General features: G+C 51.4%; 3 protein-coding genes across 7 annotated transcripts; 2 read left to right on the top strand and 1 right to left on the bottom strand.

The window, feature by feature from the left end:
- Positions 1-16,402: 16,402 nt before the first annotated feature.
- On the bottom strand, positions 16,403-36,833 carry PTP4A2 (protein tyrosine phosphatase 4A2). Of its 2 annotated transcripts, none has more exons than XM_050326413.1 (6): positions 36,698-36,833; positions 28,169-28,869; positions 26,713-26,805; positions 21,851-21,981; positions 19,816-19,890; positions 16,403-18,779 (listed from the first exon to the last, which is right to left on the bottom strand). In XM_050326413.1, exons 2-6 carry the CDS (start codon positions 28,262-28,264, stop codon positions 18,671-18,673), a joined length of 504 nt encoding a protein of 167 aa, XP_050182370.1. In that variant the 5' UTR covers positions 28,265-28,869; positions 36,698-36,833; the 3' UTR covers positions 16,403-18,670. The 2 variants fall into 2 exon arrangements, with proteins under 2 accessions (XP_050182370.1, XP_050182368.1); XM_050326411.1 differs by lacking the exon at positions 36,698-36,833 and adding an exon at positions 34,876-35,132.
- Positions 36,834-38,873: 2,040 nt separating this feature from the next.
- KHDRBS1 (KH RNA binding domain containing, signal transduction associated 1) lies at positions 38,874-60,840 on the top strand. 4 transcript variants are annotated; one of them, XR_007630150.1, is made up of 12 exons: positions 38,874-39,210; positions 46,195-46,325; positions 46,900-47,016; positions 47,894-48,040; positions 48,739-48,875; positions 49,689-49,914; positions 50,816-50,883; positions 51,131-51,189; positions 53,847-54,043; positions 56,987-57,067; positions 59,925-60,140; positions 60,247-60,840. XR_007630150.1 is itself a non-coding variant. In XM_050326406.1 (9 exons), exons 1-9 carry the CDS (start codon positions 38,874-38,876, stop codon positions 53,942-53,944), a joined length of 1,320 nt encoding a protein of 439 aa, XP_050182363.1. In that variant the 3' UTR covers positions 53,945-55,295. The 4 variants fall into 4 exon arrangements, 1 of the variants encoding a protein (XP_050182363.1); XR_007630148.1 differs by lacking the exon at positions 59,925-60,140; XR_007630149.1 differs by having other exon boundaries at positions 59,925-60,840.
- A 233-nt stretch (positions 60,841-61,073) lies between these two features.
- Positions 61,074-68,627, top strand: TMEM39B (transmembrane protein 39B). The gene is made up of 9 exons (XM_050326404.1): positions 61,074-61,108; positions 62,627-62,809; positions 64,531-64,750; positions 65,022-65,105; positions 65,707-65,861; positions 66,540-66,876; positions 67,288-67,475; positions 67,828-67,948; positions 68,240-68,627. The coding sequence occupies exons 2-9, from the start codon at positions 62,682-62,684 to the stop codon at positions 68,474-68,476; spliced, it is 1,470 nt and encodes a 489-aa protein (XP_050182361.1). The 5' UTR covers positions 61,074-61,108; positions 62,627-62,681; the 3' UTR covers positions 68,477-68,627.
- The last annotated feature ends 277 nt before the right edge of the window (positions 68,628-68,904 follow it).

Here is a 68,904-nt window from a genome sequence, read left to right as displayed (position 1 = left end):
CCCTGGGATCCCCAAGGGGAGGTGTGGGTGCTGTGGGACCCCCAAAGGGTCCCGGGCTGCCAGACCTCACTAGAGGGCAGCAGAATGCTGCTGTTCCCTGGGCTGGTGGCACAGGACCACCGGACCCAAGTGCTGGTGGCCACGTCCCCCTTGGGGACCCCCAGGACTTGGAGGCAGCTCTCCACAGCACTCCTGCAACTGCAGACCTCTGGCCTGGCCTCTCCAGCAGCCATGGGAGATGCTCAGGAGCTCACGGGAATCACCCAAACCCCGCACCTTGGCTTGGGGTGGGGGTGACTCTGAGGGTGTCCCAGCAGCTGGAAAATACTGCTGGGAAAACAAGGGCTGGGCACCCCGGGGACCAGCCCCCAGTTGTGATGGGGACCTGCCAAAACCTCCCTCAGGCTGCAAGTTCCCCTCCAAATCCCCGTCCCACGCTCAAAAAGCGGGACCCACAGTTGAACAAAGGCGCTGCCTGTGCCCTGCTCCCCTCGGCTCCCGGGAAAGCTCAGCCGTGCCAGGGGGGTTCGGGGTGCCAGGACCCCACTGCCAGACATGGGGTGAGCCCTGCAGCTCCCAAAGAGGGCAGAGGTGAAGGAGCCCAGTGGGAGAGTCTCCCTAGAGGTGCTAGGGGGGTGACTGTCCCAGCGAGGTGGATTCACGGATCCTCCACTCCAGCCCTGCAAAACCCAGAGAAGCTGTGGCTGCCCCATCCCTGCAAGTGTCCAAGGCCAGGTTGGATGTTTGTTTTTTTCTCTCCACCCACAGCAAGATTTTTAACACAAACCAGCTCCAGGTGGGAGAAGGGCCAGGAAGGTGCTTTGTGCTCAGTGACAAGAGTTAAAACCTTCAGGGCCGTGTCACGTTGCACCAGTCAGCAAATCCACCTCGAATCCAGTGTCTCTGCACTAAACCCAGCAGCAAAAAAAAAAACCAAAAAACCACCTCCATTTGAAGCCCAAAAATTCACCCTGAGCCTGTGCCAGGTGTAATTAAAATTTAAACCCCTTCCTCCCAGCACCCTGCTGTTTTCAAATGGGTACAGAAGGTGCTTTTGCAGCAAGGCTGGGCTCACCTGGTTAATGCAGAGGATTTTCCTGCCCTCCTGGGGAAACAAGTCAATAGTGATTTTTTTTTTTTAGCTGCTGCAAAAAGCTGAGTGACCAGAAAACATCCTGCCCCTTTCCATCAGTAACTGGGCATCACCTGGGATGAGCTCCAAGCCCTCCATGTAACTCCTGAGATTGTGCAAAGCCCCCCACCCTGAGCAAACACCCAACCCCAGGGCTGAGCCTTCACCCCCAGGGAGCCTGGAAAAGGAAGGAATGGCCAAGGAGCCAGCCTGGATAATGTTGCTTTCCCTGGGAAGTCACAAACCAGCACTGATTGTGCAAATCCCTCTGAACGAGGTGCTGGAGCTCATTCTGTGTTGCTGACTCCAGGCTGGCCACAGCCAAAAACAAGGCACCACTGCTGGGGGGTGGAGGTGGGGCAGCAGGACCTGTGGCAGGACCTCTGCCTGCTTGGAAACACCAAAAATAACGTCTGAGCCCTTTGCAGTCACTCAGGAGACATCCCTTTCCTCCCCCCAGCTGATGCTAAAAGCCCTTCACTGCCCCAAACAGAATCACAAGAGGAAATTGATTTTTTTTTTTAGCCAGGGCTTGGGGTCAGGAGCAGGATTAATCCCTGATGGACAAAGTTGGGTTTGTCTTCAGATGCTGCAAGCTCTCATCAGCCCCTCTCCAGGCTGTGCAGCCACCAAAACCCCTCATCCAGGCATTAACCACCCCACATTCCTGGGAATTACAGGGAGCAGGAGCCTCCTCCTCTGCTCCCACCACTTCTCCAGGGATCTCCTCCACATGAAAGGGAAGAGCCTTTGAAGGAACACCTTTGGCTGCCCCACATTTCCCTAAATAACCCCCAGGGCCTCAGGGAGACTCCAGCCCCTTCCCTGCATCCACAGGGTAAGAAACCCTTTTAAAAACTCAGAAACCCTTTCAAAACCAGCTTTCAGAGCCAAAGGAGTAAAACCACACAAGATTATCATTATTATTTATTTGATAACCTTCAGCTTTACTCAAGGCCTACGTTTGCAACACGATACCAAGACTGTTATTGCTATTAATCTCTATTATTTACTTCTAACCTTTAAGAAGTGGCCTTCCCGCAGGCTGGGGCACATGTTTCGCATTTCCCGGAGCAGAAACAAACACTGGCAAGTGAAATGCTCTTAACAAGCTGCCAGGAGACCTTTTCCAGCCCCTCTAAGACAAGGGAAAAAAACCTCACACGTCGGAAAACCTCCTCTGAGCCGCTTGGGCTGAACCCTGTGCAGGGCTCTCGATCCGTATTCCCCACTGCACATCCCAGCGGGAATTCCCACTGAGGGACCCCACTCGCAGCTCCCAGAGAGAGGGGATTGTGGCACAGACAGAGCAGTTTTGCCTCATCCCCCACGGGGAGGCAGCTGGAGGCTCCAGGTGAGTTTGAGGCACACGTGGAGGGAGCTGATTTCCCAGAGGGAAGGCGGCGAGCGGGTTTGTTGTGTTTGTTGTGTTTCAGAACAGCTCGTTCCCAAGCTGCTCCCCACGGCAGCAGCACGGCAACCACGTCCCAAACGAGGGGTTCACTGCCTGCATGTCCAAGGAAGAGGCATCAGGAGCGAGGCTGTGCCTGGTAACTGCATCCAGCTCATGGGAACAGCAGCACGATTCTCACCCACGAGCCACGTCACCTTCTCCTCATCCCCCCCTCCTCCCAGCAGAGCTTGTGGCCTTAATTCAACTATTTTTCAGAGAGAAAACACCAATGGACAGACCCCAAAGCTTCCTCAGAAGATGCCTCCTCTTCCTCTGTGTCCTTACCACCTTACAGGAGACCAGCCCCGACAGCCTCAGCCCCATTCCCAGTACCAAGAGGGATGTGGGAGCACCGTGTCAGGGTGCTCCCAATGTCATGTTTGAACCTCAGCACCCAATTAAAAGTTCTTCCCTGCCTCCCCCAAGCCTCTCTCCTGTTTGTATTGATGTGGATTAACAGAGGAAAAGCATGTTCTGCCTGAAATCAGCCTCAAAACACGAGGTGCAGACAAACCCCTCAACACCTCAACGCTGCCACCGCCGCCTCATTAGAGGCACAAAACGCCCCGTGGGGCACAAGGTGGTTATTTCCTACCTGCACTTGCTGCAGACACTGGAGGATTCAGCCCATCACCTGGCAAACCACGCTGTGTGTGTCATTATTGTCATTCCTGCTTCCTCAAGGACCTCATTCCTCCACCTCAGCCCCAGCAGAAGGTGCCTAAGGAAGGGGCAACTCCCAGGTCAGTAAATCCACAATTCCTGAGCACCCCTGCTCGTGACAGCAGAGCCATGTCCCCCACACCACGATCCACTGCTGGGTGCATGAGCTGTGCCATCTGGGAGCACCATTTACCCCAATTACACCTGAAAACCCAAAATGCAGAGGGTGGATGCCGCGGGGAAGGAGCGAGGGCTCTGTGGGACAGCCCAGCAGCAGGACAGCCATGGAGCAGGGAATGCTCATCAACCTCCATCCTCCCGCTCCACAGGCTGGAAAATTCCCCCCAATATCACTTAATCTGCCTGAGTAGCAGCACTGGTTTATCTTTTTAGGATTAAGGACTAATCTATTTATAGCGAGCCCAGGCACTGCGCTCCGGGCCAGGGCTGCTGCTCATCTGCTCCCTGGGGAATTATGGAGCTGTGGTCGGGAATAAAACTAAGGTCACCTGCCCAGGGCCAGGTGCCAGGGCCACTGTGGGAGCAGTGCCAGGAATCTGGCAGCGGAGGAACCCCCGCTTTGTGATTCCCAGGTTGTTTTGGAGCTGCAGGAGCAGGAGGAGAAGTCCCTGGGATGGACCCCCCCAGCCCGCTGGGTGTGTAACGATGCTCAGACAGCCCAGGAGCCCCAACAGGGACAGGACCAGGGCTGAGGGAAGTGCCAGGCTCTGCTGCCAGCGCTGCTAACGAGGCCCTGCTAATTTGGAGGGCTGGCAGCAGCGGGCAGAGGTCACAGGCTGCCCACAGGCTGCTCCAGGCACGGGGCTCTGCGGGAGAGTCGCCCCGCTGGGAGGGGTCAGAGCACAGGCTCTGCTCTGTCTCGGATCACAGAGCTCAGGTATGACCTGGAACTGCTGCTCAGGGAGGTTCCAGCAGCTCCAAAGAGGGCTGGGAAGGAACAGGACGTTATTGCAGGGCCAGCAGATCCCCCTTCCCCTGCCCTGTGGCTAATCCACAGCCCAGCAGGAGGAGAAGGGTTAAGAGCAGTGCTCTCCCGAGGCCCATGGCCACCCCAAATCCATCACAGCACACCCCTCTCCCAGCAGGAGGATGGAGCTGAGGAGCATCCCAGCTGGCCAGGCCGCCCCACGGAGCCCTCGCTCCTTCCCCAGAGCACCCACCCTCTGCATTTTGCCTTTTAAGCGTTAATTAGGATATGTTAATTAGGATAGTGGGGCTCTGAGCTGGCAGGATTCACCCCTCCCACGGAGACCTCCTGGTTCCCTGTGCGTGGTCACTGAAGGGAGCTGAGGCTCCTGACAGTTTGCCAAGGCAAACAGCGAGCAGGGCGGCTCTCGCCTCTCGGAGCGGCTCGTGCCCAAACGCTGCTGCCTGATTAAGAAGCATTTCGTGCTCTGGAAGTTAATATTTCATCCAGAAGGATCCCAGGCTGGAGTGCACAAGCAGCCAGCTCCCCAGGCAGGGGGGGAGTCCTACCAGGATAACAAACCTTGGCTCTCTTTCCCGTCCCATCTCCCCTGCTCTGAGCCCACCCTGGGTGGGGACTGAGCCCCTGGAAAAGGGATCCTCCTGCACTGGGGGGCACAGCCAGGGTGTGATTGTCACTGGGATACATGAGGTGACAGTGCCACGTGCCCTGGAGCAGAGCCAGGAGCACTTGGTCCCCAGGGTGTCGCTTCCACCAGGTGCTGATGGAGAGAGGAATCCCGCAGGGAATTTCCACCTGGCAGGCTCGGAGCAGCCTTCCACAGCCAGTCAGTGGAGTGTCCAAAGACAGCTGGGATTCCCAGACCCCTGTGGCCCACCCAGAGGCCACCACTGACCTGTGTCCTGTGCCACCTGCCCTGCCCCTGGATCTCCCTTACAGAGATTTGGGTTTTGCACCCAAATCCCCACTAAACCGAGGTTCTTTTTTCCAAGGTCAGTGCCCTGGAAAGTTCCCCTCTCAAGGTGACTCCTCAGGCTGTTGAGATCCAACATCTGCAGGATTTTCCCTTGTAATAATCCTGCTGAGATTTACCTAATCTCCGAGTGACTCATCTGCCTCCCTGTATCCCTTGTCCTAATTACCATAACCCTCCTCAGCCTTTGGATCCCGCAATCTCCCTGCACGTCCCCCCTTTTCCATCAGACCATTCCAGCCCTGTTACTGTTTCCCCAGGCCTGGAAACGCTCCCTCCCTCCCATTAACACCTCCCAAATGCCTTGCCAGGTTACAAACGTGGACAACCAGCCCCTGGCCAGGCTGGTTCCAGCAGAGCTGGGATTTCCTGGGAGCTGTGCCAGGGCTTCCCCAGCTGCTGGACCACGAGCCCTTCTGCCCCTCTGCTTATGTGGGATCAGGATCATTCTCTGGGGGCAGAATTCCCAACACAATCACAGAATGGTTTGGGTTGGAAGGGACCTTAAAGCTCATCCAGTCCCCCCTCCTGCCATGGGCAGGGACACCTTTCACTATCCCAGGTTGCTCCAAGCCCCGTCCAACCTGGCCTGGAACCAATCCAGGGACTGAGAGTCCACAAATTCTCTGGGCAAGCTGGAAAAAACCCTAATCCTGACAAACCTTTCTCCATTATTTCATATCCCCTGCTGGGAGTGACAGTGACAGCCACCTATGGGGCTGTGACAGCCACTGCAAGGGGCAAAGAACCCAAAATGCTTCCAAACCAGCACATCCCTCACAGGGAAACTCATCCAGCTCTTCCCAGCTCCACATCTCAGGTGACTCTGGGATCTCTCCTGCCAGGGGCATCCAGCCTTGCCTCAGGCACCTTCTGCTCCAGCAGAACCTGCCAGGGATGGAGTTCTCTCCAGGGCAGGAGCTGAAGCTGAGCAGGGACCCAGCTCCAAGCCCAGCTCCCCCCCAGATCCCTCATGAAGCTGTAACACTTGTTCACTCGACACGAACCAAACGCGGCCAAACTCCCCGAAGAAGCTCCCGAGGCCAAGAAATCAGCACCACTCCAAAGGAGAAACACATGTTCGTGTGCACAGCAGGGAATCAGCTTACAAGAGTTCACTGCACACAGGAAAACTGAGGGGAAGAAAGGAAAATATCCTCGTCCTCCCTGTTTTGGACAAATCTTGGCTGAAATGTTAACTTGGGGTCTGGCTCGTTCTGGGTCCCTTCTCCTGGAGCTCTTGGTGGGAAAAACTGGAGATCAGACACATGATGGGCAAACTCTTCCCATCCTGCCCCAGGCATCTTTTAAAGACATAAAATATAACTCTGAGAGTCAAAAATTAGGGACCATGGGGGTTCACATTTCCAGGCATCACCTCCTCGCCCTGAGCACGGGAAAAGGCAGGTCCTGGACGGGCTAAAATGAATCCTTGTTTATCCCAGGCCAGGCCAGGCAGCGCCTTCCCCATGTCCTCACTTCAACGGTGCCTCTCCAACCTCATTCTTTCACTGGCAAAAACAGGTCACCATCTGCTGTGCCTCCTGACTCTGGCTAAGCGACAGCCCCTGCCTCTGCAGGAGATCCAACTGCTCCTCAAACGCTTTCCCCAAAGCCAGGGAGTACAAAGATCCCCTCTCCAAAGCAGATGACCGAGGACGTGGGGGGGGGGAGGCAGGGGTGAAGGCTGTCACAGGAGGCCTGCAGGCTATGAAATAATGACCAGGAACAGCTGCCACATTCACCAGCTTGCCCCCAGGAGACCTACAACTTCCACCTGCGGGGAAGGAATTCTACCTGCTCCTCTTCCAGCATTTATTTTCCATCCTGAAGGCCCACAGTGACCCGGGGTGCAGACGTGAAGCAGGTGACAGGCATAGACAAAAGACCTCCAGCTCCCCCAGCTCTGCAGTTCCAGGCTCTGGAGCAGAAATCAGGAGGTTTTAACATGAAAAAAAAAAAAAAGGCTGCAAAAACAAGAGCCAGGGAAAAGCTGCCTCCCCTCTCAGGGAGCCTCCGGGCCTGGCTCCGTCCCTGCCATGCCCTGGGCAGCTCCAGGCTGGCACCTTTCCATCTCCTGCTGCTTCCTGACAGCCATTCCCGGGGAGAAAAGCTGTTCCTAAACGCCCTCCCTGCTGCACAAGGCAAGTGTCCCCCTCACTGAGTGACTGGTTCACTCGGTCACCGTCCCACCAGTGGCACTGCCCTGCCAGCCAGGAGAGCGCCGGCGCCTCACTCGCAGGAGGGAGCTGAACCCACACCCCACACAAGCTCCCAATCCTCTTGGCTACCTGGACTGCTCTTCTTCCCAGGGATAAGATTTTAAAGTGCTGGGTTTGACCTCAAAGCTCCTCCTTTGGGAGTGGGAGAATAAAACCCCAAAACCGTAGCAAACCAAACCCCCCAAATATCGGCGAGCGCGTGGGCTGCATGTCGTGGGGTGGGAGGGAGGGGCACAGGACCCTCTTGTTCCCAGGATAGAAAGGGAAGTGGGATTAACACCTTGCTCTGCTCACAGGTGTCCTTCAGCTGGAGCCATTTGGAGGCAGCAGCCCCCAGCCCCACAGACGCTGTCCCAAGGCAGGGCCAGCTGAGCTCTGCAGGGCACAGGGGGGGATTGTCTGTCCCTCTCCTGCCAGGGACAGCGACAAGAGCTGCTCTGCCACTGCCACTGCCACAGCTCCAGATTCATCTCCCCAGACCTCACCCAGCCGTGCTTTCTCGCTGCTCCAATCCCCCAAATCCCTGTTCCCCCAGCCCTCTGCCCCCCTCCCCGGGTGCCCTGCAGGCAGCAGCTCTCCTCGCCCTGACACTCTGCATCCATCCCCTCTGCATCCATCCCCGTATCCTGGCATGTCCCGCCGGTTGCCATGGCAACGGCCCGTTTGGAGGAGAGGGAGGTTTATTATCAGTTCCTCTATTGAATAAAACCTCGGATGGAATTTTGTTTTCTCCCCGCTGATGCAAAATGTCACGGATTTGTTCCTGACCCCGCTGAAGCTCCTTCTGTGTTTATAGATTATCCAGGGCAACTTTCAAAGGGTGTTTTCTACCCGTGGAGAGGGATTATGTGCACACACCTCATCAGGGCAGCAGCTGAATCCCCGGGAACAACTCACCCCGAGCCCCGGGATAAACCACAGAGAGCAGCATCCTGGAACAAAGCTCCTCTGGACACTTCCCAACCCTCAAGAAACGTGTTAACTGTTGTTAATTAAACAGCAATCAGCTGTTTCCAAGCGACAAAACTTCCCCACGCACCCGGGGGGCCCTGAGATGAATCCCGGGAGGTGCAGAGCGCTTTCTGCTGAGCAATTCCACGTGCTCCAGCAGGAACAGAAAGGCTGCAGAGCTCCAAGACATCCATGAATGAGGCCCCGAGGCTGAATACCAGAGAAGCAGAGCAGCAGGTTTATGAGTCAGTCGCAGGAATGTGAGAAAACTGGGTAGGAAACGCTAAACAAATGGCAGATTTCTTTTTTCTTTTTTTTTTTCTAGGCTCTGTAGCAGTGCCAAGGACCCTTCCCACGCAGGCCAATTCCCCTTTTTTTTTTTTCCCTCCTCACATCAAAAGCTCTTCAGAATTTGTTCCCATCACGCTTTCGGGCTGACGCGCTCGCCAGCCTGTTCTCTGAAGGACAAGGATGTGACTCCAGAAACACTTCAGAGTGTTCCACGGGGTTTTAAAAGTCAGAGGGGAAAGCAGCAACAGGGAAACTGGAGAGCTGCAGCAGCACTGTGAGCTGATCTCCTCTCTCTCCCAGGACAGGAGATTCCTAGAAACACACGTGAGCCTGAAAATCCCATTTCACTGCGGCCCAGCGAGCCCTGCCCGGGCAAAGAGCCCTTCCTGGAAAAGCAGGGAGAGCCATAAAATCCTCAGGTTTCATCCCCGAGGAGTTGTGCAACACGTTTGCAGGAGCAGCCCCCGGAGCACAGGGAGAAGTGGCTCGGGTGGGGTCTGGGAAGCACAGCCCACACTCGGGGAAGGGGGGGCTGTTTGTGTGCCGGGTCCATGGCAAGCCCAGGGTGCAAGTGCCAGGCTCGGAGGGGGCTCCCAGCAATTCCAGGGTGGGCTCTGGCACGAAGGTGCCTCCCCCTGTGCCAGCTGGGGACGGGGAGCAGAGCTGGGAAGCAGCTACTTGTGAAGCCACAGCACACCCCTTTGCTGCATCCCCGCTCTGATCCCAGGCGCGTGCAGCTCCATCTGGCACGGGGCAGGACAGATGGACAGCTGGACAGCTGCTCCACCGGGACATGACTGCCCCCCAGCTCCCACCAGCCATCCCTCCTGACCCCCAGGATGGCTCTGTCCTCTCCGAGGGATAAATCCCAGGGTACCACCACCCCACAGGACTCTGCTCTCCCTCCTTGGCAAGGCAGAGGCAGGTGCTCCACCCGAAGAGCCAGAGCCCACAATCCTCTCTGCTGGTTACACACCCCTCTGGACCGCGACCAAGGGAGTTTATTTATGTATGGACAAGCTCTTTTGGGCCAGGAACCCACCCATGCTGGGCTCTGCCACCCCCACAGCCACCTCCCTGCCGCTGGTGAGCAGGGACACCCCACTGTGGGACACCCACGGGCTCGGTGGCCCGGACCTGTCACGCTCAGGCAGGTGACAAACAAAACACGTCCTGTCCCCCCCCGGGATTTGCACTGGGACTGTGCAAGGCAGACAGCAGATGGGAAATCAGGCTGTAGCCAAACTGGGAATAGCAGCTCAGCCACTGGTAATCACAATCACGGATGACACTCCTGATGCCACGCCGAGTCCAAGGGCAGCACAGGCAGCCAAGTGAAAACACCTTCTGATCAGTGACACATCTCCTGGGGCTCATCAGGGAGCTCTACACAGAGGGGGCCATGGAGGAGGCAGCACCTGGTGACAGGGAAAGGTGACCTTCCAAACCTCTTCTCAGCCATGACATGTGGCCCTGGGGCCACCAGAGCCACCATTCCCAGCTTTGGCTGCTGCAAAGGACATCCCATCCCCTCTGCCCACACTCCCACAACCAGGTAAACATCTGCCACACACAGAGCCTTCCAAGAGCAGAGGATCTCACCCTGCCTGCAACAGGTTCATGGAATGGTTTGAGATGGAAAGGACCTTAAAGACCATCTCGTTCCAACCCCTCCATGGGCAGGGACACCTTCCAATGAAGGAGGGCACTGTCCACCCTCAAAACGTCCTTGTCAAGGGAACAGGGATCATCTCCCACCTGAGTTCTGCCCAGGCCTTCACCTCAACTCCTCCCTTTGTCTCACAGCAAATGCAAAATGCCTCCAATCAACGCTGCTGGTGCTTTATGACCCTTTTCCCTCTGGACTCCAGGCGAGCAGGAAACCTTCCCTCAGCCTTTATCTCAGGGCCATTCCCATCCGTTTGCTGCCTCAGCTCCACAGCAAACACGAGGGAGACTCGAGATAATGTGAGTTTTATGGGGTGTGGAGACACAGCACGACAATGGGAACGTGGGGCCAGGCCGGGATTCAGCAGGCAGGACTCAGAGCTCTGTGCCCTGCCAGGCTCCACTCCAGCTGGGAAATCACTTGATGAGGCTGCAAATACATTTCTTCCCTCTCTCCTGGGAGGTCCTGAGCAGGCACAGATTTAATGCTGCTCCATCCTTGCCCTGCATCGATCAGCTATCGGAGCTCTGGAGCAGAGCTCCCATCCATTAGGAAGAGGCTCCTGCTGCATTAAAGCCCTGTGGCTGCAAGTCAGGAGCCCTCACAGCCTGACTCCAGCAGCAATTCCCTTCTCTGTCATTGCATTTCCAATATGAGGCTGATCCCTGAGAGGTCACATTCATTCCCATCATCAAAAACTGCCAACTGGACGAGCATCACTCCCGAGCATTCCCTTCCCACAGGACACAGACTGGGAACCCCTGGGCTCCAAGGCTGAGAGCCTGCCATGATACCAGCCAGGTAGGCAGCAGGTTTTTACCCTAAAAATCTGACAGAATGGCTTTTTTAATCCCTCCATTTTGGAGCTGATCTGGTTTCCTTAACCCTGCGACAACGCTCTGCCACACAGGGCTGGTAATTTCCTCTCCAATTTCTCAGCAGTCCCTCCAGAGCAGAGCACAGCAGATTTCCCTAATTCACATTAGCAGCACCATTTGCCTCGCCAGCCACAGAAGGAGCACCTGAGATTAAAGCAGAGCTGCTGCCCTTGGGTTCTGCCTCTCCCAGGCCCCACCACGGGCTCTGCCCAGCGAACAGGAGATGCCAAACCTCTCCTAAAGAGCAGAAAAAATCTATTCCCATCCCAGGCTGTCAGACGCCGCGGATAATTGATACACGGATCCAGCAGATAAAGAACTCAGCCATTCTTCCTGCTGGAGGCCCCTTCTGCCTCGGGCTCCCCGAGCTGGGCAGCCTCTGACCTTGAGTTCCAGCATTAATGCCGGAGCAGGGATATCACACACTCGCTCAGCCCATCCCCTGGGGTTTCACTTTCTCCTGGCCCTGCATAATGGCAGCTTTGTCCTCGGCTAAGGGAAGGAGCAGCCAGTTTACTGCAGGCCTGGCTTGTTCTCCCAGATAAGCCCCGGTGAGAAATGTCACCTGCTGATTTGATCCACCCCAGTGTGTGCCACTTTAGCAGCTGCTCTGTCCCAAACACCCATTAGCATCAAACAGGTGGAATAATACCAGTGTGTACAGCAGCCATACATAAACATGAGAGCTGGAGGAGAGAGGCATTTCAGCTCCCAGCCCTGGCTCAGAGCTGCTTTGTTTAGGAGGGACAAGCCCAGACTCACAACGAGCTCCGCTGCAGCATCCAGGGGCAGAATTCCCAGCAGCTGGACAGGGGGGGAGCTCCCTGCAGCCCACCCAGCTCAGGGCAGCAAAGCAGGACCCTCAGGGTGCCAGGGGTCAAGGCCCAGCAGGTCAGCAGAGCCCTGGGAATTCACTGAAGGCCATTTCCAAGCTAACGCAAACTGTTTAGTTTCGCTGCCCTTTCCACAGCCCCGTTTTGGTTCCTTGCTGAAGTAAATGGAAGGCTTGGATTCAGCTCAGCACACGAGCAGCAGAGCCCATATGATAAATTACCTTTGCAGGCACGGAGGATTCACCTGGGACAGAGCCATTACCCGGTAACCAGGAAACCACCACAGGTTATCGGCGTCACACCCGCCTTCACCCGCACAGCGAGCGCGTGGAAGGCTCAGCTCCCTCGTGACTCCCGGGAAAAGCAGCCCCAGCAGCCTCACCCAAGTCTCAGCAGCAGCGTCCCAGAGGTTGGCAGCTCCTCCCAGCCCTCCTGGGGTGTTTAAATTTACTGCCATCATTAAGGGCGACGACGCGGACGTGGAACGCAAGGCAGCACTTCGTGATGGATTTGGGGCTGGAGAGGAGTTAACTGAGACACACAGCATTTGTCTTGCTTTGAGTAATTATCCTTGCAGGAAGGATCCCGCTTCCCAAAGCAAGTCTGCTGTAATTTCTGCCACCTCCCTGACCCCTCCTGTTTTCAGATCTCAGGCTGAGCTGTACAGAAAGGCTGGCTCGTTAAGGAACAACTCCAGCAGGCTGGGATGGAGTCCCCCAGCAATCAGAACAGCTCTGGAGTGAGCACTGAACGCTGCTGTTTCCACTCCACGTGTGGAGCCCTCCCTGTGCTCTCACAGCTCTGCTGTGGGGGCACTTCTCTCTGTGCCTCACTCGCAGTTTCCTTGACAACACTTCTATTTTTTTAATAGAATCCCTTTTTTTTTTTTTTCCTTGCCCCACTCCATGGCAAGATCAGGCCTGGCTTTGAATACCATGAATATGAATTAGCAGCACACCCCAAAAGCCTGTGTGTGACACCAGGTCCCTGTCCCACAGCTCCCAGCGTGACCAGCAAGGCAGGGAGCTAAAGGAACAGTTGGGAAGGTTGGAATTATTCAGTTGTGAATGATGCAGTTCCCTCCTCCAGATTTTCCCCTGCTAGCCTGACAGTATTTTGTTACCCTTCAGCTCCTCCACAGAGAGGGCTGTCAGGAATTGGAATGGGCTGATGGGGAGGCAGTGGAGTCACCACTCCCAGAGGTGTTAAAGACATGACTGGACGTGGCACTCGGTGCCCTGAGCCGGTTGACAAGGTCTGGCTGATCAATCAAAGGTTGGACCCAATGTTCTTTGAGGTCTTTTCCAACCTTAATGACTCTATGATCTTGTTTTCGGCGTCAAGGGAGGAGAGAGAAGGGAAGAAATCCATGGATCACACCCACCCCGGCAGGAGCTGCTCCAGCCCAGGTCACACCACGGGTCCCCCGGGTACAAACACTGCAGCTGCCTCCTCCAGAGCACCACCCAGCCCCTCCATCCCCAGGGAGTCCATCCCATCTGCATTTTTATCTCCCCTGTGCCTCCTCTGATGGCAGCAAACTCTCTGACTCACTCACTGCCCCCAAGCAACACACACAGAAGGACCCACGTCTCACTGTCAGGACGAGTCAAGGATCTTCCAGCCCAGCAGATGCTGCCCTGCCCTCCCTGCCAAGGGCTGGAGTGATGGGATTGAAGTGTTCTGCGGGAACATATCGATCCCATCAGAGCTCTCAGAGGAGCAGGAGGCTCTGCCTGCACTCCCAGCTCGCAGGCAGCAGCCAGGATTAGATGTCAACACGCTGCTGCTGTTCTAACATCTCCCCCCAGCCCCACTCAGCCTGATGGGGGTTTCACTGCCCTGCTGCTCAGGAAAATTTGTGACTCCACTGCTAAAGCCATCCCTATTCCATGCAGGAACGTCCCCTTCCCTTTCACTGCTGGAAATTGAACCGACAGTAAATCACGAGCAGCAGCACAGGCTGCCTGCATGTGGAATCATCCACGGCCAAAGGTGCCCCAAAGCACCGAGCCCAGCCAATTGGAATGACCAGCTCAGCAGGCCCGTGCCACCCAGCGAGCCAGTGATCCCCCTGGGTGACAAGGACGAGGAGCAAACAGCTCCAGAACAGGAGCCCAGGAAGGCCACGAGCCCCACAAACACACGGCCCTGCCAAAGACAACCCGAGGGCTTCCCGAGTGTTATTTCAGCCCGGGGGTCACGCTGTGCTCCACGTTCCCTGCAAACACTGCAGATGCTGGGAGCCCCAGCCCCCCTGCTTGGCTGGGAGCAGGGGCCTTCCACAGCCTGCCATCCTCGGGCTCCCTGCACGTGCATCCCCCTCAGGGGGATGGCAGTGGGAGAATCCTTTCAGTAAAGCACTCCAGCCACCCACACCCAGCCCTGCTGCCCCACAGAGCAGCTTCAGGAACCACAGAGGGTGTCCCACACCCTGGGACCAGATTCCCTCCCCTCACTGACTCTTTGCACCCCTGAAGGAGTCGTTATCACTGCTTTTGGTTTCCCATTTGGCACAGAGAAGCGATTCCTTACCTGCTGCTTTTCCCCTTTTCAGCTCTTCCAATCCATCCACAGACTCGGGTCGGGGATTTTCCTCCAGCTTTGGCTCCTGGTGTCCCTCGTTGGTCTCCAGCTCCAGAGTTGAGCCCTGTAAGAGAAGGCACAGATAGACCCCCTCAAAGCCCAGCAATGCTCCAGCCCCTGCCAGAATAAATCAGCTGCTCTGGCAGCCTCCACATCCCACCCACAGCTCTTTCCAGGCACAAGGTCCTCGCTGGTTACACCCCCAGGTACCTGGTGCCAACCACACCCCTGGCACGAGGATCTGCTCCACACTCCAGGCAAGGGCAAGAGCCCAGGAAGGGGAGCTCTGTCCTGGGTGGAACCCAAAATCTGCCAGTCCATTCCACGGGACAGCCAGTTTTCTTTTCGCTGTCCCCCCCCACGTCAGGAGCAGCAGGATCCAGCCTGATTACGTGGCAGGAAGAAGAATTCAGGTTTCACTTACATCACTTCACGCACTGATGATGGTGATTCAGGGTGGGATGATGTAACTCACTGCAGAGCTGGGCTGTGGGTCCAGCTGTGCTCCGAGAGACCTGCAAGGCTTAAAAGACTGAGTTTGTTAAGACCAAGTTAAAGAAATGATTTACAACCTTTTACCTAAAAACACACCCAGAGGGTGGGCAGGCCCTGGCACAGGTTGCCCAGAGAAGCTGTGGCTGCCCCATCCCTGGAAGTGTCCAAGGCCAGGCTGGAGCAAACTGGGATAGTGGGATGGGATGAGATTTAAGGTCCCTCCCAACCCAAACCATCCCAGTGTTCTCTGAAGAGCCAGCCACGACTCCTGCACCTTCCCTCCCCACGCAGAGTCACTCCACTCTGCTTCTCATTCCTAATTGCTCCAAAAGTAGCATTTTAAGTGATATAAATATGGATGTGATTAAGTGTTATCTCCAATTAAAGCATCAGCAGCTGAAGCTGCCTGGATGTGAAGTGGAAAAAAAAAATTAACAAGAGGAACAAGTGACTTGTATCACACAGGGATATCTCAGCTCCAATTAAGTGCAGGATATTTTTTATACGGAGTAGCCTTTAATTATCAAGACATTTTGCTTTAGTGCACGGTAACAAAAAGGTAGAAAATGTTAAAAAACAAACAAAACAAGAGTTTGGTGTTAAAAACAAACAAACAAACAAAAAACCTACACAACAAGGAGCTGGAACTTCCCAGTGTCCCAGTCCAAGTGGTTGATTATCCCATAGCCAACAGGGACTAAAAATTTGTTCTAGCAGTGGGAAAAATCTGATAAATATTAGAAACACAACACCCATTTGCAAAGAACATATTTCTCTGATGGCAAAGCAAAGCACAGCTGATTGGATCCTTATCTGCGACACCCAGAGACAGTACCTTATATTATTTAAATAAATTAACACAGATCAATGGCCTTTTCCACTGCTAAGGAAGGGACAGGGACTGGGATCCAGGGCTCCCAAAATCCCCCCATTGTTACCCCAAAACAATCTCCCCATTCAGGTGCTGCCAAGGCTGGGGGCTGAGCCTTGTCCAGAGGGTTTGGCAACAGATCTTGGACAGCTCTTGGGAAAGTTCAGAGCTGTTGTTCGGTTTGTTTAAAGGTAAGTTTACACTTTTTTTTTTTTCCCCTCTTTTTTGAAAGGCAGGGAACTGTTTCTGTCTGCAGCACCATCCCCTCTCCAAGGGCAAACAGCTTTTCCCACCAGCAATTCCAGGCCACGGGGAACCGACAGCGATGATCAGCAACACCGGGGACACTCGTGCCTTCAGGGGAAAGATAAGTTAACAAAATTCAAAGATCAATTTAACCCTAATGAGCTGCAATAAATTCATCAGGAGCCAGAGGGAAGGTATTTTACTGCAAGAACTTTATTGCACTACGTTCAAGTGCTGATCCAGGTGTTGTGCCTACGGGACACGGGCGCAGTGACATCCCCCCCGTTCTGGTGACAATCTGCACTTCTCACTATTTTTCCCCCTCAATTAAGGCTGCAGAGTCATAGCATATGATAATCAGTACATTATTAATCAAGAGTAAAACTAAGGGGGAAGAATGCAAAGTTATACATAGAGCACATCAAATTTGTTTTATTGTTGTTTTCGTTTTTCAGATGGACGTGGGGTTTGGGTTTTAATCCAGCTCAACACCTTCCCTCCCCCCCAATCTGACTTCCATAATTTGTCAAATCAGCTTTAAATAAACATCAGTATTTCATTTTACTCAAAAAACATCACTTTTCACTTGCAGGGACAGTTAAGAACATCAGGCCTGTGGTTGGTGAGGGGAAGGTAAAGGCCAGAATTTGGTAACTTCAGCACCATCTCCCTTCCACCCCGACTCAGACACCACCAGACACCCACACCACAAACACTTTTTGCATCTCCTTTGTCTATGAAAGGCTCAGAAACGTTCCACGTGGTACAGGGAGGAAGGAGCTCGAGGCAGGGACACACTGGATTTTGGAGAGCCCCGTGGATCTCCCCTGAGGGGCTCGACAAGTACCTGTCTTTTTTTTCCTGGTTTTTTCGCTTAAATTTATAAACCTCTCCCAGGAAGAGGACTCTATAAAAGTCTGTTACCTGTGGTTTTGCACAGTTAAGCTGCAGACTAAAAGCAGGAGTCTGGAAGAGGGGGAAGTCCTGGGCAGGCAGTTGCTGAGGTATCAGGAAGAGATGGGTACGAGGCCACACCTGCTGCAGGTACAGACCCAACACCAGCCTTTGGTGCTCCCCAGCAAAGCATCCCAGGACACTAAACCTGCATCCAAAGCCTTCCAAGGCTGGATATTCCCGACAGAAGTCGCTGCTGGGGCAGGGCACTACAGTAACATGTGTTTGGTAGAAGCAGCCTGGCCAAAAAATTGCTCCTTAGAGGCTCTAAAACTGGCTTGGCTCATTCACTGGCAGCACCAAGGGCCCCACACAAAGGAGATGGTGCCAGTCCACCCTCCAAAAACCAGCGTGTTCCTGGGGTGAGCGGTGACAGGCCTGTTGGTGTGGAACCAGAGGCTCTCCCTCCAAAAGAACCTAATAAAAAATAACAAGGCAGTAAGTGGTTAAACTGAGCTGTCCGTGAGGGCAGGCCTGGGAAATCCCCACCCCAGTTTTTGACTCATCTTTACCTCACAGGGTACCAATGAGACCCTCCCCCAAATCCTGATTTCCTGTGCTCAGCCAAGGCAGAGAATCTGGACAGCAGCAAAAAGCCTCTCCGTCTTCCTTGTGACAGATAAATTAATTTTAAGTCCTTATCTGAACTGCCCCTCGCTCACCCAGGACACTTTGGAACATCAGTCTTCTGCCAGGATAGATTTTCTGTCCAGCAACAGAAAGATAATTAACATTTCAGCCAAATTCTTTGGAAAAAATCAGACTCACACACACAGAGAAAAATCACACACACACACACAATCTCCCACCACTCAGCAAAGGACTTTAGCAGATTCCCCACAGGTATCAGGCAGTGAGATTTCTGTTAAAGCCCTCCAGGAGTTTAGTTTTTTTTTCCACACCTGAACTCCAGGACACAGACATCACCCAATCTCTAGGATACGCCCAAACTGGGCTTAAGGCTGTCAGACTGTTCCCAGACAGCAACAAAGGCTCCTCCTCCTGTGTCTGCCAGGTCCCAGCAAGGTTAAAAAACAAAAGGCAACTCCATTTAAAAGAGTTTAAAAAGAGGAATTCATGTCTCAGGCCCTGACTGGGGGGTGCTTCCCTCAAATCAAGAAAATAGTTTCTGCACAAGCCAATGCTCTGCTGGTTTTTCCTTAGACATAAAGTTTACTTTATTTCTTTTCTTAAAAAGTTAAAAATACAGAAGGTTCAGAAAGTGATTTTCTCCTTGCAGGTGTTCAAACTGCAGCTTGAGGAGAAAACAATCCTTCACTGAAATGTTTCTCTTAATTGGGGGGAGGGGGGTTTCTTTTATTATTATCTTTTAATTGGTTTGTTTTGTTTTTTCAATCATCATCACCCTTAGGACAGAGGTTGAGGAGCACTGACTCCACATCGCTAATCTGATGACGTAGTTTGATTCCAGATTCACATTTCCAGGTGCCAAGAGTCCAGAAAAGAGCCATGTTAAGTTGTGCCTTCGTTTGAGACCACGTTTTTATTGAACACAGCAGTGACCGTTGGCATCTTTGAAGCGTAACCTCATCTTAGGTCGGTATTTCTCAAGGTAAAGCAGCTGTTTGGAATTGAAAGCTCCCCTCCTTTTCCTAAAACAGAGAGAATGAAGGCTCGTATCAGTGGGAAAAGCACTGCTTCAGTCACCTTATAAATGCCAAGGCAGGTGAGAGCTCCTTTCAAAGCAGCGTTTGGGCTCGGATTTGTGTCCATCAGCACTGCCAGGAAGGATAACCCAGCCCCAGCACAAGCACTTTATCACCTGCCTGCCAGTCTTACAGTAAAAATCTAGCAAATTCCAGCATGTTTTCTGGGAGTGGGAGAGTTTATTTCCATCTGATGGAAGAGCACCAAGGTCACCCTCTCCTGCAGGTGGCCCTTATTAGCTAAGTGAGACCCTGACATTCAGATAGGGAGAGATAAGAGGTTCTCAGGGAAAAAAAAAAAAGTTTCTGGGTATCAAAGACAGCATACCCAGGAAGAGAGAAAAGGAATTTTAAAGAAGGAAAAATTCAGAAATAAATCTGTTGACAGCAATACAAAGATAACTGGAGACCCTGGGAAGCCAAAAAAGGATAAATTGCTTTTTTGGCGAAGCTCATTCAACACAGATCTCACCTGCTGAGCTTCATTTCAAGAGCTGATGTTATCTCCAAACCAGAGCTCTGCAGCCTCATCCTTGCCCAGTTCTATTTCCCAGACATTTCTGGGTGGGTCTCACTCACCCAGGACAACCCTAGCAGTGCTGCAGTTCTCACCCAACCTGCTGGCCCAACCTCGCCAGGATTTTATTTCTCATTTTTTAATTAATTAGAAGCAATTTTTAATGTCCCAGCCTGGACACCTTTTTTCCCCCTCCAAAAAAATCAGAATCTTTGAGCCTTTGGTCAATGGCTTAATATACAAACCCAGATTTTGAAAGGAGAGGGAGAGAGTTCACCTGTTAATCCTCATCCTCAAAGAGAGGGAAGGGCCCCAGGCTCAGCATTCCCAGCAAAGCTGTGTCCATTATACCATCAGATATATGTATTTTTAGCATGTATTATACACTAAAACCCAAGCAAGCGCTGCTGAAGGCTCAGGCTGGTCAAACACAGCAATGAAGTGAAAGATTTAAGTTTAACTTACTGCCTTATGAACTCAACTGCCTCCTCATACTTCATCCCACATTCAATGAGAGCAAGTGCAACCAGAACAGGAGCCCTGCAGGAGAAATCGATATGTAAGGAAGATCCGGAGAAAGGACACGTTGGATCCTTCAAAACTCATCAAATTAATCTAAAAAAACAAACAGCTCAAGTATTTTCTCTTTAAGCATTACCTACAGAAAGACATTTGCCTGCTGAGTGCCTAATGTAAAATGTCTTTTTAAGGAGACAAGCTCTGCTTCCAGCACGCACCGAAAGGAAATAAAAATCAATAGCAGCTCCTTAGTGTTTGGGGCGTGAAACCATAATTCTCCATTTTTATGCTTTCTTATTTCACCATAAGCTCATTTTCTACTTTGTAATACCTCCTGCATGCCTTTGACACTGTAGATTTAGCTGTATGGGAGACAGATCTGTGAAGCACTGAGCAGATGACTTTATAGAGAGAGAGAGAGATTTATTTTTTTAATGCATCCTGTAAAGGAACTGGGCGTTCCAGGGGCAGCAGAACAGAACTTTTTACCTTGGAATCCACATTTTGGAAAGTCAAGTGTGAAGAACAAGCAGAAATCCCAAGTACACACTGACTTTTCTCCTGGATTGATGTTCACCCAGCTAAACACACAGTGCAAGAGGCACCTCTAGGAGTGGAGCAGGGGAGGACCAAACAGGTGCCAGCAAATGGGACAACTTGTACTAAACAACAACATAATTCAGGAGGAACAACTCCCACTGTCACCCTGCACCTGCATAAACACAGTTATTCACTTTTCCAAAGGAAACCATCTGAAACTTCAAAAGGTCACTTTTGTTTTAACAAAACAAAACAAAAAACCCCTTTCCTAGAGCTGAAGCTCCAATTCCTTGCTACAGGTAAGACAGTTTGCTGGGTTAATCCCAAAATCTGGGCAGCTCTTGCCTTCTCCTCTGCCTGAAGCGGCCTGAGAAGGGCAGGAAAAGGTCCCTCTGGAAGCACAGCTGAACTCTGGTTGTGCTTGTGCCACCCAGAGCAGATGAGAAGCTCCTGCCCTGCTCTTATGCAAGGACAGGAGAGCTGAAAAAAAAAAAAATCACTTGAGTTCCACGTGGCCTCCCACCTTCCTGAATATGTTCCTCGGGTAAAAATAGAGCAGAAATGGATAAACAGACCTTAACTGGCTTGGGGTTTTGGCTCTTGTGTCCTCAAATATTGGCCATTTCTCCCCCCTCTCTCCTTCTCTGGAGGTGGAAATTTAAGAACTTGCTGCACTCCAACCCTGGGCCTGCCTGACTTCTTTAATCTTTCTCGCCCACTCACTGATACCCTGAAATATTAACACTCCCATGGCTATTCCAAGAATACAAACAATTAAGTTCCATTTCCTCCCAGCCCATAGGATAAACATAACATCCAGGGATTACACTTGGGAATATGAATGTGACATCCAGCCCTCCTGAGGTTTTTCTTTCCCCCCCCAATTTTATCTTGAAAGGTTCTTCCCAAAGTAGGGAGTTGTATTTTCAGTGGTGAGGAGAGGAACATCTGCAAGTGAGCAAGAAATACAAGGCTGACTTCTTGAAACTGAAGCCACTTGAGAGTCAGAAAGTAATTAAAGTAGCTCTTCCCAGTGCCTTTTTTCATCACCACATGCTTGACAGTTTACCAGTTGAAAACACAGGAGGAAATTAAAACAAAAACAAAAACTTAAAAATTGTACTGTGTCAAAAAGAACAAGAGCTTTTACTATTTTAGCAGAGAGAGACACAGACTTTTAAATTAATGTGTGTCACTCATGACTGACAGAACTGTTCTGAACAACCTCTCCAAGGCTCTTCCTCTCACCCTTGATCAGAGTTAAGAAATGACTGAAGATTTTTTTTTCAGGTTGCAACAAATCTCTCTCTTGCTCCAGAGACACAAATTTGGTGCTGTTGGCTGAAAGCGTTGTTTAGGAGAAAACAGAAAAACTGGGACTGACTGAACACCTGCCACGACCTCCCTCCCAAAGACAGGAACTAAAAGCAGTTGTACTGACCTTCCCAAGCCTGCCACACAGTGCACAGCCACGCAGCACCCGGGCTCCTCCCGGAATTTGGCTTTCAAAAGGTTTAGCCAGTCGTCAACTATCTGACCCGGGGGTGGTGCTCCATCGTCAAAGGGCCAGTCCTTTGGAAGGGAAAGAATTCCATCAGCTGCAGGGATTGAAGTGCACAACCAGCCAAAAGAAATGCACATCACACACACACACACAGAGCTCCACGGGTGTTCTTCTGGCTGCACACAAGTTCACAGGTCGATACCAGAACGCAACATTAAATGTTTAACAACCATTTAATTGCGCTTTTCAATAAAGCCCTTCGCTGGCTCCTTTGCAGCTACAGAGTTTTCAGAGGAACAGCTGCCTCTGCAATCCCATTTTATTAAAAATATGTGAAAATCAATAGGCATTTCAAATAAACACGTGAAAGATGAGAACTCTGTAGACTTTCTCCTGCAGCTCGGGCTCTGTGCAGGAGAAGCTGTTCCTACCAATTCGTAACAGCTCTGATGGATCAGCTCCTCCAGCTGCCACGAGTCCAACCAGCAGTTTAACAATGACCTGGGTCTTTTCAAGTGGAAAAAACCCCCCACATTCACAAGCATAAAGAAGGTTGTAATTAAAAGGACACGGCAGGAACTTCCCATTTTCCTGAGGCCACAAAGCCCTCCTGGAAGTTGGGCCTCCACTTGGAGCCCAAGCCCAACATCCCATGCTTTGTAAAATCCTGGGACACGGGGAGTGCTGGAGAAGGAGCACTCCTGGATGTCAGCGGAAAATAATATTTAGGAGTTATTTAGCACTTTTCTTCAGATGATTGTGATGTATTTTACCAGAGAAACTCACAGCCAGAGTTCCACATTATTCAACAGCCTCTCCAAATGGAAGGAAATTGCTCTGAAAGGAGCCCTCTTCCCTCATCAGCCAAAACCAAGCCTTTCATGTGGTGCCTCGAGAACAAGTTATGATGAAATAATATTTTTCTGAAGTCCAAAAGCACCACGTAGGAACACTGAACAAGTACAACTAAAGGTAAAAAAAAAAACACTAGACTTTTTCATTTTGAAATGCACTTATTGCTACTCCAACACTTCCTGAATAGCAAACACAGCTCAGCACAGCCCAAGAGCACCTTAGAAATGTGTTGGCACTTAAAGCTGAAAGGTGGAAATAAAAGCAAAAAGCTTTAAGCCACTGGAATAACTTTATATGTGCTCAATTCAGAAAGATACACCAAGTCTGGAGAGTGCAGAGAAATCCTTTTTTAAAGTACCTGGAAAATCAAAAATATCTGGGACAACACAGCAAAATAAAAGGCTACAGAAATCAGATCACGAAGTAAAACTTGTTCTTTCTAATAAAAGGGCTTTTATGAGATTTTCCACTCAATCACACAGTGCTGGCTGGATTATTTTAGGACTGTGTCACCCACTGTCCCAGGAAGAGAGGCACAGGCTGCCAAGAGAGGAGGCAGGATGATGCTTCTTTCTGAAGCTGCCTCGCAGAGAGCAGCATTCCCACATCAGTTCAGTGTTTAAATTTAATTTAAATTAAATCCTTTCCTTCACACCAAATGCAGGAGTTTAATACACGGCTTTAGCTCACACGTTAACCTTCATATCCACCCAGCTCCTGAATTAATCCCCACTGCCATTTCCCCACAGAGCATCACCTCTCAGGAATGGCACTGATAAAACACTGCCTGGAATGAGCAACCAGAATAATTCTGGGACTAGAGGAGTCATTGCAGTGAAGTTTGCAGGTCTGGGGTTTTTTTCCCTCCCTGATTATGAGTTCTGCCAGCAGAATTGCTGTCAGACAGGACAGAAAAGCAATTGCTAAGCTCCACACAAAAACAGTCATTAATAACCAGGATGAGATGGCACAAAGAGAAAATGCAGCTCTTCTGTGCCACCCTGCAGCAGTGGGGAGGGTCAGAGGCAGGAAAGGGTTTTTATTCTTATTTCCCTTTCCCTGGAGCAGCCCTTGCTCAGGTCAACAGCTCTGGGTCTGCCCTGGCTGCAGCACAACCAAGATGGCTGAGAAGCAGGGACAGGACTTTGAGGTGACACCTCAAAACCCATGAAAAAAATCCTGAAATTATCAATGGCCAGAACTGTGCCTGAAGCTGGGCAGGATGAGACAGCAGCCAGCAGTGAGGAACCTCCCACCTCCCAGCCCAGAACCCCATGGCAATGAATTCCCACCTCCAGCACTCCCTGCAGGATTCAGGTGGTGGTTGTTCCAGGGGGGCCAGAGTGTAAAGAAAGCCTGACCCACTAAATCGAGGACTAAGAGAAGGAGAACAATGAAATGTGCCTTGGATCTTTTAAGGTGAACAAAGCCACCACAGCCTCCCTGGCTGCCAACCAGTGTTAAAAAAACCTCACTTCCAGGAAAAACCCACCGGTTTTCCTGATGTAACATCTCTGTCAGGAGACCTGACACACGAACACAACCAAGAGCTGCACGAGCCCACAGGAGCTAAATCCATCCCCACCTCCTGCCTCCCTGCACTTAATCTCTGTTGATAAACACGTGCACGCAGTAGTACTACTTCAACCAGGGAACATCTCATTCCCCACTTTCTCACTGTGCCATCTGCCAAAGAGCTCTGGAGCTGCCACGTTCTCCCCCCCATCTTGCAGCGTGTGATCCAGGCTCACCGAACTGCTCCCATTTCCAGGGAGTTTCACGAAGCTTTTGACCTCAGCAGCGTTAAAACAGACTCTAATCTCTCCCAGGCTGTGTTTTTAATCTTAATGTGATTTTTTTTTTGCGAGCAAATATTGGCTTTAAATAGCGGCGTGTTGTTTTCTCAGCCAGAGGTAATTCAATCCCGTTTGTGAAGGGCGACTGGAGCCTGCTCTGAAAGAGCAGGAATTCGTGGGGAGGAGGAAAAGCTCTGTGGGAGGTGGCCGTGTCAGGGAGTCGTTAAGCTTATCTCAAATAGCCAAACACTGCAGCAATACAGTAAATTACCAAGACAACCTCCTGACTGGGACGGTCAGCATCAGCGATGACATTAGCACGAACCTGCCCTGTCACCTCCTGCTTTCTGTCACCCTGAGCAGATGCCTGGTGGATTTATCTCTCTCCTGGAGCAGTGGAACACTAAGCACTGGGATCGTTTGGCTTTGTTAGGGCTGAGGCAAACGTCTTGAGACACGAGATTCTCACATGGGCTGCTCCAAGGGAAAGGCTCCACGACACAGCAGGGCTGGAGGAAACACCATTTCCAGTTTTTTTAGCAAAGCTTCCTCAAAAAACTGCTTTCAGTTCAAGCCCAGGCAGCACTGAGGTTTTTAAAAGACTTCTTGAGAACCAAAATCCCCCCACAATTTCGGAAGCTCAGGCTCTGGGGGGCACAGAGCTCTGGCTCCTGCTGCTGCCCCAGGGCCTGGCCATGGCATGGAGAAGGTGGGAATTCCCTGCAACGCTGCCCTCCAGCTTCTGGGACCAACTCAGCCCTCCCCTCTGGCACAGGAACGCTCTCCTAAGCCCCAGCTTAAATCAGGGCTTGGAGGGATTCTCCACCACAAGTTTAATCCTTCCAGCCTCTGGCAACCTGAGGAGTGTCACAGCTGGAGGGTTCAGAGCAGTGAAAACACTGTGATGTCCAAGTCCAAGCCAGCTTGGAGGGAGCAAAAATGCTGTTCCAGAGCAGAGCCCTGCAGTGACTGATTTTTCCAACAACACTGAGGCCCACGTGGCTGCCTGGAACTGGAGTAAATGCTGAGGAGGGCTGGGAGCCAAGAAACCTGAGTGACCTGGATGGGGAGTTTTCACAGATATGCCAGGGTATAAGTTTTTCTGCTAATGGAAAACTGCAGTTTTCCCTCTGTCAGAGCCATAAAAAGCAAGAGGCAATGGAAAGCTGACTACCTGCAACACAGAGATGCAATTTCTGCCCTCACAACAGACTATTACTCACTCCAGTAAAACAAACTGATTGTATCAGACACACTCTAATAATTCAGAAGTATTGCCTGGAAAAACACCGCCTGCAAGCTCAGAGTGAGCACACACCTCTTAAAAAAACCTCCCCTGAAACAGCGAGCAACAGCAGCCCACAGTCAGACACCCTTGCATAACGTCAGCTGTGAGTAAGCAGGGAAGGAATTCCACCTGCTCAGCTGGGAAGCCACCAGCAGCCCGGCTCCCTTCAGAGGTGAGGAGGGTACCTTTGGATGGGATATTGGGAAGGAATTCCTCCCTGGGAGGGTGGGCAGGCCCTGGCACAGGTTGCCCAGAGAAGCTGTGGCTGCCCCATCCCTGGGAGTGTCCAAGGCCAGGTTGGAGCAACCTGGGATAGTGGGAGGTGTCCCTGCCCAGGACAGGGGGTTGGAATTAAATGATATTTAAGGTCCCTCCCAACCTAGTCCCTTCCATGATTCTATGGCTCCATCCTGCTACACCCAGTCCACCGTGTTCTGTACCAGCTTATCAGCTACAGGCCCAAAAAGTGGCACTTTTTCTAAGAGCAAGAAAAGGGAGTCCTGAGAAATCTGAGTCCTGAGCAAACCCAACAGCAGAGCCAAGAACTGATGTATCCAGATAAGGACCAAACCACAAGGCTGGACACTGGATTAGTATCACTCTGTTCACTAAGAGGCAAATCAAAATATCTCAACAAACCCAGAAAGAGACATTTCTACCCCAAACTGAAGACAACAGTGATGAATCACCAAACACAGCGAGTTTCTCCAAACCACCTTTAACTGATGCTGGGCATCACGTTACTTTTGGCCAAGCTGAAACAGCCACAAGCATGAAGGAGAATTCCCCACCACTTCTAGACATGTAAATGTGCTTTTTTTGTTTGTTTTTTTTTAAAGACAGTTTTAAAGGCAACTCACTAGAACCCGGACTCCTTCCTTTTCAATAGGAGCTTGATCGTAGGTGGCATCACAGACTCGCACCAAGGTTGTCACTCCGTACTTCTTCAGCTCCTTGAAGAGAAAGGGAAACGTGAGCATGGACAGGGAGGGATGGATTAAAAAACTTCCTCCTCCTCAGCTCCAAACCAGAACATTTTACACACACAGTCCTCCCCAAGGAAGGGGCTAAGGGGCAGGTTACAAGTGACAGGAAAAACGAGAACCACCTCTTGAGCTCTTCCTCTCTGGGGAAACGCCAAGGTGGGGGGAAAAAAAATTGCATGTGCAAGAGCAAAGTTAAAATAGCTGCTCATATTCTCCAAGCAGCTTCTTCTTCTCTTTAAATAGAAGTCAGGGACTGTTTGCTTCAGCCAGTGTTGACATTTGGAGGCAGGGAGGAACAGAACACACACCCCACCGTATTCCAGCTTCCTGGTAATGCACTATAAGTAGCACGTCGTGCCAGACAAATAATCAGAAGATCAAACAAAAGCTGTTCCAGTTCACTTTGAAGGTTCACACAACCAGCAGAATTTCCCCTCGTGTTTGGACTGAATCACTGTTACGTCTTATAATTAGCAATAATATCTATTCCAGAGTCAAGACCCCTGAAAAAAGGAGGACAAGCCGCAATAATGGAAGGGGGGGAAAATAAAGACACAAAAAATGTGGCTTTCAGAGAAAATTAACCACTGATATCTGAGCAGATCCATGGTGAAGAGCACGCTGTGAGTGATGGAAGTCTGTCAGGCATCAGCAAGAGATGGCAGGATCTCTCTGGGATGAAAAAAACCCACACACAGCAGACAGAACCCTCTCGATGTAGGACAGACAGGGCACAAAGATCCAGCAGGTTTGGAGCAAAGCAGACTGTGAAATCCACTGTGCTACTACTTCTCAGATGATGCCATCTGCTACTTGTTCAGGAAACTGAATCCTGCCATATTTAAGATCCCAGTGTGACAGTAACAGCGTGACCCAGCACCCATTTGTGCCTGACTCTTCCCAAGCTCACCCCAGGCTGAAGCCAAATTCAGGGATAAGTTAGAGCCCCTGAAATCCCTGACAGTTCTGGGACGGGCAGGGCAGTTTGACAACACACCCTGAACTTCCCCTCTTTCAGTCTGAACTCCTTCTCCTCGTGCAAGGAGTAACATCCTTGATGACAAGGAGGATGGGGGGGTGTGTTTGTACTCCAAAATGGAAGCTCACCCAGCCTCTTGCAATTAAAGAAGTGCAGGAGTTCAGAAAAAAAAAAAATCATCAATGGATTCTCTTCTTGTGCTGCCAGGAGAATGTGAATACATTAAAGATAAAAACACCTTGAGTTTCAAGGCAAAGCACTGAGCAGGAGGTGTGAGGAATGACAGTTCAGCACCTGCAGAGGAATTATGAGCAGGTGAGGAAAGAAGGGCACTTATTTCTGACTCCTTACCTCGATGAACCTGCTGAGGGTGGCGTTGGTTGGGTTGTGAGTGATCAGGAAACGCATGTTCTCGTAAGTGATTTCCACGGGGGCTGGACGGTTCATAATGGCAAATAAAATGTGTAAGGGGCCCAAAAAAAAAAAAAAAAGAAATAAAATAATAATAATAAAAAAAAAATCAATAACTTTGGAAAGGTTTCACAGCAGAAAACATCAAAAAGACCACTAATAAGCCTGGGATTGATCAGAGCTTGCTTTGAGGTGTTTGTTCCTTATGGATGTCACTTCCAGAAAAGCAGGTGTGCTTCAGAATCCGCTCGAACTCAACTTGGGCCTCAACTGCTGCGGGTGGTTTCCTCCAGACTCCACAAATTCCGACTACATGCAGGGCTGGGCAGCCTGTTCTACATTTAGGCACTGGTGAGGCAAAAAGGTAAGGGCAGCTTTCCTCTCCACTTTGTTTTCCTGACGCTTGAGCTTTGCCAGAGTCACTGACAGGGATGCGCTTCCAAGGGGCACGGGATATCCCATATATTGGAGTGTGTCCGCTGTGTCCGGGGTCTCCGAGGCAAAGGAATTTTATGGCACGTGGGTGGGACCCCCTGCCCTTGAGCTCACTTGTGAGCCAGGAGGCTGTGCTGGGCCTGGCAGAACTCTGCCCTGGCGCTCAGAATCGCCATAAAGGTGGGACGTCTCCTCCGACGGGACACCTGCAGAACAGCGGGGAGAACAAAGAGGCGTTGGGCGCTTCTGCTCCCACCAACAACCACCCACCCGCCCGGAGAAACGCCCCTGGATGACCAGGGAGGGGGTGCGGGAAAACAAACAAGGACAGGTCAGTCTTCCCCGGGCTCCTGAGAGCCCCAATATTCAGGATGTCTCATGTCCCCTCCTTTGTGCAGTGTCCAGAGGGGCAGTCCTACCTGCTCGGCTCCAGCCCAACTGTGCACCAGAAAGTGCTGGTGGGGCTTTATTTTCTGAACTTTAATCAGCAGGGCGAGCAGAAATAAGAGTGTAATAAGTAAGGTATTACGAGTATAATCAATTTTGCAGGTATTCAAGCTTCTGCTGGCGGATAAATTCCACCAGCACTCCCCAACTCCCAACAGGGGTAAGGGAAACGTCCTCCGGAAAATCAGTCAAAATAATGACCCAAGGGCCGTTTAGGCAGCAATAACTTTTAGTTATTCCCAATTATTTTAGTAATAACTATCATAACTTTGAGTTATTCTCAGTCTTATCTCTGTTTACAGAGCAGGGCATTAAGGGACACAACAGCTTCCAGTCCAACACAACGGGATTTGAAATACAGATGTTTCAGCCACGGCAATAAAAGATGGAACGGTGTCATTTTAACCACGGAATTTAGGGGGATGAAAATGGGAGTTATCCCATTTCAGGTTGAAATACTAAATAAGTAATGTGGCCTTTTCACTGCATTTAAAAATAAGGAAGCCAAAGAATCACTGCTGATGCTTCTTTTTTAAGGAAGGAGGTTTAAATCAGTTGAATAAAACCCAGACTCGCAGCCAGAAGTCGCAAACCTTCAACTTGAGTGGAAAGGTCAACGTGGCACATTCAAGTGGGGACAATTAGGGAAAAACACACACATGGAGCTCACACCCCAAACTTCTGGAGTGCTCAAGGGTTTAATGAGATCCCCGCTTTAAAACCAGGCAAATTAAGTGCTACGAAATTACCTTTCTCACTGACATGAAGTCAAAAATCACCCAAAGAACAGCAATTATTTCCTTAAAGTACAGCTTTCAGTGCCAAAAAAATATATTAATTAGGTTGCCAGAGGCAGGAACAAAGATGTTTTCAATCACCTCCCCCGACCTTAACGCAGCTCTTGCTCTGAGTGACTGAAATACAAATTTCAAAAATGAATCCTGGAATATTTTATCAGTGTAAATGCCTACAGGATTAAGTCTCACCCCAGATGGAAGAGTCCCATCTAAACACATCAGACTCAAGTCCTCACACTTGCCAATCCTTGCACATCTGTCACAAGTCTCTCGTTTACATCCCAGAATCTCAGGGGGTTTGCTGGGATGGATTTTGGTCTGCTGGAGCCGTGACGGACCAGGAACAGCCACAGCATCCAAAACCTGAGGCAAGGAAGTCTTTTTCCAGGCAAATATTGCCCTGTTTTCCCTCCATTTGAACATACACTCCAGCCATGCCCACATCTGCAAACTCAGGTGACAGAAGGGCTTCAAAATGAGTTTCTGAGGACCTAAAAAGGTCATTTCAATAAGAACTTTGGTCAACATCTTGGCACAGGAGATCCAAACATGGATGCAGAGGCTTCCAGCATTCCCAAGCACACTGTGCCGAGGGGAGGAGCTTAATATTAGGTCCTATTTAATTTTAAGAGGGAATTTCAACCCAGTTGTTTCAAAAGCCTGTTGAGCAAACAATTTACCAAGTCATTAAGAAAGGACACCCGGAGATGACATGATGATGTGGTGCACCTTGGCCAAGCTCCTCTGCAGAACAGGGATGGCACCATCCCACCTTCCCCAGAGGAATAGTCCTGAAGCATTTAATTAGCTAAACAGCTGAGGAGTGATTAAAAATGTAAAGCACTGTATTTAAGGCTGAAAAAAACGACTTCCAGAAGGATAAGAAGTTTATGTAGCACACAGCTCTAATTTTACAGGTTTGGTTACTGACACAGATCCCTTTCCTTCCTCCCATGATTGCCAACTGCTAAGGTTTAAAAAGAAAAAAAATAGGCTGCTAATTAATTAAATTAAAACCAGGGAAAGCCCCATTGTCCACAACTTCTGATCTCCCCAAAGTAAATACTTTAAACATTTCTCCTTCCCTGTGCTATCAAGGAAATTTGCACTTCACAACCCCAAGAGTGACAATCAACTGTAACCAGGCCCGTGGACAGCAGAAAAGAAGGAACAATATTTTCAGCCAATTAACCTCCAGCTTTTTTATACATAAGAGAGTGAGATAGCACATGGACAGCAACCAAAAAATTACAACATGTTTTATGTGGCTGGCCCTGGAAAGGGAGGAGAAATATCCCAACACTCCACAGCAACGGCTCCATCAGGAGCCAGGGCAGGAGGGAGAGCAGAGACAGCCAAGCCATAAACATCCCTGGAGCTGAAAGGAACTAGATATGCCTGGGAGTCAGCTCCTGATGGTGCTGGATATCAGGGAACACTCATCAATCAAGATGTTTATCTGCACCACCAGGTGGGGGGAGCTGGGACAGGCTGTGCACCCACTGACGGATTAATTGAGGGGATTAATTGCAGTCATAACTGAACACACACAGAGACCCTACAGGCACTGAGCTCCCCTCACACCACGCAGCCAGAGAGAGCTGGAGGAGAACGTTCTCCAAAATCCCATGAACGTGCAGGAAGGTGCTGAAGGCACAGGTGAGGGGCACTCCTATTAACCAGCATCAACAAATTGGGGTAAGCACTAATTAGAGAGAGAGCAGTGACACGAGTCCCTGACTCGACAGAAGCTCCACTTGAGACTGCTCTGAGCAAAAAGCTGACACCCCCTCATCTCCAGTGGCTGTTCTGAACTGACTCCTGAATTAGAGACTCCACTCACTGCTCTGGGCTGAGCCTACACCAGCCCAGGGTCTCATGGAAAACAAGGAATGACATCGTGAGGAGTTCCCAGTTCCACCAGCACTGAAACTCTGCCTCGGCTACGGGGAGAGAGAAACAGCTCGGAACAGCTGCAGCTCCCAGGGATTGCAAAACATGGAGAGCCCTGCAAAGGTCACTGGGATCCCCTTTCAAAATAGCCCAGTGCACAGGATGCACAGCAGAGCCTGCTAATCTGTCACTCAGAGCTACAGGAATACTTTGGTGCTGCCAAGGCCAGGATTTTCAAACCACCTCGAATAATTTTGTTCCTCTGAGTGGGAATACATGTTCAGTGTTAACAAAGTCAGCTGCTGAATTTTCCTCTTTTCCCCCTCCTATAAAATCTCATTTCTTGTGCCTTGCATTTCCACACGTGCAATCAGCAGCTGGATCCCATAAAACCTGCCATCCTGACACCACTGTAGCCCAGCCAGGCTCTTCCTGACCCTGTGTCAGGTTCCACTGCCCCACTACTGACCCTCACTCCATCCCTAGACTCCCAAAATGTCCTGTTTCACCCAGAGCACGAGGTGCTTTTCCAATCAAAGAACTCGGAGACCTCCAAAACGAGCCCTTTAAACCAGTGGAAACACATCAGGAAGGAGCAAAAAGAACCACCTTTTCTAAAACACCCTCTCCCAGCACACAGAGAAAGGAACCTCTGGAACGAACATTCTTGGATGAGATCCTTGGACGCTGTCTGAAGGCAGCCTGCTCGGAGTGACACGTGCCTGGAGAGGGGTGAGGTCAAAAATTTCACTGTTCCACCCTGTTCCACCCCCGCGGGCGGCGGGGCTGCCTCCCAGCTCCCTTCCAGCTCCCTCCCTGCCTGCTGACAAGCTCCGGGGGTGACTCACTCGTTTCCTTTCGCACTAACCCAGGCGCTCTGTGAAACCCACGGCACCAGATCCGGATCTGCCCCAGCAAGAACAACAACAACAACAACAACAAAAAACCCAAACCAACCATCCAGACTAAAGAACTTTCAAAGTGCCGCGTCAGGAAATGGTGAGGATTGGCAGATGAGGCGTGTGAGGGGTCGGGGTGAGAACAGGGCTGAGAGAACGCAGGCAAAGTTCAGCTGCCATCCCTAAATGTGGGTGAGGTCAGAGCTCTGTATCTGTATCACCCTGGAGACAGTGGGAAGGGACTGGACACTGCCTTAGACCTTCCAGAAAGGACTGGCAGCCTTTATGTTTTATGCCCCACAGCCTCTCCTTGCTGTGAAACAGAACCTGCTTCGTCCTCAAATCGCTGTTCTGACACAGGGGTTTTGTTGAACACTTTCCCCCACCCACCACTTAGGTTTTTAAAAATCCTTCAGAGGGCACATTTGAATGTCATTTGCATACCATGCCCAAAAAGTTTAAAGTTGCTAAAAGTGTTTGAAGTCAAAGTTACTCAAGCTGTTTGAAGTCAAAACCAACAGGCCCTGCTACGAAAAAAGGAATTTAAGCTACTGTCCTGTTAAAGTCACAGGATTATATTTAAGTAAAATCAAAAATTATTTCATGAATATGTGACACTAGTAACTCATTCCTAAAAGTGGGAATGCTGGGTTGCCTAGGCTGGACAAACTGCTGGTCTTTGAAAACACGGTCCTGCCTGATCACCAACACCTAAATATTCTCACACTTCTAAGCTGAAATATCAAAAACACCCCCAAAACCCCATTAACAAGTCGAGCAGGACTTAAAAGCAATTTCAAATCACACAGAAAGACAGAAGCTGCAGAGTTGAATTACTTGCACCTTACTCATCTCACTTATTTGAATGTGCCATCAACCTCCGCTGGAAAAACGCCGTGGTGGGGAGATGGCTCCTCTTCCCTGCTCCCGAGGCAGTTAAAGGCAGGCTGACAACTGAGACTGGAGCTGACTGACAGATTTCACTGCATGTCCACAAAGTCCCAATTGTTCCAGCCCACAGTCCGTTCTCTGGGGCAGAGCTCGGCTTTCAGGGAGAGAGAACTCCGCTCTTTAGCGTGGAACACGGAGAAACAAGGGCAGCCAAAAGGTGCCCCTGACACTGCCCTGAGTGCAGCCAGAAACCCTGAGTCCAAAGAGTCACAAGGGAGGAAGGATCGAGAGGTTTAAGACTCATTTATCCCCCTCACAGTCAGCAAAATGAGCCGTGAGATGACACCAAAATAAACAGCAACACTGACGGTGTTTTATCCTCCCCTGACACATCAGCTCCCCGGGCTGGCACCTCCTCAGCTCACCTGCCCCAAGAGCAGCAATTCCAGCCCAAACCCTCGAGCCATCAGGGCTGTTTTCCAATGTTTACACAGAGCTGTTTTAAACCTCCAGCTGTCCAGCTAATCCAAAGGCACCAAACAACAGTGAGCTCCTCTCTGCTGGTGCAGGGACAGCACCTCACTGGCAACGTGATTTCCCCTCCAGAAACACGGGCAAAATACACCACCCACACACACCATTTAGAACCACAGGATCCAGAATGGCTTGGGGTGGAAGAGACCCTTAAAGCTCACCCAGGTCCAATCCCTGCCATGGGCAGGGACACCTTCCACTAGCCCAGGTGGCTCCAACCTGGCCTTGGACACTTCCAGGGATGGGGCAGCCACAGCTGCTCTGGGCAACCTGTGCCGGGGCCTGCCCACCCTCCTGGGGAGGAATTCCTTCCCAATATCCCATCTATCCTATCCCTCTGGCAGTGGGAAGCCATTCCCGGTGTCCTGTCACTCCATGCTTTCGTAAAAAGCCCCTTGCTGGCCCAACACCATCTCAAGGCCTGCCTTTCCAGCTGTGGATCGTCCTCCTAAAAGCGAGCAGCCTTTCCCCGAGCCATGAATCACCTGCCTCTCCCTCCCAGGCCTCACCACAGGTGACTGACACGGCATTCCAGGGGGGCAAAGTCCAGGCAGGAGCGAGGGAAGCCCTGGGAGCACAGCCCAGCTCTGCCCTGAGACAGGAGAGCGTTCTGTGTGGAAGAGAGGGGTGGATACCTGCAGGGAGCTAAACCTGAAGAGAATCCCTGAAGCTGATGAGAGATGTGCATAAAAACATCACAACTAGACCCTGCGTGAGACCCCCACTCCTGGCTGTGCATCCCCACTCCTACCTTAACTCCGACTGATCTTTCCTCTCCAGCAGCTGAGTTGATTAAATCCAAGTATTTCTACACGTTGAGTCATAAGGAGATAGAGTTTTCTGGCTGCTGCTCTAGTGGTGGGTTTCTCTTTTTTTCTCTCCTTTAAGTACTAACTGCAGTTGTGAGTCAGACCCTGCCTGGTTCGTTCGGGGAGTTTCGAGGCGAGTTTCCATTTATACAGGAGCCTTGAAAAGCCAACTCTGTGCCTTCCTCCTCCTCCTCGCCCCGAAACCAGCGAGCTCAGGCTGCCCCGAGAGAGAACACACGTCGTGACTAATCACACCCAGGAACCACCAGCAGCGAGGCCACTTCCACCCCCATCCCTGCCCCAAAGCCCTCCCCAGCCCACAGCCTCACCTGCGCTCCAAATCCCAGACCTCAGCTCTCCGTCTCAGGGCTCCTCGCCCTCGACATTCCCAACAAATCCACCCCTCCCTGACTCAGCCCTTCCTGCAGGTCACCCTCAGCAGCACCCTGGGCCACACCAGGACTTTCTCCAGGCGCTGCCTGCGCCGGAATTCATCGAATTCATCTCATCGGCTCCCCCCCCTTCTTCCAGCCCCAAATCCCACAGGGCAGCCCTTTATCCTGACAAACCGGCCCGGGCGTTCGCGGCCCTGCCCCCACTCAAACCACCACATCCTGGACACCCTTCCTTTCCCGCCCCACACGGCCCCCTCCAGCCTGAGAAATATCCCCCCCTCGGTTTTCTCACCACAGAGCAAAATCCTCCCCCTTTTACAGACCGTCTCCACGTTTGACACAAGGCAGGGTCCCCTTCCCTCCCAAAAAAACCCCAACCCACCAGCTTTCCTCAAACTCTTCCCCCATCCACATAAAGCACCCCCTTCCCTCAAAAACACCCCTCCAACCCCCCACCTTCACCCACACCATCTCCTTGTCCTCCCACTGTTCCAGTCTCACAGGAAATGCCCTCCCCTCCGGAACAACCCCCCCAAAAAAACACCGACCAGGGGGACTTGTCCTCCCTCCCCCAAAACGTCCCCTTGGGGTTCTCTCCTCCCAGCTGAGGGGGGACCCACACAAACCCCAAACTGGGTGAGTCAGGACCCCCCCAAACCAGCCCTGAATCAGAGGAGGGACCCCCACAGACAAGGAGAAGCCCCAAAATCTCCTCCTCACAGGCAGGACCCCCAGGCCTGGGAAGATCCCCCAGACCAGCCCCACAGGCCGGGAATTTCCTCCAGGGCAGGGAGGACTCCCCAAACCAGCCCCTCGGCCCAAACAGGGCCTCGCGGACCCCAAAGACCCTCCCAAACCAGAGAGAGCCTCGTGGGCCCCTAAAACCCCCTAAAACAGCTCTTCAGCCCAGAAAGAACCTCCTGAACCCCCCAAACCAGCCCCTCAGCCCAGAGAGAGACTCGTGGACCCCCAACACCCCCTAAAACAGCCAGAGAGAACCTCGTGGACCCCCAACACCCCCTAAAACAGCCAGAGAGAACCTCGTGGACCCCCAACACCCCCTAAAACAGCCAGAGAGAACCTCGTGGACCCCCAACACCCCCTAAAACAGCCAGAGAGAACACTGCGGACCCCCAAAACCCACCCAAATAAGCCCCTCAGCCCAGAGCCTCGTGGACCCCCGAGGGCCCCCCAACAACAGACCCCAGAGCACAAAACAACCCTCCAAACCACCCACAGCGGCCTAAGGGAGGCCCTCCCAGAGCAGGGAATCCCCTCAAAACCTCCCAGGCAACCACCGGGACCCCCCGCCCCGGTTTTTCTCCCTCCCTCAACTTCCTTCCCCCTCCCTCGCCGGTCGCCCCCTCACCCTGGGCATTGAGCGGGCCGGGGGCCGGGCGGGGTGTGCCGGGGTCGGGGCTGGGGCAGCGCTGGGCCCGGTCCGGCCGGAGACACCGAGAGCCCGCGCGCCGCCACACGGCCCGGAGCGCACAGGCCGCGCCCCCCCCGCCGCCCGCGCCCCCGTGGTACGGCCCGCCCCTTCGCCACCCCCCCCCGCGGGTGGGGCCGGTGGTACGGTCCGCCCCGGGGGCAGCGCGATGGGCGCGACCATTCGCGGCGAGGTTTGGGGGAGGGGGAGGATGCGGGCGTGGAGGAGAAAGGGTTGCGTGGAGACCTCGCAGGAGCTGAAGGGGCCTCCAGGGAAGCCGGAGGGGAACTCCCGTCAGGAATTGGAGTGGCAGCGCAAGGAGCAATGGGTACAAATAAATGGGAAGTTTAGGTTAGATATCTAACAAGACATTCATTCCTCCCTGTGAGGAGGAATGGTTGCCCAGCGAGGCTGTGGATGCCCTGCTCTAGTGGGAGGTGTCTCTGCTCTCCTCTAACATCCTCCTCTTCCGTGGTGCAGCCCGCTCCAAACCCCTATCCCCACCTCGGGTGTTGGTACGGCCCTGGGGCGGCTCGCCCTGCCCTCAGCGGGCAACGAGCGCCCCCAGCCCGGCCTTGGTACGGCCCGGCCCTCCCCGCCGCTGCGCGCACTTGGCCTGGCCCCGCGGCCGCACGTGCACGCGGATCCTCCACGGCAGCAGCTCCCCCTCCGGCGTGGCGGCAGTGGCACAGCCCGCGTGGGGGTTCCCACGGGTGCCGCTTCCCTGGGCCCAGCACCTGGATCTGGGAGGCCGGGAGCTCCCGCTGCACGGGCACTGCCGCGGCCTTGTCCCTACCATGGCAACAAGGACAGGCTGAGCTGGCCCCTCAGGGCAGCCCCGTGGCCCGGGCAGGCCGCGCTCTCGGCTGCCCGCGACCCTCCCGGAGCCCGGCACGGCCCGATCGCCCCTCACGGCCCCTCACGGCCGCCGCATGGCGAGCGCGCAGGCGCAGTGAGCCCGCCGGGCACATCCTCACGGCGGGCCGGGACTGATGTCGCGCCGGGGCCGTTCCGTGGTGCCAGTGCGCTTGCGCAGGAGGATCGAGGGCCGCGGGTTCGAGTCTCGCCCCCGGCCCCAAAGGTGTCACAGCCCCTCTCCCGGTTCTTATGCTCTGTGTGCTCGGCATCGGTGACGCTCCTCACCTCAGAAAGGACGCTGAGGTGCTGGAGAGCGTTCAGGGAAGGGCAGCAAGGCTCGTGGAAGGACTGGAGAACATGCCCGATGAGGGACGGCCGGGGTTGGTTAGTCTGGAGAAGAGGAGGGTCAAGGGGTCTCGACACTCTCCTCAACTCCCTGAGAGGAGAGTGCAGTGAGGGGGGGGCCCAGGCTCTTCTACCGCCGTGAAAAGAGTGAGCTCAGTGAGAGGAGCTGAAGAAAGGGCCTCGTGATGAGAAGGAGATTCAGATTAGATAGCAGCAAAAATCCTTTCATCATTGGCGTGGTCGGAGAGATTCACATCAGATATCAGCAGAAATCCTTTCACCATTCAGTTTGTCGTGCATCAGAAGGAGCTGAGCAGGGAGGTGGTGGAGTCACCACCCTGGAGGCTGATGTGGTTTAAGGGTTTAAAAGTGGCAGCGGGAGGTTTTAGGGGTTGGACCGGATGACCCTGAAGGCCACTTCCAACACTGATAACCCCACAGCCCCATCATTCCATGGCTCCATGATTCCATCCTCCCAGGGGAACAAGGGACAGGAGGAGAGGGAACGGCCTCAAGCTGCGCCAGGGGAGGCTCAGCTTGGACATCAGGAGGAATTTCTTCGCAGACAGAGCGACCAGACATCGGGATGGTGCGAGGCGGTGGTGTCACCGTCCCTGGTGGGATTTAATTTACGGAGGGACCGGACGCGGCACTCGGTGATTGGCCCGGATGACCTCAGAGCTCTCTTCCCACCTGGTTAATCGCGTTATTCTGTGAGGGGGGTCTGTGTGGGGGGCAGCCCCTTTCCCGATCATGTCCTCCCGCTCCCTCCCTCACACACAAAAAAGGGGGCGGAGCTTCCTGCGCGGCACTTCCGGCCCCGGCGCGGCGCGGGCGGAGCGGCCGCTGCGGTGCCCGCGCTGTGCCCCCCCCACCCCGCCCGTGTCCCCCTCACCCCGCCCGCGTCCCCCTCATGCAGCGCCGCGACGACCCCGCGGGCCGCCTGGCCCGGGGACAAGGCCCCGGCGGCCGCGCCCCGCCGCAGCGCCGCCCGGCCCGCGGCGGAGGGGCCCGCGGGGCCGCCAGCGGGGCGCAGCCGCCTCCCCCCGCGGCCGGCGGTGGTGGCGGTGGTGGCGGTGCCTCGGGGTGCTCTGGCTCTGGCTCTGGCGGTGGTAGCGGCGCGCCCGCCCCGCTGCTGACCGGACCCGGCGGGAAGATGGAGCCCGAGAACAAGTACCTGCCCGAGCTGATGGCGGAGAAGGACAGCCTGGACCCGTCCTTCACGCACGCCATGCAGCTCCTCACCGCAGGTACCGGCACCCCCCCGCGGCGGGAGGGCCTGGGGGTGGGGGGACGGGGCAGTTCGGGCTGGGGGTGCGAGGTGCGACCCCCCCCTCCTCCCCCGGGTTGAAAATTCGATAAAATTTGGTGTTTCGCTGTTTAATTTCAGCCTAATCCAGCCCAGGTCGAAACGCAGCCCCAGAAGTTTTGCATGTGTTATATTTAAGCTTATATTGTAATATAATATACTATACTATGTTATACTTTACTATACTATATTATACTATACTATATTATATTATACCCTATTTTATTATACTATATAATACTATACTGTCTTACACTATATCATATTTTATATTATCCTATATTATATATTACGTTGTACTATACTGCATTCTGTTAGCACTTGTGGTGGTGTAACCTCAGCCAGGCAGAAGGACAATTGTAAAGAGAACCCCGTGGGTTGAGGTAACGGTTTAATGGTTGAAAAAAAGTGTAATAATAATGCTAAATATGCTGATAATGGTGATAACTGTGACGGTAAGGAGAGGGAGAGGGAGTAGAGCTGGTGCCCAGTTGCTCACCACCCACTGATTGATCACCCTGAGCCCCTTCCAGGTGACTTCTTCCAGTTTGAATACTGGGAATGACAGTCTGTGGGTGGAACATCCCTTTGGACAGCTCGGGTCACCTGTCCTGGCCAATTTTTGGTGCAGCTCCTCCCTGGCAGAGCAGGACACTCTGAGCAGTCTTGGGGTGAACGGTGCTCAGGAACAGCTCAAACCCTGATGGGTGGTAGCAATGGAATTCTCATGTAAATCCCCCAAAAACCAGCACTATTCCAGCTGCTGAGAGGAAAATGAGCTCTGTCCTAGCCAAAATCAGGGCAGCCCTTTGATCCCTGGGGAGAGAGGGACCATAAACCTCGAGGGGGTTCCCACAGAGCAACTGCTGGAGCCCCGGCCAGCCACGATTTGCCATCTCCGTGGTTTTCCCCTTCTGGAAATCTGTGTGAGAGCTTGTTCTGTCTCTCTTCTGCCGAGCCCGAGGAGGGCCTGGAAATGGCAGTCTTTGTTCTGTGCCCAGACGAGCCTTCTCCTTCCCCATCCCACTGTCCAATCGCCTGGCAGCTCGGATTTCCCTGGATCTCCCCGGTGCAGCTGCTGCACCCGCCTTCGGGGCCTCCATCCAGCCTATTCAGCTGCCTCCAGACCCTGGAGTGTGCCTAAAAACGGGAATGGGTTAAAAAATCGGCCACCACTCACTGCTCTGCATGCACAGTGGGGAACTGGGAGGCACCCTGAGCAAGGATTTAATGTCCACACTGGGTATTTATCACTCTGCTTTTAAATTATTTAATTCCCCCCCCTCCCAAGGTTTAAAAATGTCTGGTTTTGGTGCAGTGCTGGAGATTTTATTGGCTCCTTCAATGCAGGGAATAACTGTTAGGAATTGCTTTCTCCCACTGTGCAGACAACCAGAGTGGATCATCACGGGTGAACTCGGCGTCACCCGCCGGCACCTTGAGCTAAATAAATTAATTCTCTAATCCAATTTTTTCCCATCAGTTTAATGGTTTTGATTAATAAAACCCTCGAGCCAGCTGATGCTCGGTGGTGATGCCTTCCAGTCGAAGGAAATCCGAGGAGTTTGGTGATTCCCACGCAAAAGAGCAGCGTCCTCAGCCCACTTTGGCAAAGCCTGGCTCGCCTGAGAGGTGTAACGAGGATTTATGAGGGTGGGGGGTTTTTTCTTTGGGTTTTTTTTTTTCACTAATTTAAAAGTTGCTGATGGCAGACTGCAGCTTTGTGAGGCTTAAAACTGGAACAGCTCCAGATGTTTCGTGCTTGCTTTGGGTGTTTTAAAAAATCACCATCCTTGGGGAGCGCTCCCTGTCAGTCCCCACTCAGGGCGAGCAGGAAAACCACGAGGAAGAATCTGAGGCAAAATGGTGGGGTCTGGGTGATCTTTAGGTGGTTTCAGATCAGTCTTTTTTTTTTTTTTTTTTTTTCTGCCTGGGTGACCCCAAAGTGCTCTGGATCGCTCGGAATTTCCTACTGCCGTGGCACCCTTCGGGGATGTGGTGGTGGAGGGGCTGCTGTGCTTTGGAATTCCAGCCCAAGATGTAACAGGAACAGCCAGCCCAGCTCTGGGCAAAATGACTTCCAGACACAGAACTGGCTGATATTGAATGTCAGCACAATTCCTATTCCAGCCTTTTTTCAGGAGTGGCAGTTGCTTGGCCTCCCTGCCTCAGGGAGGGGGCCCTGCAGGAATTCTGCATGCAGTCTGAGGCTCTTAATAGGTTAAAGTTGTCTAAAATACTGCTCTGGTTCTAAAGCTGCTCAGCATTTCTAGGGGAGATTGGCTTTCTTTAGGGCCTCCCAGTGATGGGATTAATATTGATTCCTGACCCATGTGCTGTGTGATGAAAAGGCATAAATTGGCTACATTTTCTTACCCAGCACCCTGAACAGAAACTGAAAACTGGGATTTCCTGCACCTTGGAATGTGGTCCACGTTTCACTCCTGGGATTTGGGGTCTGTGTGACCTCCCTCTTCCACGGGAACAAGAAAACCCTTTTCCTCCCTTGCATTTGTGCTGGGGAGGGATGCTGGTGGTGTGAAAGACATTCCTCTCTGCTTCCCTGCTTTGGGAAGACAGGAGACATCCACCTCTGTGTTGCCAGGAGTGGGTTTTGGTTGTTTTGTTTGGTTTTTTTTAATTCTTGTGGTATTTTTAGCTATTTTTATGGAGATTATCTCAGCCTCTGTGCTTCCAAGTGTAAATTCTGCCCCCAGAAGAGCTGGCACTGCCACCTTAAATTGTCCCTGGATGTCTCAGGCCGTGATATGCCCAAATCATTTCACTGTTGCCCTCTTTCAGTGTATAGATAGCTGAGGCATGGCAGTCTTACCCACTGCTGTGGCCCTTCCTCTTCCCACTGCTGCCCTGGGAGCCTCTCCCACCTCACAGCTCCCCTTTGCCTTCCTGCATCCTGCTCCTTTCCCTCCCACTGCTGGTGGCCCTTTCTGTCCCCTCCCTTCCCAGCAAAGCCCCAAAGCAGAGCTGTCTGCCCGGGAATCCCAGCTGGAATTCCCAGGAATCCAGGCTGGAGGGGAGGAAAACACTGGGATTGGTGTTTGCAGCTTCCCCTATTGGCAGAGTCCATCCAGGAGCAGGCCCTGCTTCCCCTCCTGGGGGATCAAACTAGTGAAAGGGAGGCAGGTCTCCCTTTCTTCCAGGGGCTTCTGTCCCCAAACTGTCAGGTTTTGGTGGTTTATTTGGGGCATGGGGTCAGGATGATGAACAAACAGAACGTGCCAGTGCTTACAGAGCAGGGATGTGCTGCAGGACAGTGTTTAATACGAGTTTTTGCCAGGGAAGAGCTTGTGCTTAGCTGAGGAGCAGTGGCTGGGCCCTTGTTACCAACCCCCTTTACCTACCCCGTAGGAGCCCTGCTGAGCCAGTGCAATCCCTGTCCCACAGAAGCCTGGGAAGCAGTGCCACCCCTGCCAGCAGTGCCAGCCCGCTGACATTCCCCGTGCCAAGCAGGTAACCCTTCTGCTGCTCCTCTCAAATCCCACCCTGGGAGGGGGCTCAGTCCCTCCAGGCATCCTCTACGCTTCTCCTGCCTATCAGTGACTGCTCTGACAGCTGCTCCCACTCCAGTGCACTCAGCACTTCATCCTGAGGGTCCCTTCCAGCTCAAGATATCCTGGAAATTCTGTGCTGCGTGGCCAGATAACGCTGGAATCCAGAGCAGGGGACACGTCACCAGTAGCATGTTCTCAATCCTTCCTCACACCTATTTATTTCCAGAGCCCAGGCTTTGTTCTGTGAGGGGTTTGAAGGGGACTGCTCAGTCACCCCCACTGCCCTGAATTCCCACAGCTGGAGAACTTGGGGTTATCCCTCTCCGACGTTTTCTGCTCCGTTTGAAGACGTGGAGCCGATGCTGCTTCTTTTTTTTAAAATTTGTTTTTAATTCATTGTTGCCCTCGCAGACCAATTCCCAGATGTCATTCCTACTCTTGCAGCAGGCAGGATGGAGTTTGTGCTGTGTGTGGTGGATGTGAACTGGGATTCACTGGTTTGGGACTCAGATCCCCTCAGGCTGCAGCATTCCTTCACTCAGGCCACCTCAGTGGGCTTGTGAGACTCTCTAATTCACAACAGACAATTCAAAATCAAAATCCTGGTCTTGAAAGACAAAAAGAGTTTGTAGTTGCATTGCCTGAATTAAGAACTTCTGCCCCTCACTTTTATGGCTGCACAGCTGAGGGTTTAAAAACCCAGAAGATGCCTCTGGGTACTTTTAATTTCCATCAGGGAAGTTTGAGGGTGCTTTTATTCTTAATGTATTTACAGGAAACTTCTTGTTCCTATGCAGGATGCATTTTCAGAAGTTTGCCTACTGTTTTAGGAAAACCAGATTATTTAAGAAGTCAGTTCTGTAGGGTTTTAAGTTATCCCTCACCAGTGCCACCAGTGAAACCTTTAATTTCCAAATCTTGAGTCTCTGATCATGTTCTTATATCTAAAATTTAAAAAAAAACTCCATAAAACCAATCAAGGCAGCTCTTTGTCTTATTTAATAAATCTGACTGTGTGTGAACTCCAGAGGGTTTTTTTTTTGCTTTTGCATTTTATCTTCAGAAAGTCACTTCTCTTTAAAGCAAAAATCAAGAAATCTTCTTCCAAGCGATTTGATCCAGTGATATTTTTTTTTTATGTTTTTTTTTAAGGAGTCATGGTAACACTTCTGTAAGGGAGCCAAGGTGCTGTTGCAAGCAGAAATACAAAATTCAGGTGTTTTGTCATAATTCTGTGTCCTGCTTTGAGCCCAGTTGACAACCAAGCCCCACCCAACCCTCGCTCATCTCCTTCCCCCTGGGATGGAGGAGAGAACTGGGAGGGTAACAGTGAGAAAATGTGGGTTTGAGATGAACAGTTCAGTGGGTAAAGCAAAGCAAGGAATTCATCCCCACTTCCCAATTTCCCAGTGGTTGGGAAAGCAGAGCTCCATCCCACCACACTGGGGAAGGTGCCATCACTCCCAACATCCCCCCATCCTTCTTCTCCCCCCAGCTTTATCCCCTGAACATGACACCACATGGTCTGGAGTATTAACTCTCTCTCCCACGGGTCTGCAGGTTCTATATTTAGCTCTCTAAACTGAAAAGCCAGTTTTATATTGCTGGGTCCAGAACCGAAAAATTAAAAATATCGATTATTCAGTGATGTTTTCTTAAGGATTGGGGTTTGTTTGGTTGGTTTTTTTTTTTTCTTGGTGGCACGTGTGGTTTCCTGTGGTCTGCACCACCTGAAAGTTGCTCCTGAGCCCCTCAGGGTGGTTGCCTGCCCAGGAGGGTGATGGTAACCCATTGTTCCTGTTTGGATGATATGTCAGGTACCTGATACAATCATCAGATACAATCGTCATCATGACGAGCTTCTGAAACTGTAAATGTGACCCTTTAGTCAAAAGCAGAGAGCTGGGGGTGAACAGAAATCACAGGAAATACAAGATACTGCAGCTGCACTGTGGAAATTCTGATAATGACTAAGCAGGTGTCGGTTTTGTTTTGCAGCTCAGTTCCAGTTCTGGGTAAGATCCTGTGAAGTGTCTCTTTCCCCTGAGATGTGAGAAGTACTTAGAGCACTCTCGACTCAGAAAATGTATTTATAGCCCTTGGGTTTCTGCTGGTGGAATGGCACAATTTAGCTTTTAAGGAAGGGCTGTGCTCCTGATAAACACCTGTGAATAATAATCTGTGGTGGATTTGGATGTGACCAATTTGGGGTGTTTTTTTGTTGGATCTAATGGTTCGTCAGGAATTTGGGATTGTTGGGTCGGCTCCGGATTTGGGGGAACTTCTCATTGAAGTTGTTGGCCTTTGAATAAAAATTGTCCATGACTGGACATCTCTGGAAGGGACAAGCCAGGCAGCTCTGGGCTGTCTGCTTCTGGAAAGTGCTGGCTGTTATCCCTGTGCAAGGAAAATGCCTTAAGGAGTAAGAAATGCCTGCCTGGAAGAGGATCTTCAGTTTTCTCCATGTGGGTCCCTGTCCTGCCATCTCTCAGTGCACGTTTAATTTCTAGGCAGGTTTTTAAGGTGTTTGTACCAGTTCCTAATTGACCTCCCTTAATGACCTGCTTCCAGCAGGTTACTGGGATCTGTCCCAGATCCCCTGGGGCTGCAGCATTCCTTGCCTTCACTCAGGCCACCTCAGGGGGGTTTTTAAGGTTCTGCAATTCCCAACGGACAATTCAAAATCAAAATCCTGTTTCGAAAGGCAGAAAATTTGTAGTTCCATTACCTGGAACAAGTTAAGAACTTCTGCCCCTCACCTTGATGGCTGCACAGCTGAGGGTTTGACAACCCTGTTAGTAATGATTTGTGTGATAAAAGTGAGTTCATTTAATGAAATGAAGCTGTGAGAATTTCCTAAACTGGGCCACGCTCTGTCTCGCTCACTGGGTTGTTGTTCATTAGGATTGTTTTCAACTTAAGTGTCAGGATGTGTTGACACCACTAATTAAATTACAGATTTAAAATAGCTTGGCTTGAACGACAAAAAACTACCTCATTTGCTGATTTCTGCTGCATCATAGCAAATATTATGTAGTTTTAGTGCAATTTGGGCTGGTTTCTTTGTGCATTTAGGGGTCTACTTGTGGGTGCTGTGTTTGGGGCACAGCAGGAGGGACACACAAAACTGTACTTGGAGGTTTCCTGCTCTTATTTGTTAAATTATTTGTAGGGCATTCTGTGCTGTTCCTCCTTTTTTTTATCCATCATCCCATTTTTGGCCTCTGGAATCCCAGGGTGCGAAGGGAGGAAGAGTCCAGCACTAAAGAGGTGGCCTGTCCACGTTCCATTAACAGAATTCCAAGTGTTGATCCACTCACAGAGGAGGAGGGTGGTGTGTCCTGTCACAGCTGCAGCTCTGAACTGATATTTGTTTGAGGATATATAAGCAGCCCTATTTTTATCTTGTTTAGAAATTGAAAAGATTCAGAAGGGTGAAACGGCAACAAAGAAGGATGAGGAAGAGAACTACCTGGATTTATTTTCCCACAAGAATATGAAGCTGAAAGAACGAGTTCTGATCCCTGTCAAACAGTACCCCAAGGTGAGGGCCAGAAAATAGCTACTGAACCTCTGGGATTTGCTTCTTTTCTGTGGGTTTTGTGGCTGGCTGAGAGATGGTGGCTGTCAGAGTGTCAGCAGGAGTTAATACAGCCTTCTACTATCACTGTGGAATTTTTCCTGTGCAGGCTTGCAGGATCTTATTTCTAATATACTGCATTTCTAGAATGTCTTGGGATAAAGCTTTACTGGTGATGCAGAGCTGGGGTATTTTATTGCTTTCATGGGTAGAGCTTTGTGTTTTGCAGTTAAAAAACCCATTTAACTCATTAAGACTCGCTGCCTGTAAAACTGCTGCAGAGGAGATGTTGGAATTAAACACTTCAGGGGAGTTAACTGAGCTTGGTTTTTCTGGTGGAGCATTTTCTTCATGAAAAGAACGTTTTGAAACTTAAGTTTTTTTGTTTTGCTCTGTGTTTTTTGGTGAGGTGAGGAGCAAATGGAGTGACTGATGTTTTTTTTTTTGTTGTCAGCCAACATGACGTACAAAAAAGCTTTTGTTGAAGCTGCTGGACTCTTTGAGCTAATTTGTTTCCTTATCTTAATTCCTCTTGCAGTTCAACTTTGTTGGAAAGATTTTGGGACCTCAAGGCAACACCATTAAGAGACTTCAGGAAGAAACTGGTGCTAAGATTTCTGTGCTGGGGAAAGGTTCAATGAGAGACAAAGCCAAGGTAAGGGCATCACCCTGAAAAGGTGCCCACACATAATTCCCTTCGTGTTGCTGTGAGAGGCAGCGCCTCTCGGAGCATTTTGTGACAGATTAAACCATCCTGATCCAAAGGCAAAGCAGTAGGAATTGTTCTGTGCATGTTGGGAGCAGTTGGATGGGGGCTGAGGTGTGATGGATGTTTTCTTTGTGAGGAGGACTCATAGCCCAGACATCTCGTGCTACCCTGTGCCCTTGGCTGCAGAGATGGCTTATGTGAGACATGAAATACAAAGTTTATAAACTCACAATTAATCCCAGCTACTCCCTGAAGTGTCCTTCACTAAAGGAATATGTTTCCCCCTCCATAAAAAAAAATGAAATCCTTTTTCTAGCTGTTCTCTCTGAAGTCCTTAAATTCTCATGGTTCATTGAAGATCTTGGAGCAGTATGTTCCTGGTAATCTTTAGTGAATCACGAAGTGCCAGGAGGTGTTTTTATAATAGGAAAAAAAAAATTAAAAGAATGTGTGTTGTTTTGTTTTGTTTTTTTTTCTTCCTGCTTGTTCCCAAAACTGAGCTGAGAGTCAACGGAGCTGTAACTTAATTCAGGTTTTACTCGAGCTGCATGAAAAGCTTTTACACTTCCAGCTTGTTTGTAGCTTCTTAAATAGCTGAATAACATCTAAATAACAGGGGTGTCTCAGAGCAGAGTTAGAGAATCTTGTTTGAGGCATTAGAGCTTCATGAGGTGGTTAAAGAGCACCTTTGTAGGTGCAGAAGAGGAAGAACAACGAGCTTGGATATAAATCTCCTGGGGTAAAAAAAAATGTGGCTGGGGTCAATTAAAAACATTGCCATTAGCAAAAACCCTTGGGAACCTCTCGCTGTGCTCCGTTTCAGGAGGAGGAGCTGCGCAAGGGGGGGGATCCCAAATACGCTCATCTCAACATGGACCTGCACGTCTTCATCGAGGTTTTCGGGCCCCCCTGCGAGGCCTATGCCCTGATGGCTCATGCCATGGAGGAGGTCAAGAAATTCCTTGTGCCAGTATGTATAGGCTGACAGGTCTTTTATTTTTGGGGGAGGTGGGGTGGGTGGTGAACCTGGCTCAGGGATGGGTGAGATTTGCGCAGGGTAATCTCACTTGGGGTAGTTGAGGGAACCCTCTTAATCCTGCAGGAAGGTATTTATTATTCCTCTAACCGTGATTAGAATGACCAAAAAAACACACAGGGCAATGGTATAGAGCACTTGGAGAAGGTTTTTCCCTCCCAGTACGAGCTGTGGATGGTGGGGGTGGGCACCTTGTCCAGCTCCACGTACCAGTTTTAGTGGGAGAAGAAGTTTAATCTTGCCTGGCGTGGAAGGGAGTTCTTAAGACGGGTTCCTCTGACTTCCAACTGTCGAAATCCAGCTGGAAAACTTCACTGTCCGATCAGGACATTAAATACTCGACTGGTGTAAGATTGCTGTGGAGAAGTGGCCCCTGGGATGGGGCTGGGTGACATCAGGTACCTTCAGCAGCCCTGTGAGAGAGATCTCCTTGCCAGGGAGCAGCTGTGTGCTCACCTGAGCTCCTGGACATTCAGGTGCCAGGACCTTCTTTGGAGAAAGCTGCCCTGTTACCTGCTGAGCAAATCCCAGTAAAACCAACCATTCGGTTATTTTTATTCCAGCACAGTAGCCTGGGATATCCCAGGGCACAGCCTGGCTGTTCCCTGGAACTGACTCTCTCCCCTTTGCAGGATATGATGGATGATATCTGCCAGGAGCAGTTCCTGGAGCTGTCCTACCTGAACGGTGTTCCGGAGCCAAACCGCGGCCGAGGAGTCCCCGGGAGGGGAAGGGGAGCAGCTCCACCACCACCTCCACCCGTCCCCAGGTATCTTTCCCAAAAGCACACACCTGGAAGTGCTGCATTTTGCTCAAGAGCTGTCCTGTTTAAGAGGTTAACCTGCTTGTTCTTGCACACCAGCTGTTGGGCTCCACCTTGGATTTTGGCCAAGGCCGTTCCAGCCTTGTGTTGCAGGCTCGCCTGGAGCACGCTGGCATCCGATGTTTTGCATGTTTTGAGATGTAATCTAACACAGTGGGTGTCTTCTGTGTTATTTTTGATGCCTGCAATCAATAGTTTTATAAAGCAACCTTTCAGAAATTGGCCTGTGAAGCCGTGTGTAAACAGATCTTGTGCAGCCTTCAGCAGAACAAGCATTTTCAGATTAAACTGGCATCGTTTGAGAGCTCTGGGATGGCATCATTCTGTCAGGGCTGTCAAGGCTTTGGGATAAATTGGCAATAAAACTGTTACTATAGTTCTTGCTTCACTCCCTGTTTCATGGGGTAGTGCCTTTCCTTCTGCCTGTTTAGCCCTCACATGTCCCTCCTCATCTCATCACTGATCCTTAATGATCTGCAGGTCTGGAAGCCATCCCAGGTCAGTGAACTCCGAGAAATCACCTGCCCAAAGTCCTGTATCTCATTTATTCCTCTACCTGTACATCTAATGCAGCAGATTTCTCATCCCAAGGGAGGTTTTTTGCAAATTCTGCAAGGGCAAGAACGTTAATTCTTGTGCTGATAAAGGATTCGTGGCTTAGCTGATGGCAGCTCTGTTCAGTTACCAAGTTGTTGCATTTTGAAGTAGATACAAGAATCCCCACAGGAGGTGCTCACAACCCTCTTTCTCTCCTTGCAGGGGCCGTGGGGTTGGTCCCCCCCCTCCTCCTCCTCCTCCTCCTCCTCGGGGGGCCCTGGTTCGAGGAGCCCCAGTGCGAGGGGCCATCGCTCGGGGGGCCACCATAGCCCGGGGGGTGCCCCCTCCTCCAGCAGTCAGGGGGGCTCCTGCACCCCGAGCACGGGCAGCTGGCATCCAGAGGATACCCCTTCCTCCTCCTCCCGCCCCAGAAGCCTACGAGGAATATGTAAGGAATTCCTTATCTTCGGTTTTCTAATTCCAGCTGAATGTGTCTTAGATATTCAACCTGACTGGCAGCAGATTGCTGGGGGGAAGTGACTGCCAGTGGCCACTGGAATGGGGCTGGGATCCCCACCAAGAGGCACCCCAAGGCTTCTTCCATCCACTAAAATCCTTAAATAAGTGAATGAACAGGGGGATGGATGTTTCAAGCTGTATAACTCAGCACCACCCTCCTGCCAAGCTTATCTTGGCATCTGTGTTCCTGGTGTCCCAAAGGAAAAACAAGGCAACTGGCTTTGATGCACAGCATCAAAGGGGAATCATCACAGTTATTGATGCATCTAAAAAGTTTGTTTCTCAGTAAAATGTTTTCTCAGTCATAAGTTCAGAGGTTGGGGTTTGTCTAATTGTAAATCTGTGGTTTAGACATCACAGAATGTCCTGAGCTGGAAGGGACCCCCAAGGACCATCCAGTCCAACCCCTGGCCCTGCACAAACACCCCAACAATCCCACCCTGTCCCTCAGAGCGTTGTCCAAACCCTCCTGGAGCTCTGGTAGCCTTGGGGCTGTGCCCACTGCCCTGGGGAGCCTGTTCAGTGCCCAACCACCCTCTGGGGGAAGAACCTTTTGCTAATAACACAGCTCCAGGTCTCCTGGCACGGGGGTTTGTCCCTCAGCCCAGCTGCAGCCTTGGCCATGAATTATAAATATTCGTATGATTCATTCCTCCCGAGCCACAGGACACGGCAGGTCTCAGCTCTGTCTGCTGCTTCCCCCTGGCAGGGAAGGATTTCCAGGCTCTTCTGGAAGCTGCTGTAGCCTGGGTTCAGCCCTGCCATCCCTGTTGGCCAGGAATTATCCTTTGGTCCTTCCATTTACACCTTTATGTCGTGATCCATTGCAGGGCTACGACGACACGTACGCAGACCAGAGCTACGAGGGGTATGAGGGCTACTACAGCCAGGGCCAAGGGTGAGTTGGCTTCTCTGTTCCTGAGCAAACAATGCATGATCTTTATTCTTTTGATTTTTCCATTTTAAGGGAATGCAAACCCTCATTTCTGGGTCTGAGCTGTAGAGAAGGTGCCCTGTTGTGCTGCAGTCCAGGAGAGCCTGGGAAATGACACGGACAACACCTTTGCTTGTCCAGTGTTTTGTGCGAGTTGTGTCAGTTTGAGAGCGTGATTTCACTGGATGTAACCACCTAATTACTCTTCCAGGGACACAGAATACTATGATTATGGACACGGGGAGGCACAGGAAACCTATGAAGCTTATGGTATGTCTGGGAATACTGTTCCTTTCACGGGGAAGGGGCTGCACGTAGTTTGGGAATTGCTTGTGGTCAACCAACAGTTTTTCCAGGGTCTGAACAAAAACTGAGGAGAACCTCAAGTAGTTTTCATGGTAGAACATTTATATCCAGGTCTGAACAACCAAAGACAATCTGTGGGTTTAGATCCCTATCAAACTTGATTGTCTCAAAGATGAAGCCTTAAAAAGGAGATATTTTTTAACTATGGAAATATCTTAATTTCCTTGTAGCTTGAGAATATTTTAAGAGGTCTGGATTTCCACCCACAGCACTACTGCTGCAGTCTGGTCTTCATGAACTGTGTTTTATATGGCTCCATCTGCTTCCTTATCCTCAAAAACCCGCTACCCGATCCTGACTCTGAGCTGTACATTTGCTTGGAAAATGGATTTGTGTGCCACATAAAGGCCTCTCTTTGGGACAATTTTGCTCAATACGACTTGCAAGTAGTTTGTGAAGTTTAGTTAATTTGAATTATGTGAAAGTAAATGACTGAGGCTGGACTGAACCAAACTGCTGGGGCTTAACCCCAAGGGGCAGCCAAGCCCCACCAGCCACTCCCTCCCTCCCCGTTCCTGGGATGGGGGAGAGAGTTTTAAGGGTAAAAGTGGGAGAACTCATGGGATGAGATAAAGACATTTCAGTGGGAAAAGCAAGGTAAAACGAGGAATTAGTTCCTTGCTTCCTCGGAAAGACAAAAGTTCACTCCGAAAGTTCTCCCCTCAGCTGTGGCTGCATTTCTTTTTAAGCCAGTTCCCATACCCAGGCTTGGAATGGCAGCTGCACGTGGCAATGAGTAAGAAGCATTTTCCTCTCCCTCTAAACAAGCCTGTGCTGCTTTGGGCTGGGGCAGAGTTAATTCCCTTCCCAGTGGCTGCTCTGGGGCTGAGTTTGGGATTTGTGCTGACGATACAGAGATGTTTGTTGTTGGTGGTTTGTTGTTACTGAGCAGAGCTCACACACAGCCAGGGCCTTGCCTGCTCCTTGCACTGCCACTCTGGCATGGGCCTGGGGAAGCTGGGAGGGCACACAGCCAGGACACTGCCCCCAGCTGACCAAGGGGATATTCCAGATGGCACATGACATCATAAGTTCCCAAAGCTGCCCAGCGTAAAGGCACAGAATTCCATGTGATGGGAGACAGTCCCTTCCCCAGAGCATCAGCTGAGTGAGTGCAGGTAGTGACATTAATGACCAGCTGGAGGGGCTTTCTGGGATCCCTGGGAACTGGGAATCCCCTGTGTCCTGTCATGCCAGCAAATAGGGAAGCAGAGTTAATAAGCCTACTCCAGCCTCAGGGGTGTTCCCTGCGCCGGGTTCAGGTTGTGGGAAGTTCAAACTCAGGTGCCTGAGCAGGGATGTTTTCCAGCCTAAGCTGCATTTGAGCAGACAGCTGCTCCCAGGAACGTTGGCTCTCTCCTGCCTTCAGTGCCTGGGTCTGCTGCCTGTGTTTGTCACGCAGCACAAAGAGCCCTTTGTGCCTCCGGCTTGGTGGGAGAGCGGCGGAGTCGGCCGGGATTGGGAGGCCGAAGTGCTCATTGTACACTTGGCACGGAGTTGCCACAGCTAATCTGTTTATCCACAGCAATTTCCTTTGGTCTCTGCTTTCATGAAAACAGAATTAGAGGAATAAATCACTGGGCCAGGCTGGAGACAGTTTGGAGAAAAGGGGAATGTGCTCGGGGGTGGCAGGAGCAGGCTCGGCTGTCCTGGGACTCCTGGTTTCATAAAGTGCTGACCCTGGAGAGGCTGGCAGGAGCACGAGGATGGATGTTGCAAGCACAGGCCCTAATGAGAGCTGAGCTTTTGGGATATTTGGGGCTGGAGCTGGCTCAGGGACAGCAGGGATGTGAACTCCATTTGCTTCAGTGGTGGTTCATGGAATCCTGGAATGGTTTAGGGCGGGAGGGACCTTAAAGATGCATCTAATTCCAACCCCCACCACGGGCAGGGACACCTTTCACCAGCCCAGGATCTGGTGTCTGGGAAGGAGGGAAGCACTTCCTACAACTGTCCCTGATGGCCAGGCCCTGGGATTAGGGATGCTGGCATAACCTCTGGCACAGCTGGTGCCACCCTGCCCTGGGGATTGGCTCCAGCCCTGCTGGAATTGGTTAATCCTGAAAGGCACTGGGTTTGTCCAGGTTGGAACTGCAGGAGATCCCAGGGATCCTTACGAGGAGAGACTAAGGGAGCTGGGCCTGGTTAGTGTGGAGAGGGAATCTCATGAATCCATACAAATATCTCCTCAATCCATGCAGAAATCTCCAGGGGGTGGCAGAGGATGGTCCCAGGCTCTGTTCAGTGACAGGACAAGGAGCAGTGGCCATAAACTAAAACACAGCAGGTTCCACCTCAGCCTGAGGCAGAACTGCTTTCCATGGAGGTGGCAGGGCCTGGAACAGCTGCCCAGGGAGGGCATCCCAGACCCACCTGGGCACATCCCTGTCCCGTAACACTGGAAGGTGTCGTGGTGGACGTGGCAGTGCCAGATGAATCAGGCTCAGCCCTAAAGGGCTTTTCCAGCCTAAATCATCCTGCCAATCCGATATTTAGTTGGACCTCGGGGCGCTTCCCAACCCCACCACCCCATCCCTGACGTGTCCTTGTCTTCTCCACAGGGCAAGATGACTGGAACGGGACCCGGCCCTCGCTGAAGGCCCCGCCGGCCAGGCCAGTGAAGGGGGGCTACCGAGAGCACCCCTACGGACGCTACTGAGAAACAAAATGAGGGAAAAATCCCCCTTTTGAGCAAAAACAGTTGTTACTGATTCTTGTATCCTCCCGGGATTCCCGTTGCTTTACCCACAGCAGACAAGTAATTGTCCACCTGTTTTTCTTCGTGGCCCTTTTTTTCTCCCACTCCATCCTCACCCTGCATTTTGGCTTCTGTACGTAGTACTTTTAAAGATGAGTTAAATTAGATCTTAGAGGAAGCAACTTTTAATTTTTATTATTTTTATTTTTATTATTTTTTTCAGTGTGTAGATGGCTTTTCTTTCTTTGTCGTTTAGGTAAAACACAACTGTACCTTTTTTTTTTTTTTTTTAAGGAAAAACAAAAACAAAAAAACCACAACAACAAAAAAAAATCCTGCAAAACCACAGTTTAAAAATGTTAGTTTCCAAAGTGACATGCTTTGCTTAGCAGTTATGAAATTAAGGTTTTTGTTTAAAACTTTCTTAAAGTTTGTTTTAAAGGAACCCATAAAGGCTGTAGTTGCAGAATCCCAAAGTAGGCTACATTTCAAAATTCAGGGCTATTTTTAAGAAATAAAATCATAATGTAACGGTAGTAGCTGCCACCATTTAAAAAAAAAAGTAACTTCAGATGCCAAACCTTCTTTAAAAGGAGATTGCTGGTGAATCTTGAAGTTTAAATTTTAATACGAAGGATCCTCCAACAAATTAAATAGCATATTTTTTTTTAAAAAGAGAATTGACCTAAAAGAAAAATTAGGTTTGTAAAATTGACTTTTCTTATGTGGATTTTGAAATCTAGCCCCCCGTGCAGTGTTGAGATATGCTTGGGAAGCAGATTTTTCCAGTGTAAAAAGGGGTTCTTAGTTTGGTTCTAAATGAACAACTCTTAAGGGAAAAAAACAAAACGAAGCATGGCTCTAATTGCCCAGTGTTTGATAGTAGGAAGCAGAATATTCCATGAGTAGGTCTGAACTCTGTAAAATTCTCATTTTTTTTTTATAGTGCTTGGGGCAGATAATCCAGTGCAAGTTTAAAATTGAAACCAAAAAAAAAAACAAAACAAAAAGTCAATATTAGCAGTCCCATCAGACTTGTTCAAGTGTATCTCAGCACGAGCTTTGCATAAAAAGGGACACTGCAGCTGGGAAAAAAAAAAAACAAAACAAAACCAAACAAAAACTGATCCAAAAAATTTCACTTTGTACATAAGATAAAGTCCTAATTGGATTTGTACACTGGTCCTCCCACTCTGTTCTTGAAGAGAAAATGCTACGTGTGTAAGTCTGCCTAACTAGGTAGCTAAAAGCGTGTCAAAAATGTCTGTCGCAATTTGTCAATAAAGTTTAGTCCTTTTTTAATCAAAGTAAATGTGATGAATTGTCATTTGTTTTGGTTGAGCTATAAAAAAATAGCGATATTTGCTCCTTTTTTTTTTTTTTGGTTGTTTGTTTTTAAGTAAATTTAAATTAATGCTAAAGCTAATTGTCTTTTTAAAGCGATGGAGACATTCTAAAAAAAAAAAGGTGTGTTTTTTTTTTGTAATTATCACCAGAAAAAGAAAAAAAAATTTTTGCTGAGCTTGTTGAATGAGCTTAAACTTAAAATATATATATATATGAAAAAGAAAAATTTGTTTTTCACCCCCTGGAAGTTGTTGAAAGCGGTTTGAGCCTGGCCTGGGGCAGAAATCTTGACTTGGAAAGCGTTTTATGGTTCTTTGCTGAGTTACTGATTCAGATTTCGAGTGGCCTCGGAGAATATTCCAGGGCTGCAGAACTCCAGCTTGAGCCTGAAATCCCTGCTCTAAGCAGCGTGACAAAAGGAATGCTGAAAATTCCAAGGCTTAGCTGCCACCAGGAGGAGAAGGAAGTTGCTTTCTGTAACACCCCCCCTTGGCTAAGATGATGCCCTTCCTGCTTCACGGTAGCTTTTACTTGGAAAAACCACTTAAAAATGTATTTTTGTTGGAGAATGGTGCTGCAGCTGCTCCTTAAATGCTTCTGAGAGGGTGTGGATGTTCAGAGATATATAATATATATATATATATAATAATATATATATATTTAAAAGTACAATGCTTCTGAAAGAGATGTGAAAAAAATGGTTTGTGTTTCCCATCTCCCAGATGAATTTGGAACTCTGAAGGGGAGAGAATTAAACTGCTCGGGGGTGAAAAATAAGAATATTAGGGAGCAAACTGTGGCAGCGCATGAAGGAGGGGAATACTTTAAAAAAAAAAAACAAACAAAAAAACAGCAAAACCTACAGCAAAAAAACCACAAAGTTGTATTTGTAGATTGTTATTAAAGTGCAAATAACTGAATTTTCAACACTGGTTTGGAGTCAGCTTTCAGGGCATAATGTGTTGCTTGATGAAAAGATCAGCCCATAAGACCCCCTTTTAAAGGAAAATTATCGCAGGAGAATCAGGATGTGTAAAGCTAACATGCATCGCCCAAAAGGTAACCTAAATGTCTGATTTTAATAGCGCATTTCTCTTTTCCATAAACCCCGTGACGTAAAACTTTTTTTACCCAGCCAAGCCTTCAGATGTTTTAATTTTAATGTAAAAAAAGAAAACAAAAAAAAACTTGCAAAAAAAGGAAAATGTTTAAAAATAAAAAACGTTTTAAAACAACCCACATGTTTTTTTTTCCTGCATAAATTAGCAATAACTTTAATAACGTGCCCTCAGAAAAAAAAAAAAAAATTGCACTCTGGTGGAAATGTGGGCAAAGCTTTAAATATCCGAAGGATGTTAAATGAAAATGAACGTAGTTAGTCCTGCTACTGCCAAAAAAAAAAGAAAAAAACCAACCCAAATTGTGCTCAGTTGTTTAAAAATGTAAACATTTTTTAGCCCTCCCCCAGTATTGCTGTTCCCCGTGAAACGTCCATAGCTCAGCTGAAAGTTGCATGTTTTCCTTCATGTGTTAATTGCATGTGGGAATCTTTTTTTTTTTTTTTCCTTTTTTTTTTGGTGTGGGTTTTTTTTTTTTGGGGGGTGGGTGGGATTTGTGCTTCCCTTGAGGAGCCTCACGGATGTCTTTGGTTTGCAGGAGGAGAGCGAGTTGAGTTGAGTGGAGCACCAGGGACTGCACCCACCGGGGGTGAGGAGGAGCAGGGGCGGTGCCCACGGGGTGAGTCCTGCGTGTTTTCACAGCGTTCCGTGGGGGTGGCACCATCTGAGCTGCTAAATCAGAGCCGTCCCTGACACCCAGCACCAGTGGAAAGGGAAGCTGGCTCGGGGGAGGCTCCGGAATTGTACCTGCCTCGAGCTCTCCCCGCCAGGATCCGGAGGGAGAGAGGTTTTTAGTGGATTTGGTGAGGGGGGGGAATGTGCTGAGATCCATCTCTTGTTGCTGGCTGAGGTGCTGGGGTTTGTGAGTGCTCTCAGGGGTGAGGTGGTGCTGGGTTTCTGTGGAATCAGGGGCTGGTTTGGGGTGGAAGGGACCTTCTCAGCCCCCTGGGATTTGATACCCGAGGCTGCAGGAGCAGAGCAGCTGCAGGAATGGCTCGGTGGGAATTCCTCTGTGAGTCCCTGAGGCATTGAAATCACAGACTGCAGATTTTGAACCCAGTGCTGCCCAGCCAGACCTTGCCAGTGCTACACCTTCTGACCCCCGTCAGTGGAATCCAATGGGATCTGGCTGCTGGCTGGCCTGGTTTTAAGGATTTCTGTCAGCTGGCATTGCCAGACATCTCCTGGGACACATCTCTTAGAATCCCAGAATGGTTTTGGTGGGAAGGGACCTTAAAGGTCATCTCATTCCACCCCCTGCCATGGGCAGGGACACCTTCCACTAGCCCAGGTTGCTCCAAGCCCCATCCAACCTGGCCTGGAACATTCCAGGGATGGGAAATAGGCCATGGTTCTCTAATAAATTACTTTTACAAAGGGATGCAGGTGGTTGCAAACGGGTGGGAGGTGATCACACATCAGTGGAGTGACCTGCTTAGGCAGCAAGGACACATTTCCTCCCCAGGGCAGCATCCCAAGGCTTTTTTGGGAACAGCTAAATGCTTCCTCTCAAATCCTGAGATGACTGGAAGTCTGAGCTCCATAAATAAAAGAACAAAGAAATAAACCCTCGCAGTGCTGAACGAGCCCAACGGCTTCAAAAGACAACCTGGGCACAGGAGACATAAAAGGACACAAGTCTAATTTTACATGGAATTGTAAAGCTCCCAAACGAGCTGCTCTTATCTGAGGAGTATTAGGGACAAGGAGGGGGTAATGTGTGGAAACGCTGCAAAGGGGAGATTACCCTGAATTCTTTCACTTGAAAATTGGATCCTGCCAGGGGGAACGATAACATGTCTGGATTTGTGGCCTGGTTATCAAATTCATCTTCATTTACAGTGTAATTGGAACATCCATTTCTCTGGCCACGTCCCAATCTCTCCCGTTTCTCTCTTAATAGGCACAGCTTTTATATCAAGTGGAAAAGATTTGATAGAGATCATCTATTAGGATGCAGTTTTTTACCCCTAGAAGTGGATCTTGTAACTCTGGAAGGATCCAGCTTGTGCCTTGCCTTTGTTTCATGTTTATGGGGAAGACTTTAATCTTATGGCAGACTGTAAATATTAATACATTGAGAGAACTGTACATGCTACAAGTATTTTGCAAACATGCCCTGGATCAGACATTCCCTCCCTCTCACAGCGCTGCTCCAGTCGGATTTTAGCCTGGAGTCTGCAAGAGCTAATTTGAGATCCCAAAATAACCCTCAGCATAGGATGTGTCTCTCCAAGATGCTCTAATTAGCCAGACATTCCGGGGGTGATGCAGGAATTTGTGAGGGATAGAGGTTCCTTTGAGTCTGAGTCACCTAAATAACCTAAATAACCTTCCCTTTCCTACCGGCACGTGGCTGCTGGAGGTGGAATCGGCTGGCTGTGACCTCACAAGTGCCAGGGATCTTTCATATCCCAATTTTCCCAGAGGACTAATCCACACCTCGTTATTTGTAGGGTTTTTGGTGAAGGCCACAGAGCAGAGGTTGTGCCTGGCTCTGTGCAGGGGGATGTGCAGCAGCTGGGACATCTCCTGTGAGGAAGCTTTTCCCAACAAAACCCGCTCTTGTTAAGAGATTTTTGGCTCCAGGAACACCCTCCTGCTGCAGAACACTCAGCATTCCCATCTTTCCTGCCCCTTTGTTATATGGAATCATAGATTCATGGAATGCTTTGGGTGGGAAGGGACCTTAAAGCCCACCCAGTTCCACCCCTCTGCCATGGGCAGGGACACCTTTCACTGGACCAGGTCACTCCAAGCCCTCTCCAATCTGGCCTTGGACACTTCTAGGGATGGGAATTCCACACCCTCTGTGGTGTTTCGTGTCTAACTCAGCCTCAGTTCAAGCACAGTGGTTTAAAGCCTTTACCTCGATATGCCCCTCCAAAATTCCATCTTGGATAAGCTGTGTTTAGGAGCACAGCTGGATTCCCTACCCAGCTCTCGGAGCAGATGATTCCTTTTGTACAGGCCGAGCTTTTAAATCTGTGTAAGAGCATCTGTCGTGAGCAGAGCCAAGAAAAACAGTTCAAATGTGCATTTTCTCCTTCCTTAACCCATCCTGCTGCTCTCCCAGAGAACCCTTGGGCTGGGGGTGGTTCCTGCAGCTGGGATGTGTCTGCTGGGAGCTGCAGAGCAGAACAGGCTTCCCTGGGAACGGGGGGAGCTTTCAGGGAGGAAATCGGGGCTGAGGGAAATTCTTCCTTAATTGATAAACCTGTAAGGTGTTGGATGAGACACTGGACACGTGTCCTGCTGGTGAGCTGTGAGGGGGAGGGAATTCCTGCAGGTTATCCAGGGGTTCCCATCCCACTGGAGATGTTATTCCTCAGTTTCTCCCTGGGAAGCTCCGTTCTGTGAGCACAGAACCCAAACCTTTGCTGCTGCTGCTGCTGCTGCTCAGCTGAGCCTGCCACTGCTGCCATATGTTTTAATGGGAATGTTTCTTTCCACGCTCCTTTTGCTCCTTCTGCAAGGAGGGATGAGGCTCCTGGGAGCTGCTTTCAGAGCTGATCAAGGAGCACAGCTGAGACACTTCCCTGGGAAATAGGAACCTGCCAGATCTTGGGGAGTGTTGGAGAGCGCTGGAGCCTCCCTTGGATCCCACGAGAGCAGCAGCTGTGTGTTGGAACACTGAAATATGAAGTGTTTTCTGCTGAGGCTGTTGCTTTTACCACTGAATTTGGAACTAGGTACGGCCAGAAAGCCTCAATACATCCTGTTGTAGTTGCAAACCTGATATATTTTAGCCTGAAAATGTTTCTAACCTGATGTTGGTGTGTCCTGTTACCTTTGTAGTTGTTCCTGGAAGGCTCTGTTAAACCACAGGTGTCTGGATGCTCCTGGCTTTTGATGGCTTTGCACATTTAGATTGGGAAGGACCTCCAAGACCGTCGAGTGCAACCTGTGACCACCTCGTCACCCAGCCCAGAGCACTGAGTGCCACATCCAGTCACCCTTGGACACCTCCAGGGGTGGGGACTCCACCTGCCTGCCTGGGCAGCCCCTTCCAAAACCGGTCAAGAACTAAACCTTGGCCCTGGGGAAGTCCATTAATTTCGGAGATTTTTGCCTCCAGCTGGTTCTCAGCGTTGTAAAACGCTCCATCTGTGCCGAAGCACCAACACCCACAAGTGGAGGAGATCACTGAGAAAAAAAACACCGCGAACAGATGATAAAGATGCTGAAAAGTGATCAAGGTGAATCACAGCATGAAAATAACTTGGCTGGGAGCCCGGCGAGCTCCTGCACCGATAACTTGGATGGGAGCCTGGCGAGCTCCTCCACCAGAGAGCACTGGGCTTCCCGCTCCAGCTATTCCACGATCCTACAACTCTGTGCTGGAAGTGATCCCTCATTCCGTGTAATAAAGTCCTGACGATGAATGTTTTAGTTCTGCTTTCAGCGGCTGTTTCCCTGGTTTCGCTGGGGGTGTTTTGGGAGGATTGGGGGTGACGGGGGTGGGCGCTGGGACCCTGCGGCGCCCTGGGCTGAGAGTGGGCGTGGCTTTGGGCGTGGCCAAATGGAATGGGGCGTGTCCAGCAGCTCGGGGGGCGTGGTCAGTGGCGTTCGCGCCCCGCGAAGCTTGTCCCGCTCCGGCCGCCGTCGCGGCCCGCCCGCCATATTGCGGCCGGCGCAGGCGGAGCGGCGGCGGCGATGGGTGAGGGGGGACCGGGGAAGGGCCCCGGGACCGGGCCGGGAGCGGGCGGGGGGAGCCCCTCCGGCAGCCGCGGGGGCGGCCCGTGCGCCGGGCGGGGCGCGGCGCAGCCCCGAGGCTCGCCCCGCCCCGGCCCCGCCGCGCTCAGCGGGGGCGCGGCCTCGCCCGGAGCCCCCCGAGCCCCTCAGAACCCCCGCAGCAACCTCGGGGCGTGCTCGTGGACCTTTTTCCCCTCCGGAGTCCTTAATGCAGGTCCTGTGTGTCCCGGTGGGGGCTGCAGAGTCACCTTCGGGCTGCCCCGAGAGTCCCGGTGCTGCCCCGGCTGGACCCCCCGGGCGCTCAGAGCTCCCGTCACCCCCTGACTGCCCCTGTTGCTCCCCCAGAGCCCCCTTGGCCCCCTCATCTCTTTCTCGGGCCCCACTTGTACCCCCTCTTCTCTTTCCTGCCGCTCCCCCAGACCCCCCGTGTGTCCCGCTGTTCTCCTGCAGCCCCCACTTGCACCCCCAGATTTCTCCCGATAGTCCCTGTTGCCCCCCCAGAGCCCCAAGTGGCCCCTTCAGCTCTTCTGCAGCCCCCACTTGTGCCCCCTCATTTCCTTTTCATCCCCTAATGCTCCGCCGGACCCCCCTTGTGCCCCCACATTTTTCCCCTGGAGCCTTTGGGGCCCCTTCCTGCCCCCCTGCAGACCCCAAAATCCCCCTCTCTGTGCCCTCACAGCTCCCTCAGAGCTCCCAGGGGGGCCCCAGAGCTCCTGCACCCCCCAAAAACTGCCTCCCAGGTGTCCCCCCCTGCCCAGCACTGAGCTCAGCTCCACCTTTAACTCTTCTCTGAGAACAGTCTCTAAACCCTCAGCAGGGATTTTTTTTTACCCCAAGTGGTGCAAACTGGAAATTATCCACCACCCCCAGGAGAAGGAATGTTCAGTAACTGATGTGACCTGGGTTTCCTCACAGCTCAAGATTTCACCTGTAAAGGGAGGGGTTCCATCAAACTGCTCCTCCCTCTGGAGTTGTGCAGGTTCCCCTGAGGTTTTAGCAGGATCCAGGGAAGGTTTAAAAACCTTGGGATTAGCCTTAGGGTTTGCACCGTGGCAAACGTGCCTGGAAAAGCGAAATTTGGGCTGATAACCCCGCTGGCCTCGGTGCCACGCAGACATTAAACAAGAAATGCCCTAAAAACAGGTTGGTTTTCCCAGTTCTAGGGAGCCTAAAAGGAAAAGTTGGAATCTTCGGTTTCAGCACAAAATTGGGCCAAGGGGAGCTGGGGAACCCCCTGATTCCCTGGATCCTTTGGGGGAATTCTGGAGCCTCTGCTCCGCCTGTGGAACAAGGGATCACACCCCAGGGATGCTGATCAAATTCCTTGGGAACTTGGGCTGGGAGAGAGGCAGGAAAAGTCCTCCACACGGGGACTCTCCATGGACTCTCAGCCCCTCAGAACTGGGTTATCCCGAGGGTCAGGGGGGCAGATGAGCCTGGAATGCTCAGCCATCCATCCTCAGTGATCCATCTGTGCCTGCAGTGGTGGGGCCTGGAGCAATCCCGATCCTGCAGTGAGCAGCTCCCACAGCCCGGGAATGGCCGGGGGCCGGCGGGGTCCCAACAGAACCTCCTACTGCCGGAACCCGCTGTGCGAGCCCGGAGCTGCCGGCGCCTCCGGACACTCCTCGGGCTCCTCCGTCACCGGCGTGCGCTCCCGGACCAGGTACGGACACCCCGGAGCCCTGGGGGGGCTTCAACCTCCTCCACTGCCCACTCCCTGCCACAGCTTCTCTGTCCCACCCTGAGCTCCCCTCTCGCGGTTTGAAGCCATTCCCTCCCAGGCTGGGAGGGTCAGGTTGGATATTGGGAGAGAATTCCTCACAAAAAGGGTGGCCGGGCCTTGGAAGGGGCTGCCCAGGGAAGTGGGGGATTCCCCATCCCTGGGGGTGTCCAAACCATCCCTGGGGTGTCCGAACCATCCCTGGGGGTGTCCAAACCATCCCTGGGAGTGTCCAATCCATCCCTGGGACTTTGCAAACCATCCCTGGGGGTGTCCAATCCATCCCTGGGACTGTCCAATCCATCCCTGGGAGTGTTCAAACCATCCCTGGGACTTTGCAAACCATCCCTGGGGGTGTCCAAACCATACCTGGGACTGTCCAATCCATCCCTGGAAGTGTCCAGTCCATCCCTGGAGGTGTCCAATCCATCCCTGGGACTGTCCAAACCATCCCTGGGAGTGTCCAATCTATCCCTGGGAGTATTCAAACAAGTGGATGTGGAGCTCTTTGAGAGGGTTTGATGGGTTTGGGGTCACAGGGTTGATCTCAGTGATCTTGGAGAGCTTTTCCAACCTTAAAGCCCGTCCAGTCCCACCCCTGCCCTGGGCAGGAACACTTTCCCCTATCCCAGGTTGCTCCAGCCTGGCTTTGGACACTCCCAGGGATGGGCCAGCCACAGCTTCCCTGGGAAATCCATCCCAGCCCCTCCCCACCCTCACAGGGAGGAATTTCTCCCCACTATCCCATCTGACCATGCCCTCTGGCACTGGGAAGCCACTCCCCCTTGTCCTCTCACCCTCCTGAAAAGCCCGGATTCCTTGGAGATGAGCTGGGGTGTGGATCTGTGCATTCCCCACCTGTGAAAAGGAGCTGTGTGTGCTCCACCTGTGGCCTTGCCTGGATAGCTGTATCCCTGTGATTTTCCTGTTTTAAACCCCTGCACTGATCCAGCTGCATCCCCCAGGATCAGCACTCTTCCTGCAGCCACACTCCCTGGGCTCAGTGTGCTTTCCTTTCGGGGTTTTCAGTGGGAGTTCCTTCGTGCTCTGTAGTTTCTTTGGAACCCACACCCAGATTCCTTTGCCTGCTGTTACTTAGAGGCTGCAAATCAGGACAGATAAATCTGGTGTATCTTAATTCCCCTCGATGAAAGGATCTGTCTGGGATCCTGTGCGTGCTCACACAGGAACACACACACCTCTGGCTAAACTCGTTTTTCCTCCTCAGGTGAACAGAAGGTGAAGAATGAACAAGGGCTTGTGTGTAATTGCTCTGTCTTTCATGTTCAAGCCCTCTTAAGATATGTAAATAGCAACTTGAGGTCTGAAAGCTTCCAATTAATTAAGAGGGCCACTGGTTGTCCCCTGGGTAGCACAGCACAGCCCCCGGTTTGAACCTGGCTCCACACAGGGGATTTAATGGCAAGTGACCTGGTGCTGCAGGCTGGCCTGGTTCCAAGTTTTGCTTTCTCTGGGCAAATTCCTGCTCACATCTGCCTGCCAGAGTCACCCTGGATGCCTTTGGGTTGCTGACACTTCTGATTTGTGGCAGCCACCGCTGGTCAGCTTGGGTTTCTCAGTCAGGATTAGAGCGTGCCCAGCCTGGGTGGGTGGGCAGGAGGACACTGCCCTGTTCACTGCTGACTCTTGGCTTCCCTTGGCAGGAGTGGCTCAGGTACAGGCCTTTCCAGCCCCCCTTTGGCTGCACAGACAGTGGTCCCCCTGAGGCACTGTAAGATCCCAGAGCTGCCTGTGGAGAGGAGTGTCCTGTTTGAGCTCCAGCTCTTCTTCTGCCACCTCGTCGCTCTCTTTGTCCACTACATCAACATCTACAAGACGGTGTGGTGGTATCCACCCTCCCACCCTCCCTCCCACACGTCACTGGTAAGCACCAAGGATGTCTCTTGGGTCGTTAAACATTAAATTTTATGTATATTTATATTTAATGTAAACTGCATGTGACTCTGCAGCCCTTCAGGGCCGCTCCTGCAACTCTTTATTTTGCCGAGTTTTGGGCACTGGCTGCCTGCTTGTCTTTCTCTCTCTGATCTTGGAAGGGAGTCCAAAGAGAAGAGAAAAACATGGGAGTTTCTCTGTTGAATGTGGGTTTCTGCTGCCTCATGGAGACAGGATCATTTTGGTTTTGTCTCCACAGAACTTTCACCTCATCGACTTCAACGTGCTGACGGTGACAACCATCGTCCTGGCCCGGCGGCTCATCAGTGCTATTGTGAAGGAGGTAAAGTCCCCAGGCAGATCTCAGAGCTGTTCTTCCAGGGGAATGGCAAGGCTGTGTGTCCCTTCTGCAGTTCCAGGCTTCTCTGTCCTTTCCTAAAGAGCTTTGGCATACACCCAAGTCAGAATCCAATCAGGGTGTGGTTTGGAGTGGGAAGAGCAGAGAACAGAACTGAGAGCCCCAAACCACCTCTCCTGACTCTGTCCTTCTGGGATTGTCTCTGAGTTACTGTCTCAGCTAGATTGTAGGGATTCTGCTTCCCTCCTCCTGTTTGGCTCTTTTCCTGTTCTCTCCATCACTCCACCTTTCCCCAAGGAAAGTCAGTGGGGTCTGCTCACTGTGGAAATGTCCTGTGGTGAGCAGGGGCTGGTCACACTTAACTGCCAGACCTTAACAAGGAGCTCTGAGCTCTCCTCCCTCTGACCTGAGGAATGAGGCCCAGATTCCAGAGATTTTGGAGAGTCCAGATTCCACAGAAGGCCCCCCCAATCCTGGTGTCACTCAGCCTTTCACTGGTGCTTTACTTGGTTCACAGATGGAGTTTGCTCCCTGCAGGAAGAGGGAATGAGCCTCCCATGTCCCAGCTCTCTCCTCTCTCCCACAGGCTTCCCAGAGTGGCAAAGTGTCCCTGCCACGCTCCGTGTTCCTGGTGGTCACTCGGTTTGCCGTCCTCACCGGCACGGGCTGGAGCCTGTGCCGATCCATCATCCACCTCTTCAGAACCTACTCCTTCCTCAACCTCCTGTTCCTGTGCTACCCGTGAGTACCCCTGGGGCAGGGGGGTGGATCTCTCACGGACACTGCAGTTAGTGAGGCTTCACTTCAGTAAGTGCTCAGTCACCTGGTCACACAGTTTGTACCTTTTCCCTCCTGCTGTGTCACATTCCTTGCTGGATCTTTAACCTGTATTTCAGCTTTATGGGAGCACCAATTCTTGGGATGCTCGTGTCCTCTGAGGAGAGAGTGTGTGCTTTTCCCACAGTGTTCAGAAAACTCGTGGCTTCGGTTTCCCTTGTCTCCAGGTGGAAGGAATCAAACAGCTTCCCTGCTTTGTGTTAGCTAACAAAGGGGAGCTGGTTGTGTTTCCAGTCGTGTATGGAAATAGCTCCTTTCTCCCTGATAAATGGGGGAGGAAGCATCCTTAAAGATCTGAGACTTGAGATCAGTGGTGAAGCTCTTGTCAGGAGTTTCTGCAGGTGCTCGAGGCCATTCAGAATCACAGAACCACGGAATGGTTTGGGTTGGAAGGGCCATTCAAGATCATCCCGTTCCACCTGGGACACCTCCCAGTAGCCCAGGTTGCTCCAGCCTGGCCTTGGACACTTCCAGGGATGGGGCAACCCCAGGGAACCTCCTCCTGGCTTCAGGAAGGGGCTGTGAGCAGAGCTGCAGCAAACCCCCAGCAGTGACAGCCCCTTCTCTCCCGCGCCGCTCCAGGTTCGGGATGTACATTCCCTTCCTCCAGCTGAACTGTGACCTGCGCAAGGCGGGGCTCTTCGCACAGGTGGCCAACATCGGCCCCAGGGACACGGGCGAGGTGGGGGCGCGGGGCAGGGACTACCTGACGGTGCTGAAGGAGACGTGGAAGCAGCACACGCGGCAGATGTACGGCATGGAGGCCATGCCCACCCACGCCTGCTGCCTGTCCCCGGACCTCATCCGCAACGAGGTGGAGTACCTCAAAATGGACTTCAACTGGCGCATGAAGGAGGTGCTGGTGAGCTCCATGCTCAGTGCCTACTACGTGGCCTTCGTGCCTGTCTGGTTTGTGAAGGTGAGAGAGGGGCGGGGCTGGCCGCGAGGTGGGCACTGGGGCTGTGGTGGCAGCGTGGAGGGGGACACTGCTGAATTCCTTCTAACATTCTATTCCTGATCTGTGAGACAAATGTCTCCTCATACCTCCCTCAGCCCCCAGGGAGCTCTGTCCCCTGGTGCTCCCACCCGCCGTCAGCAGAGCACGGGGAGCATCAGGAGCCGCCTCCCTGATTTTGGTACTGGCACAGCAGTTGTGCATCAGCCATCCTATATGGGCACTTCTTTCCGAGCGGCATTAACAGCCACACGCAGCTGCCTTGTCTTACCTGCCCCAGCACTTTGTGTTCTGCTGGCTTGGGCAGGTGGGGGCTGTGCAAACACGTTGTCACACGGTGCCCAAACGTGTCACGCGTTCCTGTCCCCCCCACAGAACACTCAGTACTACGACAAACGCTGGTCCTGTGAGCTCTTCCTGCTGGTTTCCATCAGCACCTCCGTGATCCTGATGCAGTACCTGCTCCCTGCCCGCTACTGTGACCTGCTCCACAAGGCTGCAGCACACCTGGGCTGCTGGCAGAAGGTGGACCCAGCCCTCTGCTCCAACGTGCTGCAGCATCAGTAAGGAATTCTCTCCTGGGGTTAGGGCTGGATTTTTCCCTGAGAGGGCTGGACAGGGAGCTCGGCCTTAAAATAAAAAACGAGGGAGAAAACTGAGAGTGGAGTTGTCGGCCGACACCTCCAGCAGCACAGACACTCTGTGCACTGCCCACTGCCAAGCTCAGCAGTCAGAGCTGATTTTTGGCCAGGTTCCTGCTGCTCCTGGCCACGGGTACCTACCAGTTGTCACCGCCGTGGTGACACGCCCGGACAGGCCAATCTACCCTCCTGGAGCTGCTGCCCTTGGGAGTGGGAAGGCAGCAGCCCCTGTTCCCACATGCAGGCAGCACTGAGGGCTCCGTGTTCCCTGCAGGTGGACTGAGGAGTGCATGTGGCCTCAGGGGGTGTTGGTGAAGCACAGCAAGAACGTGTACAAGGCCGTGGGGCACTACAACGTGGCCGTGCCCTCCGACGTCTCGCACTTCAGATTCCACGTAAGATCACGTCTCCTTCCTGGGAAACCTGGGGATGACACCTGGGCAGGGTCATGGTCCTCGTGTCCTGGACACCTGGGGCTGCCAGAGGGTGCCTGCTTTCCAAGTGGGAATTACTGGGGTTCAGTGCAGCATCTCTTATCCCTGTGTCTCCCTTCGGTGCTGCCAGAAGGGTGACTGTCCAGACCTGCTTAAATGTGTCTCCACAGGGGAATCCCGGAGGAATCCCACCCAAAACCCACCCTGGAGGTTCTGCCCCTTGCTGGGTTGCCTCACCGCGCTCTCCCACAGTTCTTTTTCAGCAAACCACTGAGGATCCTCAACATCCTGATCCTGCTGGAAGGAGCCGTCATCTTCTACCAGCTTTACTCGCTGATTTCTTCGGAGAAGTGGCACCAGACCATCTCTCTGGCTCTGATCCTCTTCAGCAATTACTACGCCTTCTTCAAGCTGCTGCGTGACCGTCTGGTGCTGGGCAAAGCCTACTCATATGCTGCCAGCAGGGACTCAGAGCAGAAGTTAAATTAAAACAATTGCACTGATGCTCAGCTTGTTACAGAACAAACAAAACAAGAAACCCTCAGAGCTTTGTATTTTTGTTACCACTGCTTTTTTTTTTTCTTTGATAACTGATGTAATTAAAAGGAAAAAAAAAAACGTATTTTTTTACTCCCAACAAGTCGTTTGTGTGTTTGTTGTTGGGTTAAATCCTTCCCAGACGCCACACCCCCCTCCCCTCACCCTCCGAGAGGGGCTTGTGCAGTGTTTGTGTGTGAGGAGTGATTTGTTAATGGTGCTGAGCTTGGAGAGGTGCAGGGGTGGATTGGGAGTGGGCAGGTGGGAGTTACAGGTGTGTCAAAGCTCCCAGTGGGGATTCCTCCCAGTCTAGCTTCCTTTAGGAGGGGGGTGAGCCCTCATCCCGTCCTTTTGGGGACTCCAGAGGAGCTGCTGTACCC

This window comes from Myiozetetes cayanensis, unplaced genomic scaffold (genome assembly GCF_022539395.1).
Source record: "Myiozetetes cayanensis isolate MyiCay16 unplaced genomic scaffold, myiCay2020 scf31, whole genome shotgun sequence".
NCBI lineage: Eukaryota > Metazoa > Chordata > Aves > Passeriformes > Tyrannidae > Myiozetetes > Myiozetetes cayanensis.
This window is presented reverse-complemented; position numbering and strand designations above follow the sequence as displayed.

Coding starts and splice junctions, on each gene's coding strand:
- PTP4A2 (XM_050326413.1), bottom strand. CDS start 28,264: ATGAACCGTCCAGCCCCCGTGGAAATCACTTACGAGAACATGCGTTTC. Junction 21,982..26,712: donor AGGAAGGAGTCCGGGTTCTA/GTGAGTTGCCTT, acceptor TCCCTTCCAAAG/GACTGGCCCTTTGACGATGG. Junction 19,891..21,850: donor TGTGTGGCAGGCTTGGGAAG/GTCAGTACAACT, acceptor TTTCTCCTGCAG/GGCTCCTGTTCTGGTTGCAC.
- KHDRBS1 (XM_050326406.1), top strand. CDS start 38,874: ATGCAGCGCCGCGACGACCCCGCGGGCCGCCTGGCCCGGGGACAAGGC. Junction 47,017..47,893: donor CAATGAGAGACAAAGCCAAG/GTAAGGGCATCA, acceptor GCTCCGTTTCAG/GAGGAGGAGCTGCGCAAGGG. Junction 48,876..49,688: donor CCACCTCCACCCGTCCCCAG/GTATCTTTCCCA, acceptor CTCTCCTTGCAG/GGGCCGTGGGGTTGGTCCCC.
- TMEM39B (XM_050326404.1), top strand. CDS start 62,682: ATGGCCGGGGGCCGGCGGGGTCCCAACAGAACCTCCTACTGCCGGAAC. Junction 65,862..66,539: donor CTCCTGTTCCTGTGCTACCC/GTGAGTACCCCT, acceptor GCGCCGCTCCAG/GTTCGGGATGTACATTCCCT. Junction 67,476..67,827: donor TCCAACGTGCTGCAGCATCA/GTAAGGAATTCT, acceptor TGTTCCCTGCAG/GTGGACTGAGGAGTGCATGT.